Source organism: Brassica napus, chromosome A2, assembly GCF_020379485.1.
Source record: "Brassica napus cultivar Da-Ae chromosome A2, Da-Ae, whole genome shotgun sequence".
Taxonomy (NCBI): Eukaryota; Viridiplantae; Streptophyta; class Magnoliopsida; order Brassicales; family Brassicaceae; genus Brassica; species Brassica napus.
In genome coordinates this window covers 22055986-22125163 of record NC_063435.1, presented here as the reverse complement: position 1 = coordinate 22125163, position 69178 = coordinate 22055986, and the positions used below count along the sequence as shown (strand labels likewise).

Genomic DNA, 69178 nt, shown 5'->3' with positions numbered 1-69178 from the left:
ATTTCCAGTGCATGCCTCTTGTGCTTCCCCCAGGGCTCCACCAAAATCTAGCCACAACACTGGTAATTTTCTTCGTGTTTGCTTTGGGCAAGCGGTAACACGACATCACATGATTTGGCATCGCAGTGACTACCGATTTAATGACTACCTCCTTTCCCCCCTTAGTAAAATACCGAAAAGTCCATCCATTAACCCGAGAGCTTACTCTATCCTGTACAAATCCGAAAATTTGGATCTTTGATCCTCCCATATTTTCTGGGAGATCCAAGTAAGTACCCATACCACCAACATTCTGTATTCCTAAGATATCTCGCATCATCTGTCGTCTTGAATCCTCAATCTTATGTCCAAACTGAATGGACGATTTCTGGAAATTAATCAATTGTCCAGAGACTGCAGCATAATCCTGGAGGATCCTGAGAATGGTTTGACACTCTGCCTCTTGTGCTTTGCAGAAAAAGAGGCTATCGTCTGCAAAGAGGAGGTGAGATATCGAAGGACAAGCGCGAGCCACCTTCATCCCAGTCAACTGTTTCTCCCGTTCCGCTTTTTTAATATTCGCAATTAGCGCCTCTGTGCATAATATAAATAAATAGGGGGATAACGGATCTCCCTGTCTTAAGCCCCTTTGTGGGATAATAAGACCCCTTGGTTGACCATTGAGTAAGACTCTATATTGAACCGATGATATACAGGCCATCATAAGTTTTACCCAATGAGTATCAAATCCCATTTTCAGCAAGATTGCCTGGATAAAATCCCATTCAAGCCTGTCATACGCCTTACTCATATCTGTCTTGATGGCCATAAATTTACCTTGACATGCCTTGTTTGCCCTCAAACCATGAAACATTTCCTGCGCTATAAGGATATTATCTGAGATTAGGCGTCCTGTCACAAAGGCTGATTGAGTTTCTGATATAAGCGATGGTAAACATATCTTCAGCCGTTGGCATAATACCTTAGAAATAATTTTATACCCAACATTACATAGGCTTATGGGCCTTAATTCCGTCATCCTTGTCGGCCTTTCTGTTTTTGGAATCATACATATATTAGTAATGTTTAACCGTGTATCCAGTTCCCCCGTAAGCAGAAATTTATTTACCAACTCCACCAAATCTGTCTTAATGATGTGCCATGAATGTTGAAAGAATAATGCAGTCATTCCATCAGGGCCTGGGGCTTTGCCTGGGTGCATCATAAACAGAGCTTGATGGATCTCTTCCTCAGTAGCCAGTCTTAATAACCACCCATTGGTCTGCGTAGAGATAGATGGTTGTATTTCCGATAAAAAATTGTCAAAAGCCGTTGGAGAGGTAGTAGTGAACAGCTCATCAAAGTAATTCACTGCTACCTTCTCCACTCCCTCGTCATCCGTTATCCAGTTACCATCAGCATCATGTAGTCCAACAATTCTATTTCTCACCCGCCGTTGCCTTGTCAATGCATGATAAAATTCTGTATTGCGGTCCCCAGATGAATACCACATATTCCTACTCTTTTGAAACCAATAGTCCTCCTCATCCTTATATGCCTCTTGTAACTTCCTAGAGACATCCAGAATATCCTCCTGTGACCTGTTATTATCCATCTGAACCTCCTCCAGAGCTTTTTGTAACTCATTTATTTTTTCCTTTCCGAAAGGGGGATTGTCCTTTCTCCATTTTGCAATTTCATGTCTACAATTGCTAATCTTTGTGACAAAAGGTTCTGGTTGGGAACTATTTTGTTCCTTCCAGCCGGAGGTGATAGCCTCTAATAAGCCATCCTGTCCGATCCAACGTTTGTCAAACTTAAACTGTCCTTTCCTCCTTACTACTTTGTCCTCCAGATAAGCCACCACCGGTCGATGATCCGATGCCACCATACGGAGGTATTCCGTGTATGAACATGGGAATAGAGTGTGCCATTCCTCATTGGCCAGGGCCCGATCCAATCGACATCGAACCATCACTGCACCCACTCCCTTACCCCTCCATCCTTGCCAGGACAATTTATTCCCACGTGCTGGGAATTCTAATAGTCCACTATTCCGAATCATAGTATTAAAAGGAACGAAGGAATCAGGGTTCCTCATCGCCCCTCCATCCTTTTCATGATTACCAGTGATCTCATTGAGATCCCCTATAACAAACCAAGGTTCAGAGCGCGCAAGCCCAAACCGGGTTAACCTTTCCCATACATGTTCCCTTAATTCCTGTACTGGATCCCCGTAAACAAAAGTGATGTAAACTCTTCTTCCAAGAGCCACTGCTTCCACATCTATCATCCTATTACTTGTGTAGGAGATTTTGACCTCAAATTCATTATTATAGTACAGGGCTAAGCCCCCACTTCTGCCAATGGGATCCACCGTAACCAGGTTATCATAGCCAAAATGTGCTTGAAAGTCCTGCATAAACTCCTGGTCTTGCTTTGTTTCGGACAAAAATAAGAAATCCGGTTTATGTTTGTGCCAAATCTCCCTGAGATAGCTAATAGTCCATTTACTACCAGCTCCTCGACAATTCCAACTTAATATTCTCATATAATTAATTGGTAAATACTCCATAGAGCTAAATAAAAGTAGGATTGAAGAGTCTCAGCTCCGTAATATGCCAACTCATTCCCATTCCAAAAGTCCATATGAATGGGACATATATATAAATAAATCCATACGCAAATCTCCTGGCCGCCAATTATAAGAGTCATAAACCGAATTGCCTTTATAATCCACAAACCCATAATGCACCAATGACAAGAAAGATGGACTTTGTTATAATTTGATAAAGTCTGATCACCTAAACAATCTACACCATTAATCAGTTCCCGTACAACAATGATCCTTTTATTTTGAACTAATAATCGCCATAGAACCCCTGTGTACTGAGCTTCAAATACAAACATGAAGCTCCATAATACGCTTACCGCGTTCCCGTCTCGAACTTCCAAGGGCCGTATCCATGTACTCTCCAAGCTTTCCCGTTCCTGCCAAGTAACATAAAACTCCTGATACACAATCCAAAGTTGATCTAATAATTCAGTTTGCACTCCATTATCACTCGCCATTGTCCACACGCCACCGAGATCGCGTTGAAGAAAGACACAATCTTCAGTCTCTTACGGGTCCCTTCACCATTCTTCATCTCCTCTCCGTTACCCAAAAGCTTACTCTGTGTCATGGTAAACACAATAAGGACCACGTTTTGAGTTATGAGAGAAAAGAAAGAAAACAATCTTATAAGAACGATGCACCGAAAGCACAGCCTTCTCTCTCGTTTATATTTCACCCAAATTTCCTTCTTTTTACACAGAAGATCGCAACCAATAAAACCAGAATGATGTAAGTTGATACATTCCAATCCCACGTTCCAAAAATACCATAACCTTCATCTGTTATTGAGACCATATCTATGATTGATTCGGTCAAAACCCCGAAGAACCGAGATGAACAACAAGTAAGCGTATTCAGAGATATAACCTTCATAAAGCTGAGATTCCGTATTGATGATAGTCGAAATCATTCTCCATTCAGACCCGATCTTGATTTTCCTTAAACTTCCCGAGATCCCCTTTTTGAGCTCCAAATCAAACCCCGTTTGAATCGAATAAAACTCCACTTTCCATCCATCAGAATCGTAACCTGTAGCCTCCGAATTGAACCATAAACTTGTACCAATACCCGGATCCCAGTTTCCAGAAATCATCGAAACCCTAGATCGCCGCCTTCATCGCCATAGAGAGAGCGTTTTTTTTTAGTTGATTACTCTTTATGATACATTTTGAGTTTCTCTTACACTCATACACTTTCCACTTATTACACACTTTTTTTTGGAGTCCACCGGATTTTTGGACAACTATAAGGGAAAGAGAATGTTAGTTTTTTTTTCTTATTATACTTCATGATTTCATTTGCTTTTATCTCAAAATTAAAAATATATTAAATAAAAATAATTGTCATAATAAATTATACATAAAATTCTCTATCTTTTAAGATCCATTTTCATATATATATATATATATATGTATATTAACGTGTAAACAAAATTAAGTGTGGACATGGATACCAAAGCGTGGATAGTAGAGTTATATACTAGTTGTGGACATGGACATCTTAACACGAAAAATCGTTGTCCACAACTAGTGTATAACTCTACTATCCACGCTTTGGAATCCACATCCAAAATTAATTTTGTTTACAAGTTAACATACATATATGAAAATGGATCTTAAAAGATAGAGAATTTTATATAATTTATTATGACAATTATTTTTATTTAATACATTTTAGAATCTGAGATAAAAGTAAATGAAAACATAAAGTGGAATAAGAAGAGGAGAGATATTCATGTGATGAGAAAAAAACAGCTTTTATATTAAAAACATAAAAGCAATGAGAGAAATAATAAAGTTTAGGGTCATAAGAGTCTTTTTGTCATGAGAAAGTGAGTCTCAAGCACTAAGTATCATATAGTGTAATTGGAAAATGAGAAAGTGTCTATAGGTGTAAAAACTCTTTAAATTTTACTCCTTCCATTTCACTAAAATAAATATTTTAGAAAAAAAATTCATAAATATAGTTTTTACGTTTTATATAAATAACTTGTTGATATCAGAAAATTAATTAGGTTTAATAAATTATTATTCCTTCTGTTTTCAAATAAGTGTATTGATCTTCTGTTTCAGAAAATCATTTTTTCTCTTTTCTCTTGTCTTTTAAATTTTACTTCTTATGTTAAACAAAAAAATTCATAAATATATTTTTTACATTTTATATGAAGAACTTGTTGATTTCAGAAAATTAATTAGGTTTACTAAATTTGGTGTGAAATTATAGTGTTACACTAAAATGGTGTAACTTTTAGTGTTGGGTTGGAGATTTTAGTGTGAAAATTACACTAAAATAATGTTTTGGAGTTGGGTTGGAGATGAAAAGTTTTTAGTGTTGAAATCACACTAAAACAGTGTAATCTTGACACTATATAGGTTGGAGATGCTCTTAGGAGAGTTCAATATAATACTTTGATGGGATGTGTGGTGTATGTTGAGCGTAACGGTTAGTGAGTTTGAGTTTTAAAACTTTGTGAAACGGAAAAGATTATAAGCTCAAGAAATTGAATCTTGATAGGTTTATGTAGGTGATGGAGTTTTGGTTCGTGTATTTATGTTAAACATGAAGGATAATGTGTAACATACACTTCATAAGAGTGAAAAAGAATAGCCAAAAATGTGTGACGTGTAAGATTCTTATTGATGATGGTTGGTTAACGTTATTAGCATTAGAGAAATACTATTAGATCACAAATTGAAAGATTTGGTGATGCTAAAATATAGTAAATAAAATATTAGACAAAAAAGTACTTAATATATATATCTTCTCATACTTAGGATTGGGGTTAGGACCTTTGAAGTTGTAATTCTTATTGAGAAAACAAAAGGTTTGCGATTTCATATCTAAGTGAACTGAGAGACGTGATCAACAAGTGTTGATCCACACAAGATGAGTAGATCAGAATTGATTCTTGTTGAGTCGTGTGTGATATCCAGGCCCGTTCCTTTCTTAAGGCAACTAAAACATTGGCTTTAGGCCACATTTTGTACAGAAATATTTAGGCCACAACTCAAGTTTTGCTGAGAACTTTATTCCTAAGTTTAATATCAATACCAAAACTGAGGTCCGTCTATTCTTTTATTCATTCTTATGTGGTTATAAATTACAAAATGGCCCTTTTTATGAAAGAAAAAGAACTTTCTCACCATACCGTTTACAAGTGTTTTTTTTTGTCAGCTACCGTTTACAAGTGTTGACCCCTTTTATCTACATATAATTAAGGGTCCGATTGGTGTTAGGACTTTGAGGGCTTTGTGGGATTAGAAAGTCACGAAAGCTTATTTTTTACCAATCAAGCTTTTTTAAAAATTAATCATTCTAAATTTTCTAAAGTCATTATAAGTTTCTCTCTCCTATTTTGTGTTGTTTTTTCTAAATCCAACAATATGTGAATTTTGCAACTTCTTGATTCATTTTCTAAAGCCAACAATGCGTGACTTTTGCAACTTCTTTTCATTTTTTCATTTTATTTTTTTTCTTCTCTTTTGCAAAGTCTTAACAGCCAAATTCTCTACAGCCATGATTCTAAAGTTAAAGCCTAAAGTGAAAATCCTTACCAATCGGACCCTAAGTCGCTCAGAATTAATTCAGGGATTTACATCTACATTTTCTTCATAATGATAGGATTTTTAATTTTAGAAATTTTTGCATTTCTCATATTCTATTTTACTTTATAATTATAGTTTGAAAATCCTAATTTGTGTTGTCTCTACAGATTTTCTTTTTCAAAATTCAAATTAATAAAAATGTATCTATAAGTTACTTAATCATAGAATTATTAAACAACATATGAATAATATTTAATAAAGGATACGGTTGATACATTAAGTTACAAATAACTTTGAATAAAATTGTTGGAACAAAAACTACAAGAGCTGTTTTCATAAATATTTTTTTTTGTATTATTTGATGGTATCTTAACCTTATTTTAAAATTAATATTTGTTTTTTTTATGGATTAAATTTTTATGAAATGATTTAACCTACCAAAATCTACATGAGGGCACTGGTGACATCGTCATGTAATCAGGATCAGTCCAGTATGTAAGAGATTGATTAGAAGACATCGAAAGAGTTGATGTTATAACGAGTATTACGAATCTTTTCACATAGTTTTCACTCAAGCATAAGACGATTGTTAACTTGGTGATACTTGATTAAGAGAGTTCAATATAATACCTTGATGGGATGTGTGATGAATGTTGAGCGTAAAGGTTAGAATCTTCATTCCTAAAATTTTGTGAAATTGAGAAGATTATAAGTTCAAGAAATTGAATCTTGATAGGTTTATGCAGGTGATGGAGGATTGGTTCGTGTATTTATGTTATACATGAAGGATGATTTGTAACATACACTTCATATCCCCAATAATGTGTGACGTATTAGATTTTTATTGATGATGCGTTAATGTGATTAGCATTAAAGAAAATATTATAAAATCACAATTTGAAAGATTTATTGATGCTAAAATATCTTTATATATATAAAAGGGTTTGAATCCCTCCTGGGTGTGCCACATCAGATTCCACCTAGGAAAGTTGAAGTCCATGGTTGCGACACCTGTCCCGGCCATTTAAAACGCTGCACTTCATTTAATCGAAAATTTGTTGGGCTTCGTTTTGTTATGCGATTGTTCAATGTTAATGGGCTTTAGTTTGGAAAGTTTGTTTTGTCCAGAAGCCCGTGAGAACCAACCCTAATCTGATTGCGCACATACATTTGTGTTCTTCTCTCTTTTGCCTTCGACGGTGACGCCTGAGATTCTTCACAGCTTAAACGGATTGCGTTATGGTTTTTATTGTGTTTAATCCCATTAATTCATAAGTCCACCACGACGGATCTTCAATGCTTGGTTTGCATCGGCAAGGCGTGTACTTTCAGGTATAAATATATCGATATTTCTCCCCTTGAAATCATCTTTGTTTCATATCTCTTTCAGTATATTAATTTGATATGGTGTCACTTTTCTGAATTGCCATAGTCCTATCTCTGCAACCTTTTTATGCTTCTTGGATTGGAACCGTAAGTGCCGCCACCACTCTTTTTTTTTTATTGCGTTTCTGAGTTTCATCAATCTCCTCTATGTAAGCATACAATAGTTTTCACAACATAGGTCTTTTAATATCCCTGATTTGCTTAGACTAACTCATATGTTTTGATAGATGCCGTAGTTGTGGCTCCTTAGAAGTTCCTTGCAAAAGAACTCTCCAGTTGGCAAATGGGTTGAGTGCATCATCATGCCGTGAGCTGAATACACTAAGCAATGCACAGAAGATGAGCCACCATCCGGTACAATGATAGGTGAATCTGACAATTGGTGACGTAAAGGAGTCATGTACGCTCTCGGTTTGGTAAAAAACCCTCAATTTAATTTTTTTTTTCCAGGACTCATGCTCTCCAGCTAACTCAAATCACCATGTAGCAAACAATCGTTTAGTTAGCTACTGCTGCGAAGATCTGAGATAAACAAATTAAACATTTATGCGAGGGTTAATCCTCTGTAATGAGATCTTCTAACAAATCTAGGTACTTAATTAGGTTTCTTATTACAGACAAATGGAAACTACACAAGAGTAAGGACTTCGATTCAGAGTTAACATCTATGCATAACTGTTTGTACAAGATCCGGTTGATTAGAATGATGAACTTAGGAATGGGGTGACTAAAGACGTTTTATTAGAATCAAGACAATGAGTTACAAGACTGATCGAAGGTAAAGAGACAGAGTTGGAGGTTTAAGCGACAAGATCAAAGAAGTGATTAGGAAACCCTAAATCTGGCCGCCTAGTATGTGAGCTCTCCCCAAAAGTCCTCCTCTCGTTCTCCTTTGTTCCCTTCTTATAGTACCCTTGTCCGTGATGCCCTAATCGCCTTGTCTTTTGGGCCCAGTCGCCAAAGGCCGAGTATGCGGGCCTTGGCACTGTTCCCTCTAAGCCGAGTATCGTCGATCGGCTTGACTGATCGGCTAAAAGTACTCTGGAGCCGAGTCAACACCTCTAGCCGCTAAGCCGACTAAACCAGCTAAGTTCATTGGGCTAGGGCCTGTTATTTGACGGGCTTTGTGGAGGGATGTAATCCATCTCCTACAATAAGTCCCCCCCCAGTTCACTTGTGAGCGGCATAGCGGTCTCAGTGAATTTGTGGGTTAGGTTCGTTCGGATAATAGGTCCTAGCGTGTTTAGTCGTACGCTGTTTGATCGACGTTCCTAGTCGCTCAGAGTGATACTTCCTTATGACCCGGTTTACTCGTCGAGGTTTTTATCGTGGGGAAACGTTTCACTCGGTTAGAGCGGTCTCACCGGTTTGCGTTAGAAAGCCGGTTCGAGCGAGAAACTGAACTGTCATGAGCAAGCCTTTGGTCGTATGCTGCTCGATTGACGTTTCCAGTCGCTCAGAATGATGCTTCTTCGTGACCCGTTTTACTCGTTGAGGTTTTTATCGTGGGGACACGTTTTACTCGGTCAGAGCGATCTCGCCGGTTTACGTTAGAAAACCGGTTCATACCGAAATCAGGGATTGAATTTGGTAGAGCGCCTTGATTGAAAGTCGGTTTGAGCGAGAAACTGAACCGTCACGAGTAAGCCTTTGGGTATTTAGGCGGCCCTTGAGGCCCATTTAGGCTTCTGTAGACCTAATGATTGCGCTTCGGAGGTCGTGCCCTCGTTTTTGCTATAAATAGGTTCTTCCCCTTTGCTTCCGTCATTCTTCTCTGCAAGCTCAGGTATTCCACTTTCTCTCCCTTCTCTCTAGATTTACTTTCTCTCTCTAGATACGCCTTTAGGATAGCGTAGTTTGCTTTAATTGCCGATCTAGTCGTCCCCGAGTCGACGGTCATGACTTCGAAGAGTCGATTATCTCGCGAAGAGAAAGGGAAAGATATCGCTGATTCTCCGAGTCCGGCCAAAGACACGGACGGTAACCCGCTAGACGAGTTTGAGTTGATCCATCGGGATGCTCTCAGAGACACGGAGAATATGAGTCTTTCTCAACGCCTTCTAGTCGCCGACGCCCACCGACAATTTCGAGAGGAGGAAGGAGGGCAGATTGAAGACGAGGAAGACGCCGAGGGCGGAAGAAGCCTTGAAGACGATGCTGGTAATGGCTCTGAGGCACTTGGAGCAGTCGCAGGGTCCAGTAAGCGAGCTCGTCGAGTGGTTGGTTCTAACCGATCGGAGCGTCTCCCTGTGATTCGGAATATCCCCTACGACCAGATCGACTGCCGTCCTGTTATTTACCATCCGGGCGGGATCTTTGAGGAGCTCCCCCGTCTTTCTCCCGAAGTGCTGCGTGATCCGCGGGTTCAGTCGTGGGAGAACGTGTTTAGCTCTTGCTCCTCCGACAAGACCGTGAAGGATTTGCTGAGGCGATGCGGCGGTGCCGGTGTTACTTACCTTATCCCTTCTACTGAGCAGCGTCCTTGGTCGCCCCCGGTGGGATATCAGTGTGTATACGAGTCTTACTTCAACGACCATACGAAGCTCTGGTTTCCTATTCCTCGGTTGATTACGTCGTACGCGTTTCGCAGAGATATTGCTATCTCTCAGTTGTTAAATGGATCGCTACGCATAGCCGTGATGCTGATGGTTATGGCGGCGGAGCTGGATATCTCGATGAGCGTGAGGGTATTTGAAGAGTTAACCTCCACGAAAGCGGAGCCGAATGGGATTTTCTCGGTGAAAATGCGTGCGAGCTACAACGTCTTAACTGGTCATCCAAACAAGACGCAGGACTGGCAGCGCGCGTACTTTTACATCAAATCTGACGAACACGCTTTTGAGGAGCCGCCTGGGGACGACTATCGCGTTTTATGGAATAAAGAACTTGGTAGAGATCTCTTAGTTTGTTTGTTCTTTACTTGACGATGCTAACTATCTTTGTTGCTTTCTTTTTGTGCAGTCCGTCACCCAAATACGATCGCTTACCCGGAGAAGTTCTTTGAGAGTGCGCAGGCGATAGCAGCACACAGTCATCTTCGTTGGGCTGACCTTAGTCGCGAGTGGATCCGTCGTCAACAAGCTAGAATCGCTAGAGGTAAACTCCATTGTTTTCTTTCCTGAAAATCTTCTGACTTGTCGAGGCCAGGTTCTGCGGTTTTCTAAACTTAAACTTTTGTCTTTTGCAGTTGACTGGGAATCGAGACTTCCGTGTGTACTCGGTCCCCGTAAGTCGCGTCTTTCTTTGTTCTCTCGCAAACAACAGAAGCTCCTCAACAAAGCAAGGGAGATGGAAGGAGTCCCGGATCTGAGTGCCTTGCTGAAGGGACGACTACAGCTGTTGTCGAAGGAGTCGGCTCCTGTTGGTCCTTCTGGGGTCCCCGACTCTGGAGATCAAGGGGGTTCAAAGGAGGGAGCTTCTAATTCGAACGACGAGGGTGTTAGCGTCGAACCCCCAGCCCCGAGTCCTAAGAAGAAGAAGAAAGATAAGAGGACGACGGGAAAGTCGTCGGATGAGACCTCGCTGCCTTTGTCCGCTTCTCTTGCTACGTCGTCTGAAGGTCAAGGGACAAAGAAGAAGAAGAAGAAGAAGAGGACCCGCGACGAGGCGACTTCGCGAGACGAGGCTACCGCTATGGATGACGCGACACCCGTAGAGCGTCCCAAAAAGAAAGTTAAGAAGAAGGCCGCTGGAACTGAGCCTGGTTCTTCGGTCGTTGTGCCATCCTCGGCTGATGCCGCTAGGGAGGGTGAGGTCATTCCTAACGTTTCTTTAGAGGAGAAGAGAAAGGCCTTGGTGCAAAGGAGTGGCTCTGGATCCGAGTCCGCTGGTGGCGAGAAGTCTGTCCCTGGCTCCTCTATGAGCGGAGGTCCTCGTCTCGAGGGTACTCCTTCAAAGACAGGGAGGATTGAATATCCCGATCGTGTGGAGTTTCTCTACGACGAAGCGACTCCGTTGGTTCTTAATCCACTTCGGTGTGCTGAACTGACTCGTCAGATTCGTGGCGGAACCAAAGAGTTGCCGCCGGTCGACGACCTATACTTCAAAAAGGAGTACATTGACGCGGCTATGGCGGGCAGACGGGTAAACTCGCTTTCCCCTTATTTTCCTTTCTCTTTCTTAAAAATTTTTCTAAGTTTTTATTGCTTTACGCAGAGCGACGGGAGCATGAATTATCTCGTGGAGAAGTACGACAGCACTTTGAAGCAGACGATGATCCAGCTGGGCACCTCGGATAAACTTGCACGGACCAGATTGGGCGTGATCGAGAGGTTACGCGCTGAGAACAAAAAGGCCAGCGACAAAGCGGCCAAAGAGAAAGAGGTCCTCCGAGTTAAGTTCGAGGAGTTGGAAGGCAAGCTGAAGTCTGACCGTCTTGCGAAGAAGGACGCTCTCCGCGAGAAAACCCGCTTAGAGCGATTGGTCGCTTCCCTTGAGAAGGAGAAGGCTGAGCTCGAGGGAGAGAGGGACGCCGTCGTCGGGACGCTGGTCAAAGAGAGGCAACGCCTGAGGGATTCCAGGGTTCAGGAGGTTACCCGCGAGAGGATCAGGGTCCAAACGGCTATGGCGGACAAGTCTACTCGCTGCATCGGTAAGATGAAGGGCTATATGGATCGCCTTATCGCGCGAGAGAAAGCCAAGAACTTATATGGGCAGGCTTCAGGAACCAAAAAGTGCCTCGAGATGATTAAAGATAGCGGGATCGCGATTCCGCCGAGTATGATCAACATCTTCTCGGAGCAGGAGAAGATGTATGAGGCTGAAGTCGCCAATCTTTATCTCGAGCCGTTCTCTGAGGATGACTATGCTCTCTCTCCTCTCAACCTCCCTTCTCGATTCGTGAATGAAGAGCTCATGGGGGTACTTGACCCGTACGGATCAAATGTTGGTCTGATTGGCCATGAATCAGCCTCCCAGTTGATCACTTCCCGCGAGGCGACTGAAGATCCAGTCGATGAGCCGATGGTAGACATTACTTCTGCTTTGTCGGAGCGTATTGTCGTTCCTGAAGGAACTACCATCGAGGAGCGCCCCGACGGGAGCGATCCCGAGACCGGGGGCGCGATTCAAACAGACACGGGGGATGTAGCCGCTGAAGATCCGGTCTTGGTTTCTTCATCTGAGGAGCGGGAAGAGGACGAAGTGGGCGAGGAGGAGAACAGGTCATCATCGGCGCTTGTTGAAGGGATGGTTCCGAACCTGCCAGTTTCAGACCCTCCTGCTCAGGTCGAAGGCCTTGGCAATCAAGTTCGTGAAGAACAAACGATCGAAGCGCTTGACCCGAGTAGGGACGATCAAGACGTTGTCGTCTGATCTTGTTGTGTGTTATATTTAGGATGCTTTCATCGGTGGTCTTGATAGACCTTGTTGTTGTACTTTAAACTCTTTCTATTTTGTGTTTCTTGTCAGTATTTGCAACCCTTAAGCGATTTCATTTATCTGTTGTGTGTTTGAAACATCAGATTTTCATATCTTTAATTTTTGCAAATAGACAAGTGATGAACCGGTAATTGGTTTTACTCGGCTGTCATCATGTTTCGATTTGGAGTTGTCCAAAAGTCGATAACAAAGAATTGAGTATAAGAGTGAAAGGTCCTTCTGTCCGTTTTCTCAATGACAATTAAGCAATCGGGTAGCTAAGCCGTTACATTTTAGTCGAGAAAAGGCAAAGATTCACTCTGTTTAGTCGGTTCAATGCTTAAGCATAGGTGAACCGTGACTGTTAGGGTCCTGGAGCCAAGTGTCTGATCAGAACATAGCTGCGAGCAAAGGAGCGTGAGTGTCCGCGTATCCTCTGCTGGAGGCACGGGAACCCTGATGTGAAAGTCATTGTTTATTCAATTGAGACCTAGGTAAGGTTTTGACTTTGGTTTTGTTACAGCTGGACCTGTTAAGGCTGCCTACGTACCTCGGTTGAGGATCAAGCCATTCGTAGTTCGTTTTTCCCAAGTAAAAGTGACTGTGAGTGGCGCATTTACTCGGTCGAGTAGAAGTGACTACGGGGGTGCATCTACTCTGTTTTTTTTTTGTTACAGCTGGACCTGTTAAGGCTGCCTACGTACCTCGGTTGAGGATCAAGCCATCCGTAGTTCGTTTTTCTCCCGAGTAAAAGTGGCCGTGAGGGGCGTATTTACTCGGTCGAGTAGAAGTGACCACGGGGGTGCATCTACTCGGTTTTTTTTTTTTTTTTTTTTAGGCGTAAATACTTCTACGAGTAGAAACGTCGTAGATGCATTGAGTTCCATGATCGCGGGACTTCTTCTTCGCGCGAGGTTTGGAGCCGGTATACGCCAGGTTTAACAACTTTGATGATTTTGTAAGGTCCTTCCCACCTGGCGCCGAGTTTACCGGCGTTAAGCTCTTTAGTGTTTTCAAACACTTTGCGCATGACGAGATCACCGAGTTCTAAAGGTCGGGCCCGGACCTTTTTGTTATAGTAGCTCTCAATCTGATGTTGGTAATTCTGGATGCGCAGTAGGGCTTGATCTCTCCGTTCTTCTATCTCATCGAGGGCGTCGAGTAGCATCTCCTTGTTTAGCTCGACGTATTGAGGCATTTTGGAACGTCTGAGGCTTGAAACGTTAACTTCTGCAGGAGCCATGGCTTCAACACCGTAAGCGAGAGAGAAGGGTGTCGATTTAGTCGATCCTCGTGGAGTCGTGCGATGGCTCCATAGGACTCCGTCGAGTTCGTCAGCCCAGTGACCTTTTTTGAGGTCCAGACGCTTTTTAATGCCATCGATGATGAGTTTGTTGGAGGATTCGGCTTGGCCATTACCTTGCGGGTAACGTGGAGTGGACGGGCTTAGTCGAATGTTCCACTTGCTACAAAATTCCTTAAAGTTGCCTGACATGAACTGTGACCCGTTGTCGGTGACGATCTCGTAGGGCAGTCCGTGGCGGCAAATAATGTTTTTCCAGACGAAACCGCGGACTTCTTTGTCTGTGACTTGAGCGTATGCTTCAGCTTCGATCCATTTGGTGAAGTAGTCGGTGAGGACGAGGATGAAGCGTCTTTGGCGGGAACAGGGGAGTGGTCCTATGATGTCCATCGCCCATCGCATGAACGGGTAGGGAGCAGTGGTTGTTCGCAACAGTTCGGTTGGACAATGGATGCTGGGTGCGTGCCGTTGGCACTTGTCACAGCTTCTCGCATAAGACTCACAATCCGCGTTCATTGTTGGCCAGAAGAAGCCTAAGCTCCTTACTTTTATTGCTAACGCGCGTCCGCCTGAATGATTTCCACCGGCGCCTTCATGCGTTTCCGCCATAACCCTTGCTGTCTCGTCGCCATGGATGCATTTTAAGAGCACCTTACTCGCAGTCCATCTGTGCAGTTCATTGTCGAGAACAACGTAATGAGCGCTGCGGGTTTTTAGCCGGCGAGCTGCCCATTTTTCTGCTGGGAGTTCCCCTTTCGAGAGGTAGTCGATGAATTCAGTTCTCCAGTCAGGGCCAAACCCATCGTCGTCTGGAGTGGCGGGTTCAACGACTTGGGCGATGAGGGTTTGATCGGTTAGGACGTCGATGCTCGGTTTCTCGATACGATGTATCGGGATGGTTCTTTTCACTTGATCACGAAGCTTGCTGCCAAGGGCGGCGAGGGCATCGGCGCAGACGTTCTCGCCTCTCGGAACTTTGATGAGTTCGAAGAATTCGAACTCTGCTGCCAGGCTTTGCACTATTTTGAGATAGGCGTCCATTCGATCGTTGCGGGCGTCGTAGTCGCCACTGAACTGACTGGCGACTAACTGGGAGTCGCAATAAGCGCTTAGTCGTTTAGCTTTGACGGCTTTTGCTAAGCGGAGTCCTGCGATCAGAGATTCATATTCTGCCTCGTTGTTTGACGCGGGGAAACCAAAGCTGAAAGATTGTCTGATTAGCTCACCGGTCGGGGACTGCAATTGGACACCGGCGCCTGCCCCCTTGTTGGTCGACGATCCGTCGACGTGCAGTGTCCAGTTTGAGTTTGGGAGTGTGAGATCCTGCTCTAATTCCGGGGCCAGTTCGACCAAGAAGTCGGTCAGAACCTGGGATTTCGCTGCCGTGCGGTTCTTGTAGATGATATCGAGCTCGCCGAGTTCGATGGCCCACTTTGTGAGTCTGCCGGATCTGTTAGTGTTCTGGAGTATCGTTCGGAGAGGCTGATCAGTCAGTACTTCCACAGAGTGCGACTGGAAATACGGTCGTAGTTTTCGCGCTGCTTCAACGACTGCTAAAGCCATCTTTTCTAGCGTTGGGTAACGCGTTTCTGGTGCTGTCATGCGTCGGCTCGTGTAGAAGATGGGCTTTTGCTCGCCGCGGTCTTCTTTTATCAGAACGCTGCTGACTGCAGCCTGTGATACTGCGACATAGAGAGATAGAACATCACCGACGTCTGGCTTAGCGAGTACTGGGGGCGTGGTCAGGTACTGTTTGAGTTGAGTGAACGCTTCCTCGCACTTCTCATCCCAAATGAACTTTTTGTTTCCTCGCAGGAGATCGTAGAATGGCAGGCACTTGTCGGTGGATCTGGAGATGAATCGATTTAGAGCGGCTATCCTGCCCGTGAGCCGCTGCACTTCTCTGCTGTTCTTCGGACTCGGGAGGTTTAGAACCGCGGATATTTGCTTTGGGTTCGCCTCGATTCCTCGCTGTGTGACAATGTACCCAAGGAACTCGCCAGAAGAGACCCCGAACGTGCACTTTGCTGGGTTTAGCTTCATGCCGTACTTGTTGAGAGTTTCGAAGCATTCTTGTAGATGGCGGAGGTGATCGGTGGCATGGAGCGACTTAACCAGCATGTCGTCTATGTACACTTCCATGGTGGTACCCAGCTTATCTGCGAACATTTTGTTCACAAGCCTTTGGTAGGTTGCTCCGGCGTTCTTCAGGCCGAATGGCATGACCTTGTAGCAATAGGTTCCCCTATCTGTGATGAAGGCCGTCTTCTCGCGGTCATCCGGGTGCATCATTATTTGGTTGTAACCGGAGAAGGCGTCCATGAAGGTTAGCATCTCGTTTCCAGCTGTAGACTCGACTAAGCGGTCGATGTTGGGAAGAGGGTAGCTATCCTTTGGGCAGGCTTTATTCAGGTCGGTGAAGTCGACGCAGACGCGCCACTTGCCGTTTTTCTTTTTGACGACTACTGGGTTTGCCAACCATTCGGGGTAGCGGACCTCGGCAATCGAACCTGCACCGAGTAGCCTGTCGACTTCCTCGTTCACGGCCTTCGACCTATCGGGGCCGAGCTTACGTCTCTTCTGTCGGATAGGTTTGAAAGTTGGGTCGACATTTAGCTCGTGCGTCGTTATAGTCGGGTCAATGCCTTTCATGTCTGCCATAGACCAAGCGAATGTGGATACGTTCTGTCTGAGGAAATCCAGGACTGACTGCTGCATTTCATCGGAGAGGTATGCGCCAACTCTCACGGTGCGACTCTGGTCGGCATCATCAACAGGTAACTCGAGAACCTCGTTTTCCTGGGAGTAGACTTTTGGGGTTGGAGGGGACACTGAGTTCACGGGTAGCGACGCTCGTTGGAGTTTGACCGTGGCGACTAGGAGATCCCTAGCGGCCTTTTGGTCCCCACGCAATGTTTTTATCTTCCCGTCCACTCCGGGAAACTTGACGCACTGATGGTAGGTGGAGGGGACAGCCTGCATCGAGTGTAACCAAGGAGTACCGAGTATAGCGTGATACGGAGCTTTCGTGCTAACGACGGCGAATTTGACCGTTCGAGTAACGCCGCATGCGCGCACCGGGAGACGGATCGTTCCCAAGATGGTTTCGGATGACCCGTTGAATCCTGTTAGCGTTCTGGAGGACGCTTTTATGTCTTCGAGGTCGACTCCCATCTTCTGCAGAGTTCCTCGGAAGATGAGGTCAACGGAACTCCCGGTGTCAATAAGGATCTTGGTGACATCGTACTCTCCAATTCCAAGGACGACGAGGAGGGGATCATTATGGGGTGCGTGAACACCTTCAGCGTCATCTGATGAGAAGGTTATTGGAGGATGACTTGTCGGTTTACTCGGCCACTTCTGAGACGTCGCGACTTGTCGACGATAATCTTTCACGGAACGGACTGAGTCGCCGCTAGGGGAACCCCCCATGATGACGTTTAAAGACTGTCCCGTTTGGACTCGCTTGGAGTTCAGTAAGGCGCGGAGGTCTTTTGGTACGCTGGTACCAGGAGGTGGAAGTTGAGGTTGACCTTTAGCTCGCTCCAACTGTCGTCGTAAGTCTGTTGGTTTTGACTTGTTAAGCTTCACGCGGAGATCGCTCACTCCGGCATTGAGTTTGTCTCGGAGGTCGCCAATTGGCCCTTCGTTGTTGTTGCCATCGCTTGTCGAGATGCGTCGAGACTTCCGTGCATCTAGCATCGTCCGGAGATCTCTGCGTGTGGTATCGCTTCCATTTTCCGGTGCGAGCCGCCGTTTAAGGCTGTCTCTCAGGTCTCCGGGTACAGGCGAATCGTCATTATCTTCGTCGGACGACAAGGATTGCTGAGAGAGTATAACCTCAATGCGTCTGCGATTAGCCGGCTGCTCTTCGTCGGCTGAGGAGTCTCCCCCACCGTTATCCCTTGGGGTTTCTTCCTCGTCGTCTCGTTGCGGAGCGTCGTTTTGTCGACCTCTGCCAGTGGCTTTGCGCTGGGCCCTTCGTTCTTTGTTCTTGCTCCAGCTCTTACCGTTCTTTGGTTTGGCTTTCAATGGCTCAAACTTAAACTCGCCGCTTGCAAGGGACGAGAGGTAATGCGCGTAGAGAGATTTGCATTCCGAGGTATCGTGTCCTTTGACGTCGTGATACTTGCAATGCTTGGTGAGGTCGACGGTCCGGGAAGGTCCTGCTGCTGATCCGACTCCCGCTGCAGGTTGGGTGGTGCAGACAGAATCGACTTTTTGGTCGGATGACTCGAGTTCTCTTACCCACTTGTTCCACCCCTCCCCGCGAACTACGAGAGTGGAGATTGGTGCGTTATTCTCGTTAACGACATACATGTAACCGTCCTTGCGACCGTTTTTGTCGTTTGGAGCGTGTTGGCGCGGTTCTTGCCGCGCATTTGCGTTCTTAGCCGCTGGAGCCTTGGGTGCGCTCATCTTGCTGAGGATTGCGTTGGTGTCCTCCTCCATTCGGATGAAGTTATCGGAGCGTGCGATAGCGTCTTGGAGCGACTTGGTTGGATTCTGGTACAGGTCTTCTCGGAACTTGGAGTGGACCCACAAGGTGTTGCGCAATGCGTCGATAGCGATTCCGTCCGGGATCTCAATCTTCGACACTACGGCTTTGAATTTCTCCATGTAGTCGCGCAAGCTCTGGTCCTTTTTCTGATTGAGGTTCCATAGGCTGGACGCGGTGGCGCTGCGCTTTGTGAACATGATGTATGTCTTGAGAAAAGCTGCTGATAGGTCGCGGAAACATCCGATTGAGTTCTCCTCCAACTGGGAGAACCAAGTCAGGGCTTGCTCGTGAAGAGTCTCGACGAACAGCTGGCAGTAACCTGCATCCCTTTCGTCGTCAGGGAGTCGAGCTCGCGCCATCGCGATGTTAAAAGCGGTCATATGTTCCACCGGGTCTCCGCCGGGCTTGTACTCGGGTAGGCGCAACTTTTCTATCTTTCCGAGTTGGACGCTAGTTAGCGCGCGAGTAAAAGGAGTGCGCGAGGTTGCGGCGAGTACACTCTCTATTTGCGGAGCTGCGCTGGTTACATGGTGGATCTTCTCTCCCATTTGTTGAAGGCTGAGTTTGAGCTCGGCGAGCTCGCGTATTGTCGTGAGATCTGAGCCTGCTGGGGGAGCGTCTGCGAGAAAGGCTTCGTTAGGCTCCGAGTCGTCAGAGATATGGTCGACTCCGGCTGCCGTAGGATTTGTGTTGAAGAGGCGGCGGCGTGTCAGCTGGGGACGGCTCGTTTGTCCCTCAGGAGCTGTGAGCGCCGCGACCAACGCAGCGAGTTGGTCGTTGGTTGTCTTTTGGACTTCGTCTTGGCGAGCGAGTCGAGCCATGACGGAGCTCATGAAATCTGAGGTGATGGGTGGCGCGGCCGCAGGCGTAGGCGTCGGTTCCTCGCCTGGGGCGCCGAAGGCGGCGTCGTCTTGAGCCATGTAGATCTAGAACGTTGCTTTAGTCGGCCCCACGGTGGGCGCCAATTGTTTGTACAAGATCCGGTTGATTAGAATGATGAACTTAGGAATGGGGTGACTAAAGACGTTTTATTAGAATCAAGACAATGAGTTACAAGACTGATCGAAGGTAAAGAGACAGAGTTGGAGGTTTAAGCGACAAGATCAAAGAAGTGATTAGGAAACCCTAAATCTGGCCGCCTAGTATGTGAGCTCTCCCCAAAAGTCCTCCTCTCGTTCTCCTTTGTTCCCTTCTTATAGTACCCTTGTCCGTGATGCCCTAATCGCCTTGTCTTTTGGGCCCAGTCGCCAAAGGCCGAGTATGCGGGCCTTGGCACTGTTCCCTCTAAGCCGAGTATCGTCGATCGGCTTGACTGATCGGCTAAAAGTACTCTGGAGCCGAGTCAACACCTCTAGCCGCTAAGCCGACTAAACCAGCTAAGTTCATTGGGTTAGGGCCTGTTATTTGACGGGCTTTGTGGAGGGATGTAATCCATCTCCTACAATAACTAAATACAGCTGGGAGTTGGGGAGAGTTTGGCAGATTCAATTTTTTTGAATGTGTTATTGTTTTTTTTAAGAATATGTGTTATTGTTTATTTGAATATATTTGAGTGTGTCAGTTTTTAATTATGGAATATTATGTGGCAGCGATGTCAAAAACAACTTTCTGAGAACAAAGGAAGCAACGGCAAATGCATAATCAAGTTTAGTGCTTGCCTTTTTGAATGTCATTGATTGTCATGATCAAGAGACAATTTCTCAGTGGTATATCTCTGTTCCATAGAAATTTATTTACTTTTTAATTTTAGACAGAATAAGCATACGAGCTGTTTTTTTTTTCAGCCTACGGGCTGTTTTTTTTTTCAGCCTACGGGCTGTTTTTTTTTTTCAGCCTACGGGCTGTTTGTTTTGTTTTTAATTTTTGTGCCAGGTTTTTAATTTCTGAATATCTTTTATGATTATCCATATTATGTTAAACTTTTAATGTTTCCAGTACCTTTATTTAATATACATGAATCTTAACTTGGTTATCAAACAAAATTTGGTCATACAAACTCAAACTTGGATCGTAAAATTAAACCTTCAACTGTAGTCATATAATAATTTCTTGCGATGTAAGTTAACGTTCTAACATAGAATACCACAACACAAACGTCCCCACCAACCAGCATGAGCCCATGCATCAAAGTTATAACATAGAAACATTAAACCCACCAAGAAATCAACGAATTTTAAAACATAAAGAGGATTTTGACCCGCGCTTTTAGAGCGCGAGTTTACTTTTTTTTTCAATTGACAAATATTTAGTAAATGTCATATTTTCAAATATTTGTGTTTTATTTTATAAAAGACTTAAACTTTTTATCTTTATTTATCGTATTTCATTTTAAATGACTATTTATGTTTAAAAAATTAAACTTTATTTCTTTAATGAATTAAGTTGGTATAACTCTGATAAATTAATTTTATTATGTGGTTAATATATTTTTTAAAAAAAATTATATACTTTTAATAAAGATTTATACTTTTCAGTGAAAAAATCAATTTTTTTTATGAAAGCTTAAATTATATTAAGAAAAAAATAATAATAATTAAGAATAGTTGAAAAAAAATTATATGAACTTGGACTCAATGACCCAAAGGAAAAAAATGTGAGAATTGGATTTGATTTCTTAATCGGCCCAAATGGCACAAGAGAGATCTGATGTGGGCTGGATCCGAAAAAAAATAACTCAATATAAATGTGTTATTAATATTACTTGATTGCCCTTAATGAAACATGCAATGTTAGTAAAGAAAATGATAGGCTAAGGTAAAAAGGACAATAGGATCCTGCTTTAATAGTATAGATATACAACAATTCACTTCTATATTTAAATATAAGCATCAAACAAACAAAGATTTTATTGCCTCCAAAAAAAAACAAAGAAAGATTAAAAAAATACAAAGACACAAAAAACAAAATAAAACAACAATTATATAACACATAATGATTCAATAAATGAATGTAACTTGATCCAAAATTATAGCACATGATATATTTTTAACATGATACCTATATTATATTCTAATTTATATTTTTAACATCATACCTATATTATATTCTAATTTATATTTTTGTTCTGTAATAAAATTACCTTAAAATTTAAAAATAAAATAATAGATTACTCAGTAAAACCAACGAAAAGAAAAATAAAGAAGGCAATATAATATTTTAAACAGTCACTAATTATACGCTGAAACTGAATAATAATATTGTTAAAAGAACATTATAATCCCTTTAGATGCATAGTTCATTTAATAAATGTTTTAATACAATATATGTCAATTTTAAAAATATTTTGACTGTGAAGAATTTATTTATTTTTCTTATTAACTAAAACCAATAGATTTAAAAGAAAATATATAAGATAAACTAAAAAAATTAGTGGATTCAAAGCAAATAACAACAATTAATAATTCATAATTTACACATTCAATCTCAAATATAATTCCCAGTAATTTAATGTATTTACTGATTATAATAATGATAGGAAATCATTAAAAAATGAAAATGAGCCTACTATTTTAGGATCTTTTTTTTATTAAGCAAACAAGGTTTTTTAGCAACAAAACAACAAAATATAATATCAGTTAATATTATTGTCAACTATTTAAAATTTTGATGTAGACAAAACTGATCGTTTAATATAATCACACTCACAACCAACCGAACATAAAAACTTACACAAAAATAATATATTTGACGCCAACAACACATCCTGCGCGTAGCGCGGAGCCGTCCTAGTAGAAAATAAAATATTAGATAATTAAAAAAAAAAAGATTTTGGATTTCATATTTGAGTGAATTGAGACATGATCAACAAGTGTTGATTCACGCAAGGTGAGTAGATTAGAATTGATCTTTGTCTAGTGGTGTGTGACAACATCATCTAAGATATTGATTGGAATATTTCTAATAAAAATATACGTGTTCTTGAAATTTTTTTGTGTGCCCTTTGTTTTGCGGAGTCTTGACTCTACATATGCAACATTCAATGTTTTCTACATTTTTGTACAGATTTCCCCATAATGGTTTGTTGACAAGCCTATATGACTGGCTTCCATATGCAGTAATGATATATTTAACTTAAGTGAAGATTATTTGACTAAATAATAAAAACATTTGACTATCAAAATGTTTAATAAAACTATATATTATTTCCTATTAGTTTTCATCAAATATTATATTATTTTTGAATTTATTGATTAGTTTTAATCTCTCACGTTAAAATCTAGAACAATTAAAATTATTAATACTCTTTGAATTATTTGGATTTATTATTTAAAATTTGATGATTGATTATAAATTAATATCTATAAACATTCAACAAAAATATAAAGACTAATAAATATTAAAAAAAAAAGATAATTCATAGGTTTATGTTATCCTTAATAATTTTATTCAATAAATCAGATAAGTAACTATAAAATAATATATTAAAATTCGGCCAAAAAAAACAAAAACAATTATTTTAAAATATAACGTAATTCATTTATCTTTGATATCCTTATTAAAATTTATTCATTTAATCTGATAATCGATTATCAATTAATATAATAAAAATTGATGATTTATTTTAATTTGTAAAATATATTTTACACATAAAAATGAATAATTTATATATACACACAATTATCTGATTAAGAAAATAAGAAAATAAAATAAAAAAATAATTCATTTGTCTTTGTTATCTTTATCAAAATTTATGCTTTTAAATCATATAATTAATTAAAAATGAATATAATACAAATTCATAAAAACAGAATTATTTTTTACCAATAAAAAAATAATTCATATATATATATATATATATATAATACTATTATATGATTAATTATTTATAAAGTATTTGATAATAAATGAAAAATCATATGTTTTTGTTATCCTTAATAATATTTTTTTATATAATATTATTGATTATAAATTGATATGATAAAATATAGCAAATTTGTATATTACAAATAAAAACATACTTAAAAATCAAAGATAATTCATATGTGTTTATTATCCTTAATAAAAGATTTTATTTAAATCATATAATTGATAATAAATTAATATAATAAAATTTCCAAAATTCAAAACGTATTTTACAAGAAAAAATAATTACTGTATCCCTTGTATATTAAAAGAGAAGCATTACAAAATTAGATGTATGACACGTGTCACTTGTTATCACGAGAACGATTCTTGAGAATCCACAGAAAAATAAGTTGACATATCTATAGTTTTCATTAAACTAATAATAAAATCCCTTAATAATCTCAAAAAATTGTTCTTCATTCTTTCCTTAAATAAAAGTTATAGACTAACCTAACGTGATTAAAATATATATGGTAATTAATTATTATCATTCGATTTTATAACAATTTGTATACCCTCTATTGTTTTGTTTAAATATTTTTATTAAAATAAATTATACAATTATATTAACCATATAATAGAAATTTATATTTTTTTGTATATGTTGTATTTTGAATTTATAAAAACGAATATAAATTACTAAACTATTAAAAGTCTCACATAAATTTTGTGATCAATGGTTTAAAATTTTTGTTATAATAAGATACAAATGATTATAAACTGATGGAGGAGAAGCAATGATAAATAGCTCAACCAAGAGGTTATAAAACCACGCTTGGGACCTGCCAGCTCAACCAAGAGATTCTAGGGAATCCTCGCTCGGGATCTGCTTCTCTATTGATGAATCTAATAAAATCAATACAAAAGATAGAAAATACAATTCTCCCAAAAGCCAAAGTTCTTTTATTAATCAAATCAAACTTAATAGAACTTTAGGCTTAGATGTCTATTTATAATAAATCCTTAAATCTTCGAAAACCCTAATCTTAATTAAAATAGGAAAACTACTAAAATATATAAAATACAATAAGAAGTAATTATCTATGTAAACTAATGAATAATAAAGATATTCGGATAATTTCGTCCTCGAATCTTCAACCGATTTTTCCACATAGGATGCTGCACAAAATCTTCACAAGTCGAATTTGCACAAATTTTGCACGAGCCAAATTCTTCATAGAATTGTTTCTGCACGTATATTGCAAGAGCCTGATTATGCTTGAAGTCTTCTGCATAAACGAGATTTCGTCCTATCTTTGCACGGACTAAATTATCAAAATCGTTTTCTTCATAAACATCATAGATTGGATCGCCACAAATCTCTTTGTGGATCTCATCATCTTCATAAACGTCGTAGATTGGATCACCATAGATCTCTCGACAGATTTCATGGTATTCTCTCTCAACTAAAGAACTTTCGTCCACGAAAAGATAGAGATTGCAACTGCTAATCAACATGACATCCATTATCGTTCTTCGATTAAAAAACCAAAGAGATGCAGCTCTGATACCACCTGATGGAGCGGAAGCAACGATAAACAGCTCAACCAAGGGGTTATGGAACCACGTTTGGGACATGCTTCTTGATTGATGAATCTAATCAAATCAATACAAGGGATAGAGAATATAATTCTACCAAAAGCCAAAGCTCTTTTTATTAATCAAATCAAAACTGAATACAACTTTATGCTTAGATACCTATTTATAATAAATCTTTAAATCTATGAAACCCTAATCTTAATTAAAATAGGAAAGCCTCTAAAATAGAGAAAATACATATAAAAGGTAATTATCACAAACTAATAAATAATCAAGATATTTGGAATACTTCCAAATATCTAGCTGCATCATAAACCACATGAGTAAGAAATCTTATTTAATAGGTGTTTATATATATATATATATATATATATAAATTAAACTACAGACCATATAAAAACACATACTTTTATTTTGATATTTGCATTGAAAAACTATTGAGAAATTAATATTTTAATTCTGGAATTTGCATTCAATTTTCAAAAATGATTTTAAATTAATATAACTATTAAACATCCCACATTAAAAAGTTTGTCAATGGTTTAAATGTTGGTTATAAAAAGACGTTGATAATCATAAAACCATATGATTAGAAAAGTTATTTAATAAACAGTCATATTAAAAATATATTAGATATCTACTTTAATATCATTTAAATTTAATTATATATAATATACAATGAATGAAATTGATTGTTTTGATTTATTTACCATAAAATGATCGATAAGAGAGTGTTCGTTTGATTTATATGTGCGCTGTAATTTAATTATATACGTAAAATTTACTGATTTTTTTTTTAATTATTCAATATATATTTATTATTTTCGTATTTCAAAAAAATAGAAAAACATAAAATAAGTAATAATACATAAATATAATTTATATTTAAAATATTTATCCCACGTAAGACGCATATCTTAACCTAGTATACACTCTTATATGAGTAAGTAGCCCTAAAATGATTGTGCATGCATATTTGGATAAACACCTAGTAATATGTATTAGTCCACGATTTCTCCTCAATATAAACTTAATAATAAAATTTTATATCTAAATTTATGATTGCAATAAATATATTATTTTCATTAATTTTATAGTATATAATATGAGAAATTTTATTTCCTGTTTCTTATAAAGACTATTTATATTTAATTATATTGCTAAAATAAGATATTACTCTAATATGATATATATTTTGGATGAAACATATTTAATAAATTTATTGTTTTAACTAAGTTATGTTGATTGTTTTTTCATTTACGTTATAGAATATGAAATGGTTTTTATATTTTTACAAATCATATTATATATATTTAAATAAATAAAATACATACTAAACAGTCTGATATAAAGATTACCATCAAAAAGATAATTTTTATATTTATGCACATATATGTTTATTTTGAATATCTGTTGACTATAACCAATAGACCTCTGATACTTTAACAAGCCAATAAACCTGTTCTTTATAGTCTCTTCTTAATTTTAGAATTTTTTTTTAAGGCAGTGACTCAAATCCTTTATTATTTTTAGCATTATAGATGAAATCTCTTATTTTTGAATGTAATCAGCATGAAGACTATATCCATATACATCAAATTATTAATATTACATATTTTAATAGTGTGATTTACATGTATCATCATTAAAATTAAAATATAATTAAATAAGGACATAAATCTTCATTTTGATTACTTTCTGTAGAAATTATATTATTAAGTAAGATTTTTTCTACATAATGTTAAATGTCATTAAATATTTGAGTCAATGAATAAAAAATAAAATAAATTCTGAATTCAAAAGAGACTATAAATACCAGGTCTATTGGTTTGTTAAGTATCAGAAGTCTACTGGTTATAACCAAAATTAAGAATGGCATCAAAGATAACGTTCTTCTTGCTTCTTGCTCTTGTTTTCGCTTGTAAGTCTCTCTAATCTCTCTAGCAAGTCTTTCTCTAAGTGTATTTTGATTTGAAATTTAAGAATGAATTATTTGTTTCTGATTTTTTTTTTTGGTATCAATGTGCTTAATTAGGTGCAACGATGGTGAGTGGACAGTTTCAGCATTGCACAACAATTAGAGATTGCAAAATATATTTAATATGCAAGATTGGGGAGACAGAACAATGCTTAGACAATCAATGCAAATGTGGTCCGACACCTCAAATTAAAGGTCAGCCGTGCAGGAAAACACACGATTGCGATGCAACAATATGTAAAGATTTTATTAATGTGTGTGTGGATGGATTCTGTACTTGTACTCCTCCTTAATGCATAATATCATAAACATATGCATATTTCTTGATTTTACTATCGTGGAAAGATTTTCTCATTGATATTAATAACAAGTATTCTGAAAGAGTTATGTGTATGTTTAAGAATATAGATTGAATAAGGTTTTATTTTATATGAAGGATTTCTCACACATATAAGTTATTTGATAGGGAAATTCTCTCAAATATATATTTATAAGTTTTTGTCACCAAAATAGTCTTTAAAAATGACTAAAATAGCTTCTTTTGAAAATTTTATTTTTATTTTTATTAATTTGAAGCTTTTTTTATATATTTTGGTGTTATATAAGTCCATCATTAACTAAACACAGATATACATCACTCAGTCAAGTGCAAACTACACATATATAGATAAGGCATGGTTCTTTCAATCTTAAAACTAATTCTAGATGGTCCTTACATTGCTTTCATCTTATGAATTAGTTTGGATAGATAAGTAATTACTAACAAGTGTTGATTCATGCAAGGTGAGTAGATTAGAATTGATCTTTGTCGAGTGGTGTGTGACAACATCATGTAATCAGGATCAGCCTAGTATGTAAAATATTGATTGGAAGATTTCTAATAAAAATATACGTGTTCTTGAAATTATTTTGTGTGCCTTTTGTTTTGCTGAGTCCTGACTCTACATATGTGCAACATCCAATGTTTTCTACATTTTTGTACAGATTTCCCCATAATGGTTTGTTGAGAAGCCTATATGACTGGCTTCCACATGCAGTAATGATATATTTAGCTTAAGTGAAGATTATTTGATTAAATAATAAAAACATTTGACTATCAAAATGTTTACTAAAACTATATATTATTTCCTATTAGTTTTCATCAAATATTATATTATTTTTGAATTTATTTATTAGTTTTAATCTCTCAAGTTAAAATCTAGAACAATTAAAATTATTAATACTCTTTGAATTATTTGGATTTATTTTTTAAATTTGATGATTGATTATAAATTAATATCTAATCAACAAAAATATAAGAACGTATTAAAAAAATAGATAATTCATAGGTTTGTGGTATCCTTAATAATTTTATTCATTAAATCAGATAATTAACTATAAAATAATATATTAAAATTCGGCCAAAAAAACAAAAACAATTATTTTAAAATATAACGTAATTCATTTATCTTTGATTCCTTATTAAAATTTATTCATTTAAATCTGATAATCAATTGTCAATTAATATAATAAAAATTGATGATTTATTTTTACTTGTAAAATATATATTACACATAAAAATGAATCATATATATACACACACTGTTATCTGATTAAGAAAATAAGAAAATAAAAATAAAAAATAATTAATTTGTCTTTTTTATCTTTATCAAAATTTATCCATTTAAATCATATAATTAATTAAAAATTAATATAATACAAATTCATAAAAATAGAATTATTTTTTACCAATTAAAAATAATTCATATATATAAATATTCTACTATTATATGATTAAGTATTCATAAAGTATTTGATAATAAATGAATAATCATATGTTTTTTTTTGTCATCAAAAATAAAATCATATGTTTTTGTTATCCTTAATAATATTTTTTATATAATATTATTGATTATAAATTAATATGATAAAATCTAGAAATTTTTTACATCACAAATAAAAACATACATAAAAATCAAAGATAATTCATATGTGTTTATTATCCTTAATAAAAGATATTTATTTGAATCATATAATTGATTATAAATTAATATAATAAAATTTCCAAAAATCAAAACGTATTTTACAAGAAAAAATAATTACTGTATCATTACAAAATTAGATGTATGACATCACTTTTTATCATGAGAATGATTCTTGAGAATCCACAGAAAAATAAGCTGACATATCTATAGTTTTCATTAAACTAATAATAAAATCTTTTTTTTATCTCAAAAAATTGTTCTTCATTTTTTCCTTAAATAAAAGTTACGAACTAACCTAATGTGATTAAAATATATATGTCAATTAATTATTTTCATTAATACGATTTTATAACAATTTGTATACCCTCTATTATTTGTTTAAATATTTTCATTAAAATAAATTATACAATTATATTAACCATACAATAGAAATTTAGATTTTTTTTGTATATGTTGTATTTTGAATTTATAAAAACGAATATAAATTACTAAACTATTAAAAGTCTCACATAAATTTTGTAATCAATGGTTTAAAATTTTTGTTATAATAAGATACATATGATTATAAACCACATGAGTAAGAAATCTTATTTAATAGGTGTTTATATATATATATATATATAGAAATTAAACTACAGAGCATATAAAAACACATACTTTTATTTTGATATTTGCAATGAAAAACAATCGAGAACTTAATATTTTAATTCTGGAATTTGCTTTCAATTTTTAAAATGATTATAAATTACTTTAAATAGCCTGTTTTTATTTTGAAAAATTTAATATTTATTTTTACTTTTAAAATTTTGAAACTTCACCATCAAAACCCCACCTTTTAACTTAACCTCTACTTCTAGATTAGTTAACCCTAGCTATAAATGTATATTTACCTTTCAATAAAACATATTTTGATCATTTTTCTCTTTGAAAGCTATTTTTGTGAAACTAAAGTTAAAATGACTATCCTATGGAATTTCTCTTTTTGCCTTGTACCTGCCTAACACAATTTTCGCAAAGTTGAAGTCGGAGTGGACAGTTTCCGATGATGTTCCTAGAAATAGCAAGTCATCGGACTTTGACTCTCGGAGAATTAGATATGTCGTCAAATCCTTGGAAAGTTACTGAAGGATGATCTTCTTGGTAGATTGTTGGTATCATTTTTCGGGGTATTTTTCGAGATCAAATTTCTGATGAAACTTATTATAAAAAACATGGGAACTTACAGACACTGTTTTTCTTTACAAAAACAGAGTATGGAAAAACAACATATTCTTTCATTACACCCATAAAAAACAACCTAAGTACTCACACAGATGTGATAGACTTCTAAGATGATATCAATTCGTTTTAAGTACTCACACAGATGCGATACACAGACGAGTGACTCTCTTGATTTATATAGCTTTGAGCCTTTGATTGAATGAGACTATACACGTTCTTTACCATTTGTTGTTGGATTAATCTTGAAGAAAAAAGAAACTTACAAAACAAGCAAGAGACCTAATCCTACCAAGATATGGAATTAGATTATGTTTAGGAGTTATCTAAATGTAATGACTATTAGGATTAGGAATAATCAACTCTACATATGGAGATGTCAAAGTGTGACATAATTTACAAGAGTTTAGAGATTGAGAGCTTATGTTTTGAGCATATTTTCTTAAGCTAATAATAAGAGAGATATTCTTATTGATCTTTGAATTCAATATTTGGTATCAGAGCTAGAGTTTGTGTTCTATGGGAGATCTATCGATAATGACAACATCGAAACCAAAAGAAGGAGATCCTTCGATCAAGTGTCCAACGTTAACCTCTATGAACTACACCGTATGGGCCATTAGAATGAAGAACTTACTTAAGGTGCATAAAGTCTGGAGCATCGTAGAAACAACAATAGAGGAAGAAGATAAAAACGACATTGCAGTTGGTTTGTTGTTTCAAGTGATACCCTAGACCTTGGTGCTGCAAGTCGGGGAGTTTAATACGGCAAAGAAGGTATGGGATGATATCAGGGCATGACATGTTGGTGAAGATCAAGTTAAAGAAGCAAAACTACAGACCTTATTGTCAGAGTTCGACAGACTTACAATGAAAGATGCCGAGAAGATAGATGATTTTTCCGGAAAGCTGTCTGAAATTTTGTCAAAGTCTGCTGCCCTAGGAGAAGAAATTGAAGAATCAAAACTGGTCAAGAAATTTCTTAAGAGTCTCCCTCGAAAGAAATACATACACATCATAGCATCACTCAAACAAGTGCTTGATCTTAAAACCACCAGTTCTGAAGACATTGTTGGTCGACTAAAGGCGTATGAAGAAAGAGCTACCAAAGAAGAAGAAGCCCAAGAAGACCAAGGGAAACTCATGTATACCAACACGGATTCCCAATCCTCTCGTGAGTACTACAATGATTACCGAGGAAAAAGAAGACGAGGAGGAAGGTCTTACAAAGGTAGGGGTCGTGGAGGATATGCAGTTCAAGCCTTCTCGGAAATCAAACAAGGAAAACCTTCCCGAAAGCAACATCGTATAGAGCTAGCAAAGCACTTGAGCTTGTCCATGGTGATTTGTGCGGACCTATAACACCAAGCACACTTCGTAGGAACAAGTGCGTGTTTGTGCTCATTGACGACCACACTCTATGCATGTGGACCATATTTTTGAAGGAGAAGAGCAATTTCTTTGAGAAGTTCAAGAGGTTTAAGATGATGGTAGAACATGATTCAAAGCAGAGGGTATAGAGGAGGAGAGTTTACTTCTCGAGAGTTTAATGAGTTCTGCGATCAAGCAGGGATCAAACGTCACTTATCAGCTCTGTACGTTGAGGCAGTGAGGCATTCAACGTACATATTGAATCTTGTGGCTACTAGGGTACTTAAAGACGTGACTCCTTATGAAGCTTATCGGGGAAGTAAACCTAATCTAAGTCACATGTGAACGTTCTCATTAGCTACGCGAAAGTGGTGAAACCACACCTGAAGAAACTGGAGGATAGATCATGAGTGCTTTACCTGCTACACACACGTGCGGACCTGTCTTACTGTGTAGGAGTACCTAGCCGGTATATGCATGACCGAAAGAATCTCATGGAGCAGCAATGAAGCAATGCCTTAGATACATACAAGGAACCACGAGCTATGGTCTGACGTTTGAGAATACAACGGCAGGAACTACACGTCTTGTTGGCTATTGTGACTCAAGTCACAATGTGGATCAGGATGATGGTAGGAGCACGACAGGTCATGTATTTTACCTAGGCAAAAGTCCTATATCATTGTGTTCGCAGAAGCAAAATAATGTGGCACTATCTTTCTGTGAAGCAGAGTTCATGGCCGGTACAGAAGAAGCTCGTCAGGCGATTTGGTTGCAGGATTTACTTGGTGAAATTAGTGAGTTACTATGCAAGAAGACGGTCATAGGCATAGACAATCAATCCCCCATTGCGCTCACGAGAAACCCAGTGTTTTATGGCTGATCAAAGCACATATATACTCGATATCATTTTATTAGAGAATGTGTGGAGAAAGGTTTGATAGAAGTCGAGCATGTTCCCGGGACAGAGCAGAAGGCAGATATCTTGATGAAAGCACTAGGAAGAATCTAGTTCAAGGAAATGAGAGAACTCATTGAAGTTCGAGACTTGTCGAAGATGGAGTTCAAGCTTAAGGGGGAGAATGTTAGATTAAGCTTGAAGAAAAAAGAAAACAAGAGAGAGACCTAATCCTACCGAGATATGGAATTAGATTATGTTTAGGAGTTATCTAAATGTAATGACATGAATATCCAAAATTATAATTTTTTGTGCTCTATTTTCTATATTTTATTTTATGATTTACTTGAAATATTTTTTTTGTTACCATATTTGTTCTAATTGTGTAGCATTCCTAAGTAATATGAAACTTTAAATATAAAATTTAGAGTTTAACATGTTTTATTATATTTTAATAGTTCACTAGATTTTGATCGGCTTTGCGAGCGCATAATATTCTATGATGAAATTTTTTACTAATAACTTAATAAATATTTTGTTAATTTGTAAAAACCAAAATTTTTTAAAAATATTTTTGCATTTAAGTCAGTGTTTTAAAAAATATCCATATTTAAAAAATCACTAAAACCCGAGACTAGCTGATTGAACCGATGGATGACCGATATGTAATCCAATTTGATTTACATTATTATAGTTTCATAATTTGTCACTTTTTAATCCAAATTTAAAGTTCATTTTTTTGAAATTTTATAAAATTATGACGTTTCTACAAAATTTGATAGAGAAAATGATAGATATCAAATAATTAAGAACTATAAATATGTCTTGAACATATTACTCCTTTTTATATAGCTCAATTAATTTTACTGTAGTTGTTTTGTGTAATTTATCTTGTTAATAATTTGGTTTATATTATAATATTGAACATTTTACATAACTATTTTTTTATTATATTATTGTACAATGTATAAATTTATATATATATATATATATTTATTTTATGTTATGGCTATTATTTAATGATTCTGTTACTTCAATAATATAACCATTGTTTAGGAAATATAAATAAAATAATCCATTAATTTAATTTATTTATTATTTAATTTTTGAAGTATTTAAACCTGTAAAATAAGTTATATTTATTTTTCGTTGTTTTAAAAAAATTTGAATTCTTTTCATTATTTAATTTATCTAAATAATTTGAAGAAAAAAATTTGTTGAAATTATAAAATGATGATGACTAATATTTTATATTGTTTTAACAAAAGATTAATTATAATGTTGTTTGAAAACATGGATAGTAGTATAAAGAAAGAAGTATATTGTTTGGCAATACGGATAGTAGTACGAAGAAATGTATATTAGTGATTTAATGTAAGTTTAACTATAAAGTTGAAAGGAATTTTTAATTTAAAAACTTACAAAATAAACGTTAGGTCCAACACACTGTTTTTGTTTTAATAAGATAGATTTGAAGTTATTTTGTAAAATTTTAGATATATATGATAGATTTTGACTAAATTTGATTGGGTTTGCGTAGTTCGTGTCTTTTTCAAATCGTAAATACCTGAACCCGATTACGGACCCAAAAATTACGGGTTATTTATATGTATTTTAATTATAGATCTAAACCGACCTGGAACCGAGGAGAAACTATCCAAACCGAAATTTTACAAATACCTATTGGGTCCAAATTTATAGGACCCAAAGGATCCAGACTTGAGAGGAGCACCGGCCTGAACTTGACCCTAAGATCTGAATGCCCAAGCTTACTAGAGGGTTAAATACAAATAGAACAAAAAAAAGTATAACAAACTGGAAAACCTTATTAGAATTTGGACAAAATTTCATGTTTACCACTTTTTTTGTATCATTATTCTTGTTTACCACAATTAAAGAGATATTTTCAAAAATACATTCTTCATTAAGATGCAAAAGACTCTTATACCCTTGTTCTCTTTATATATAATAAATAATTATATAAATAACTAAAAAACTAAATATATATATTAATATGTTTTCGAATTATACTTTTTCAAATTCGAATTTTTATAAAAAAAATTTTGAAATTTTGTTTTTCAAAATTTCTCTTTGAAAATCGTAAATTATTTTTGAAACTATTTTAAAAAAATTTTAATATATTTTTAAGTATTTATTTATATATTTATTAGAATCCTAAATTTCATATTCCAAAAACCCTTCTCCACCCCTCAACTCTATATTTATAAATGTTTTTTTGCTCTTTAAAAGTAAGGGTAAAATGATTAGTGTAAACATGAAAAGTTGTATTATGAATATGGTATTTTTGGCAATTTCCCTAGAATTTGTTCCCATGTATTATTTATGATAACATTTCAACATTTTAACTAAAATGACTCAAACTGTATGTACAATTAACACTGAATTTTTTTTAAAAACTTTATAAGCTTAAAATAATTTTTTTTTAAATAAAGAAAAATTGATTACATCAAATGTATATAAAAATTCTGTTATTTTCTGGTTGTAAATCTATTTTACGATAACATAAACTCTAAGACACAATTGAAAAAAAACAAATCAAAATTAAAATTTGGAAAGTATTACACATTTTCAGCTTAAATTGGTGTGAAAAACAACTATCCAAAATTTAGGTATAAATAATATGTTACGCAAAAATTCATGAGAAATTCCATAGAAAGACTTAAAAAAGTTTTTGTCACAAATATTAACCTTAAAAATAAAATATGACCAAAATAGACTTAAATGTTTTATCAAAAAAATTAAATATACACTTATACCCCTAGGATTAATTAATCTAGACATTAGGTTTTAGAGTTAAGGGGTGTAGTTTAGGGTTTAAGGTTTAATGTTTAGGGTTTAGGGTTTATAGTTGAGGAGTGGGGTTTTAAGGATAGGATTTCAAATTTTTTTTTTAAAAACAATTTTCAAAATAAAAAGTGCTATTTTGGTCATTTTTGTTTTTGAGATCTATTTTTGTGACAAAAACTTATAAGGGTCTATTTTTTTGCCCAAAAATCATATATATAAATATTTGGTTTTTAATTTAACTAATTCAAAACTCGTATTCCGCGCATAAAAAAGCTCTAGTAAAGTTAAAGACTAATCAATAATAGTTTTATAGAACAATATAATAATAAAAAGAGCAATAATAATGGTGGAGAATAAGTTTTCCGTAAAACAAAATTAGAAATTGTATAGTAAATATATTAAATGTATCTTTTTAAACAATTTTATTTTCTAAGAAATGAATGATTTTAATTGTATTTATTAAACTTTGATTAGATAAAAGTTGTGGGAAAGGGTCAATCACAAAAATAATATATTTATATTAAAATTTAAATATCTAAATGTCTAAACTATCAAAGTTATTGAAGGAAGTTTCACAAGCTAAGCTCATTCATATACCATAGACGCAGAATTTAAGGACGGACAGTCTCGCACACAGTGTAAGAAATCAATCGTATTTTGCTGTCCATATGGACGCGAAGTTACTAGTTTGGTTTAGAGAGTCTATATGAGTTTATTTTTAAGTTGCTGACAAAAAAAAATGTCTAAATGTGACATCATTTTGAAACATAATGAGTGATAAAGAAAATATTTTAGTGGATACATGTATTAATAATTAAAAAAAACATTAGTTTTATTTAGCAAATTTACCTATAAATTGCTGGCAGCAGAAAAAAATACTATACATGGAATGCGTTCAAATCTAAAGTGTGGATCAATTTGAGTTTTTAAAAAAATTTAGATAGTTCTATAAGAATTAGAGATATGCTTTTGGTTAAATCATTTTAGAGTTTCACCTAAAATCATGTGATTTGATTTTTTTTTAACTTACAAACTTTATCCAAATACTCTAAAATCAATAGTAAACTTTGGAAATTCACAACTTAAAATATTGTCAATAACACTCAATTTCATAATACTTTATACCCCATCAGTTTTATATTAAGTATCGTTTTAATTTTTAAATTTTGTTTCATTATAAGAGTCGTTTTATAATATTAATGCAAATATTAGATGTTTTTTCCAGTTTTTTTCTTATTCTTATCTCGTTAATTAATAAAGCCAAACAAAATCATGTTTTAATTAAGGATAAAACAGAAAATTTTAGCATTTTTTTTTTAATTTGTGTGCAAAAACCTTAAATGATACTTTTAATGAAATGGATAGTGTAAAATGTCAATTTCAATAACTATAAATTTAAATAATTTTGTAATTAATATTTGAATAACAATCAATTTATCATTTTAATCGTACAGGTTACTTTTCTGAAAACAAAAATCATAATCCAGGCTTCTTAGCCAACGTGTACCATCTCTCACGTCATTTGAACGGACGAAAGGAAAAGGTCAAACCTCATTTACACTTATATGTGAGTCAGTAGAAGATTCTTCTTCGGTTGACAAAAAAAAAAGTAGAAGACATAAAAGATTGTTCAATTATTACAACGTAATCAGATTAGTCAGGTCATAAACATGCACCGTAGTCTTTATATTGATTAGTAGGCCTGGGCATTCGGTGGCCCATTCGGGTTTCGGGTCGGGTGCAATCGGGTGTCGGGTTTTCGGTTCTCCCATAAACAGCTCCATTCGGATCTTTTAAAAGTTCGGATCGGTTTCGGTGTGGTTTTTATCGGGTTCGGTGCGGGTTTTGCACCATACCAAAGAACCAGTTGTACCCGATTAACACTTCGGGTGTCGGATCTTAATCGGGTTTTGGGTTAAGAAACACTAAATTGTACTAGGTTTAACACTAATTACTTGCTAAAAAGAGCTAAGACATTCTCTTTGTAGTCTTGTGCATCAAGAAAGGTTCAAACGAGCTAAATAGAAACTAAGACAATCGGGTGTCGGGTTTTCGGTTCTCCCATAAACAGCTTCATTACCAATCTGTTGTAGATTCGTTTTCTGACCAATTAAGAACGACTGGTGTTCTTTGCAAATTTGCAGATGCTGCTTCAGGTTCGACGTTCCTGACTTGGATGCACATGAAAAGATCTTGTGGCAATGGTGACATACACACTTGTCTCGGGTCTCTTTGGTTCTTGTGAAATGCTCCCACACACGAGACCTTGGCACAACCAACTTCTTCACCTTATTCGCCTGAGAGGATGATCCAGATGCGGCATTCGCATTAGCACTTGTCTCTTGGTACTCTTGGTCTTCACATTGCATATCAACCTCGGTTTTTTGGTTATCGAAAGCTGAGGATGTCATCTGCAAAAAAAAAAAATTATTAGCTTTACAGATGAGATTGAAAACAATGGAAGAAGTGAAGAATTAATATTAGTCTTTTGCGGTTAACATATATCAAAATCATAAACGATGAAGAACTAAGATCATAAACGATGAAGTGAAGAAGTGAAGTGAAGAACTAATATTGAAGAACTAACAAGAAGAACTAACGATGAAGAACTAAGATAAAAGAACTAACATCACAAGGCTTAATACTTATTACACAAACTACAATAAGAATAATAAGGTACAAAACGCTTTAAGACTCATCAAAATCATAAACGACAACTCAAGCTTCATATCTAAGTCTTTCAAACTTAAGACTAAAAAGCACAAGCTTTGAACCTGAATCTAAAATTGAAAAGAAAGATACATGATTTAAAGAAAACTAAGTACCTCGGATTGATTACTTTCTGCTTAAAGAGGTGGAATAGCTTGTGAAGTCTAACGATACGCATCAACATATATACGAGATGGACAAAGGGTTCCATCGATTTTTCGGGTTATGGAAAGGATTTCGGAAAGAATATACGGAAGTTGAGATTTCGGAAAGGTTTGGTTGTGATTTTCGCAAAGGATCTTGCGTATCTCGGTGTAATCGAAAGAGGGAAACAAAAGGGGGCTAGGGTTGTGTCTGAATGTCTCGATGATCTTCGGGTTTCGGAAGTAATCAAATGGTTCTCGGTTTTCAACCGAACCGAACCGACCACCATTACACCACGAAAACTCAAACCGTTTGATTTATTTAGAAGATCCGATACCGAACCAAACCGGTTTTATCGGATCGGTTTCAATGCGGTTGTTCGGTTCTCGGGTTATCTGCCCAGGCCTATTGATTAGAAAGTGGCTATAAAAATTTAGCAATTATTACAACGTAATCAGATTAGTCAGGTCATAAACATGCACCGTAGTCTTTATATTGATTAGATAGTGGCTTATAAAATTTAGCTGTTAAACTTCGAATAGTGACCATTGTCCCGCTCCGCCCCGTAGTTAACAGTAACAAAAATCTCTATATATACTATATATCTATATGTTTTTATAACTGTTAAAACCGCACCGCAGTTGAACCGCTTGTCCCGCACCACTCAAACCGCAATCACCATTCAGAGCCATAAATAAAGATTTTTGTTGTAGTTTTTTTTTGTCAGCGATTTTTGCTGTAGTTAAATTGGATATATTCGGAAGTTTTTGATTATACATATTTTAAAATCATTTATGCGAGATATATATATATATATACATAATTATTTTCAATTAAAATCATTTATATTACTAAATAAGTCATCTATTATCAAAATTTACTATCATTTTACGTAATAAATAAATAACAGTTATATTATTTTAAAGTATTCAAAAGTAAATAAAAATTATTATCGTTATAGTAAAATTAATATCTAAACAATAATAAATTTAATCTAATATTGTTTAATTTATTTGATATTATAAATAATTTTCTCAATTTTATAGATTCTACAGCATAAATAATAAAGATGTAAATTGTTTACTTATATAAAAAAAGTTTTCTTTAACTTTTTTTATTTACCTTTAAAATAAATCTAGATTATGATTGGTAAAAATAAATAGAAATTTGATATAAACTTTAAATTTTAAACTAGAGCTATTTATAATTAGCAAAAATTATTGATTAAAAAAATTAAATAAAAATTATTATGAGATGGTGAAGATGCTTTCAGAATCAGAAGAATGACCAGTTTTTCAAGTTATTTGGAAGACAAAGATTTTGAAGATGAGTTTCAACTAGGGGTAGGCACTTCGGTTATTTTTTCGGTTCGGTTTGGTTAGTTTGGTTCTAGTATTTTTCCAATTGAAATAAACCATAGTTAGTTTGGTTCGATTCGGTTTGTGTTTCGGAAAAGTATCGAAAACATTTGCGACGAAGAAAACTCGGGAATAGATGTAGCATCGTGCACATTAAAAGGAACACTTTCCTCCCGATGGTTAGCTAGATCCACCTCTGGTTGACCAATTCATTCAGAAACTAATGTGTCATGAGAATCCTCTCAAAAAACTTATGAAAAACATTCTACGACTAGATCGTAATGAAATAAACTTCAGTAACACTCCATGAGTAACTCCAAGAAATTGTCACCTAAGATTGAAATCATTGCAGAAACTTTTTCTCGTAAAACCCGCAGAAACAACACTACTTTGACATATGAGCCGGTCCTAGAATTTAAAAGACTAGAAGAAAAAAAAAAAGAAAAATATGGCCACTTTTTAAAGAAAGAAATAGAGATAAAAAATAAAAAGTAATAGCTGCCATTAGCCGTCGAACCCGTGCTCTATAGATAATGTAGACATACGAGTTTACCACTGAGCTACAGAGAATATTTATAAAATGTGGCCGAAACTAATAAGTAAAATAATCGGCCGCAAGCGGGAGCTTCATCCGCTTCTACCAAAGGCCGGCACAAGACATATGTATACATATCACCTATTTACAACCTTCGTAAAACCGGTTCCCATTATTTACACGAAAAATCCTTCGTACAATCATATCAAGTCTTACGAAGAAAATTTCTAAAGTTAACATAACAAGCTTTATGAAGAAATATGTTTTGTATAGCAAACGCAAACCTGTAAGATCTGATTTTCGATGATCAATCTAAACTTTATCTTTTCGCATTACGATCTAATAGATCTCCTTTTTTAGCCCTGCGACTCGCCAGCTTCTGCCTTTCTTTTCCCTCGGTCACATCCGAGAAGGCAGTCATCCCGCCGCTGACACCATACTGGTTATGTAGTAAACCTCTTGGGCGTTGTCTTCCTAAGACAAAAAGACCCGATTTTCATAAGACTATAGGTCACATTATACGAAATATTCGTCGTATAACTGAAACCCAGAGCAGAGAATAATTTTCTACGACTATCGGCCATATTAGCACAGATAACTCTGGAAAACTTAGCCTATCAATCTCGACAAGCGCTCTTTGGCCCTCAGTCAATTACGCCTTCCAGTAAAGATCCAAACAAGATATTGCCATCCCCTTTAAAGACTATCGTAAACTAACATGACCTTAAACGTTAAAGTACCATGGTCTAATCCTTGACCTACAACATCCTTGGCTATCTGAGTGAACACATCCTTCACGCCAAGCCAAACTATTTGAGAAACCATCGCTCCATCACTTAACGGCTAAACGACAATCTACGATTTGTCTAAAAACGTCGCGTGACTATTAAGAGAATAATTATCGTATCACCCACAGTCGGAAATCATATGATAAATTCTTCGTAACGAAACTCAGTCCTAACAACCAAACGGTTAACGGAAAATCTAACTTTTCGAAAATTGACCAAGTTCAATACGCTCCACAATTCACTTTAAGCCTGCAACGTTTTACCCATAATACGGGGCATGTAAGAAAAAATTCGAAACAAAGCTTCTAGAGCTATACGAAACATCATCAAAAATGCACAAAATAGATCTCGGAACGCCAACACTTCACAAAGCACTATGAAGGAAAACACTTCCTCTTATGGACAAATTTACGCGACACCTCAGTCCTAATTCCTCGATCGCAAATCAAATTATTAGCATCCAAACAGGAACAACAATTTTGGCTGCGAACATCCATAGTCAAACTAGAATGTTTCTCAAACACAGGGCTAAGATTAAACCTTTGCAACATCACGAAACATCTTCAAGCCCGCGAATATTTCAAGCACGAAACGCGGCAAACGAAAGAATAACAAATCTTCAGCATCGCGAGACGTCGTCGCAGACGCCTGAAGATTCATTCTTCGACAAAATTTCCTTCCTCAATAAAAACACCTTCTTGGAAGACCAGACAGTCATACGAACTAACATCTTCTCAAAACATATCTTTCGCGAAGACTCAAAATGGTAATTTTTACCATTAAGTTTGTTGCTGATCACAACAAACTCTTAATGTCCTAAACAAACTTAGCCATCTCATAGAGATAACTCTCGTACATCCGACACAAGGCTAATAGCGCTATAAAAGAAACCCAAAATTTTCGGTCAACACTTCCATGAGGCTTAAAAATTGTCCTTGGAGAGATGCTCGGTCCCAACCATACAAGTCGTATAAGCCAAGAACCTATCGCGGACTTTAAATCGGTATGGAATCATGATGAAATTGAAATGGGATATGTAAGTCAAATTAGTCATCGCACCCTCTAAAACCAAGAGTAAACCTAGGTCTTGCCCTAAACCCAGCGCACTGGTCTGTAACATCTCTAGGCATAGTTTCAAACACCTACGAGATCCCAAAATTTGTCTCTTTTCCAATATTCGAGCGTATTCAGAAATCCCGCAAGTTTACACACTGCAGAAAACTCTCGAAACAGATCACAGATATAGCAGTTCACACAGAGTTAGATTACGAGATGACAACTCGTAGTCTTTCTTCTACACCTATATAAAATTCCATCGGCAGCAACACGCCTGATAACCTCTACATATAAACTAGACCGTAAAGGTCTCGCTGGAAAACTAGTCATAAGAACCTTAACTCCAAGACGAACTATGAAAGGCTTGATCCCTTCAACAAGGGTACGTAGGCAGCCGTCATAAGGCGCATCCCCAATCTTATCGCGTTCTACTTTTAGAAGAGCGAGAAGACCACTTACCACGGACCTTTTCAACCATTAATTCCGCCTAACTCACCTGACTCGCCTAACTTGCCAAGCCACTCGCTAGAACCTCACGCTAGAAGATCATGGTTCTAGCGAGCTAGAGGGCTAACTAATGGGGTCAAAATCGGTCATGACGGAATGAATGTCTGAAAGTCCGTAAAACTCAGCATGAACATTTTTCCGAAAAGTAATTTTCGTAAAGAAATCTTTACAAAGAGCCTTGCGGTAAAATCTTATTTGAATCTCGGTCGAACCAAATACAGATTATCCCAAGACAACCGACACGTATCCGACTGGCCATGGACGAGCTCAAGCAAGATAATCGGACCGCGGACAAGCCAAGCTCGATCAATACGCAGTGATCAAGCATGCACACGGCTCGGCCGCTACGTAGAGACCGAGCTCGAGCCGCTCGAGCTCACGTAGCGACCGAGTTAGGAACCAAGCTTGGTCACTACCTAGTGACAGAGCACATGCACATTTCGATCGTTACGAAGCGATCGAGCTTTCCCAAAACATCGATACGACGCGAATCCATGCATTTCGTCTACTCTTTAATGCTATCTCCCGAAGACCGTAGCTGAACCATTTCATGTTTCTCGTTATTCGAAGTCATCAATCAAACTTTACGATAAACACTGCAGAAAGTTTGTTTTTATCAAAGAAACCGTAATAAACGTTTCGAGTCAAAAGACGGTCCAAAGAGACCTACGACGTGACTCGAAGTCCACTTACGATTTCTTAACCAAAAGTCCATGAGCCGTAGGATGGTTTATGCTTGGTTCGGAAAAAAAGATAAATGTCAAGTTTACGCGGATAAATATGAAGTTTTCGAATATAATCACGAAGATCGGAAAAGACGGAATATCTCTATTTTTGAGCTATTACGGCTTAAGGGCAGAAAGGGAAAAAGCGTAAACCGGCCTAGGAGTGAGTATATAAGGAGTTCTAGGCGAGAGGCAGATGGGAGGATTTTCTTAGAACAAACTTAGCACTTAGAGCAATTAAGCAACTTTTCGTTTTTGTTATTTCGAGCTGCGACTCAATTAGGTTTAGCCGCCTTAAGGTTTTTAGAACTAGGAATCTCACCGACAGCTCTCGAGCCCAGGCAAATACCTTGTTGTAAACGCTCATAGGCAAATTTGGAATAAGACTTCTCTTTGCTCTCTTTTTATGATTCCTTATAGTTTATCGTTGTTATCTCGTGTTCTGATTGCTTGGCGTGTGGTATTAGCAGATATCTGGGACCTCTGGGAAATAAGGGTTTGCCTAGTTTCCTAATTTAAACGGAAATCGACAGTGCGAATTTCGGTTCCCACATTCGCCGACAGATCAGTCAAGTCACCGGTGGGTATTCTGGAAGATCTCCATGTCCGACAGATTTTGTGGTTCTGGAGGTTGAAGAGGAACCTAGAGATCCACTCATCCTGGGTCGTCCTTTCTTTTGCACAGCTGGTGCGATCATTGATGTTCGACAAGGAATGATTGACCTTCACCTAGGGGACATTGCGATGAAGTTTGAGATGAACAAATTGCTGAAGAAACAGATGCTGGATGCGCAGACCTACACAGTTGAGGACGAAGATCAAGCACTAATTTCTCAAGAAGGGATGATTGAGGAAATCTTGACCGATGATCCACTCAAATTATCCCTGTTCCGTTCTGAGACCGAGCATAACGTCATGAGCGTAGACACGGATGGCTACAACAAGATGCTTGACTTTGCCAAAAGCATGGAAAAGCTTGTCACCTATCTAAGTCTGGAGGAGAAAAACGAGAGCAATCAGAGCAGTGCAGCTGGAGCAGCCACTTCGAAAAGCGCTACTTAGCCGAATATGAAACTCGACGATCCGTGGAACGATCTGAAAGCTTCAAAGATCGAGCTCAAATCCCTCCCTACGGGGCTCAGGTACGCATTATTGGGGCCAAATTCCACTTATCATGTTATTGTAAACTCATAACTGAACAATGTGGAAACAGCTAGACTTTTTTTTGAACTAAGAAAGTACCATAAGGCATTAGGTTATTTTCTAACTGACATTCATGGCATTTCACCTGATCTTTGCATGCGTAGGATACACCTAGAAGATGAATCGATGACTTCTATAGAACATCAGAGGAGGTTAAATTTAGTTTTAGCTAAGTTGAAAACTTATAAGAATAAAGTGTAGACTGGTCCTCTAGATTGAATCTCAAATACTACAATTACCATTGTTAACTTGACAGTAGGAAATGTTCAGTTTTAGTTTATCAATTTAACATTCATGTTTACATATATAAGAATATAAAGATACAAACTTTTCTATTTTGTTAATCAAATATTTTAATGATTACATAGTCGGTTAGAAGAATATATGTTAATAAATGAAAAATGGAAAATACGTGGTATGGTATTAGAATTTTAGTATATTGGTATTACTAGTATTTTTAGTTTAAATAATTACAAAAATACATTCGGTTTCTCGGTTCGGTTCGATTTAAAACCGAACCATTCGGGTTGGGAAAATCTTCAACCGAATGGTTTGAAATAGAATTGGATTCGGTTTTAATCAGTTTCGGTTCAGTTTGACTCGGTTCGGTTCGCTTTTTTTGCCCACCCCTAGATTCAATAGCTAAGATCTCATTCATATACCACAAACGCAAAATTTAAAAGCGGACAGCAACTATCGTTTGTTGTTTATATGAATACGAAATTAACTTTTTAATTTACAAAATTTATATGAATATGTTTAAATTGCCGATAAAAAAAGATAAAATAAATAAATAAGGATAAAGAACCGAGGTAAATTTGAACCAATCACCCATTATGTTCGACAGAAAGTCTTCTCGTAATTATGACTCACAACGACATTAGACGCGGACACCCAACTTTCTTTACAAAAAAAATTCAAACACCTAATTATCGTATGCATTCAAATCCATGTCTATAACATGAACGTTTAATTTACGGTCGAAAAAAAAAAAATTCTGTGAAGACCATATCTTGTTTACAGAAAAAAAAACCCTGGTTATTTAACTAACGGATAAAGCGATTGAATTTGCTGATTTTTGAAATATATTTATGTTTTTAATTATTATTTTATTTTTTTAACGTTTGATTAATTATGCTATTACAACGTTGAAAAATATTACATAGACGATTTTACAGCCGACAGTTCTACCACCATATGAAAATACGCCTGACTGTATTACTCCGAACCGTCCTATGATATACATATTCGATGGTATGCCATGCACCATGCTGAAGACCTCATATAATCATTTTTCTCTCTAATCTACATAATTTGTGGTTTTTTGGGATTTGAATCCCAAACCTTTTAATGTAAAAACATTAATGAATCTTTAATCAAACCACTAGAATAAAGAAGCTTCCACTATTATTATTTTTTTATAGAGAGCATTTATGTTTTTAATTGAATTGTAAATACTTCCAAATTTGAAGCTGCAATCTTCTCGGTATTTTCGATCATTGAAAATCAACCAATACATATTTTCTCAGTCTTTGGAAGTAAACCAATACTCGTTTTCTCATCTCACTCTATATAACGAGTACTATACCATAACGAATTAACAAGTAAGAAAAGGAAAAAAAAAGTTTTTATCATTTTAAAAATGGGGAAATCCTTTGCTTTGGTGATCATTCTCTTATCTTTTCTTCTTCTTCTTGTCCTTCAAAACCTCGAAGTCGTTAACGCCGTCGGGTGTACCGGAAGCTTTTACAACGAAAACAGCACTTACGTTCAGAATCGCGACGATATATTCTCTACTCTTCCTGATAAAGTAATCGCCAACGGTGGATTCTACAACTCTTCACTCGGCAACAGTCCCAACAGAGTTTACGCTCTTGTCCTCTGCCAAAGAGGCTACGAGCAACAAGATTGTTTCAACTGTGTCCTTAGTGCGACTCGGGGTATAAAAAAGGATTGTCCAACCCGAATGAATTCGTACACGTGGGACAAAGACGTTGAAGACAATGTTTCTTGTCTTGTACGTTCCTCAATCCACTCAACTTTTGGGAGCCTCGAGCTTGAACCTGCTGTTCGATACCCAAGTCCAGATGGTATCGATCCATCTAAAAACATGACCCTTTTTGAACAAGAGTGGGATGGGATGGTTAACCGGACTGTCGAGGCCGCCACTGGTGCTGAAACTTCCTCTGTGCTTAAGTACCATGGTGCCATAGAAGCCGAGTTCACCGAGTTTGAAAATGTCTACATGCTGATGCAGTGCACACCGGACATAACTTCTCAAGATTGCAATAGATGTTTGAGAGCATGTGTGACGTTATTTAAAAACCAGTTCTGGGGCAGACGAGGAGGCGAGGTCAATCGTCCGAGCTGCTTTTTCAGGTGGGATTTTTATACATTCCATGGTGCTTTTGGTAATGTTACTAGACTTCCTTCACCTCCGGCTCAGGAGAAGGGGAGCTCTGCAACAGACAAGAAAGGTATTACAAATGAGTTTAAGCACTCCCAAACTTTGTAAGTATGATATTAATATGTTTACAGACTAAAAAGATTTTAATGATTTTCAGGAAGAAGCACAAGGTCTTGGGTAACCATCGCGATATTTGTGGTTCTTACTTTTATTAATGTATTTGTATCTATCAGTCTCATAAAGTTCTTTGCTCGGAGGAGAAAATCAAACAACGGAATCAATGGTAAGTTCAATCAACCTAGGGCATTGCTATGGGTTAAGAAACTCTAATGATATACTGAGTATTCTGAATATACTTACATCTGTGATTAAATTTTTATTTATAAACAAAAAGTGAAACCAATAATTTTTTTATAATACTGAGACTAGAGAGTAAGAACTTTTTTTGTTTTGAAACACATTCAGAGTAAGACTTATTTTTGTTTTCTTTTAGTTGATAGGGAAGAGCACTCTGAGTCTGATGGTCAACATATGCTACGGTTTAATCTTGGTATGATCTTGACAGCAACCAATAACTTCTCGTCTGAAAATAAGCTTGGCCAAGGTGGATTTGGTACTGTCCACAAGGTATTAATAACAGTCTTGTAATAATGAGTGGTTGATTGGTCTTGATTTTTAGAGGATCTCTGATACATTTGGATTTACAAATAAAGGATAAATAATGGAGTGATGAAAATAATTAGTGTAGTACTCATTTCTTAACTACATTCTGGAGTTAAAATGCAGTAAGATTAGACAAGACTTTACTCAGTACTCTATATTAAAATGGAATCTTGAGAATCGGTTTCAGGGGATATTACCAAACGGGCAAGAGATAGCGGTGAAGAGATTATCAAAAGGTTCAGGACAGGGAGATACAGAGTTTAAGAATGAGGTTTCACTCTTGACAAGACTCCAACATAGGAATCTCGTTAAGCTTCTTGGTTTCTGTAGTGAAGGAGATGAAGAGATTCTTGTCTACGAGCTTGTCCATAATTCAAGTCTTGACCACTTTATCTTCGGTTAGCCTTCGAAAAACAGTTGCCACTTTGAATAGTTTTATTTTTTAGAAAATCTAGACAAACAATTTTTGTTTGAACTGTGCAGATGAAGAGAGGCGTTCACTTCTTTCATGGGAGCTGAGATTCAGAATTATAGAAGGCATTGCTCGAGGTCTTCTTTATCTTCATGAAGATTCTCAGCTGAAGATTATTCACAGAGACTTGAAGGCGAGCAACATCCTGTTAGATGCAGAGATGAACCCTAAAGTTGCAGACTTTGGGACCGCAAGGTTGTTCGAAGCTGAAGAGACTCGAGCTGAAACAAGAAGAATAGCTGGAACCCGGTAAGAATATATCAATCAACCTTGAAGACATTATCACAATCAATATAAGAATAGGAAATACAATCATTATCTATAATGATATATTTCCGTAATAGTATGAACTTTTTAGGTAATCCTGGATCAATATTAATTCATGAATTAATTTGCATATATGTAGTGGATATATGGCTCCTGAATACCTTAATCACGGGAAAATCTCAGCTAAATCTGATGTATATAGCTTTGGTGTTATGCTTCTAGAGATGATAAGTGGGGAAAGAAACAATAGCTTTGAAGGAGAAGGACTTGCGGCTTTTGTAAGCTTTTGTCCTGAATTTTCTTTTATCTTTAAACCTCTCTGTACAGAGTGTAAAATGTATATGTTCTTCGTGCAGGCATGGAAGAGATGGGTTGAAGGAAAGGCTGAGGCTGTAATTGACCCTTTACTGATGAAGGATCCGATAAACGAGATCATGAAGTTGATCCAGATTGGTTTATTGTGTGTTCAAGAGAATGCAGCAAAGAGACCAACTATGAGGTTGGTAATAGTTTGGTTTGGCAGTGATACTATCATCATTCCTTTACCTAAAGCTCCTGCTATGAGTGGAAGTCAATCTCAATCTGAAGATGGTACAATGTCAATAAGCAATGACTCCACGGAGTTGAGTTGTCGTTGAATTATAATGGTGAAACAAAATGTTGTTTTAACAAAAAAGAGAAAAGATTTATGAGGGATGCTTTTTATCATAAAAATTCTGTCAAATGAAATGGGAGTTCTAGGCTATTCAAATTGCTTCGGATCATAACGATTTACTAGAATTTGACATGTCCATATCAATATTCTGTATAGTTTTGGTAGTATATATTTTATATATTTACTTGTATTAAATTTCTGTGTACTATGACATTTATATACAAAAAAAAAGTTGATAGTTTATATCAGTAATTTTATTTTGTTGTACATAACCGTCAATTGATTTAGTCGTTTGCTTATATATATTTTTCTTATTGCATTTGCATTGGACTAATAGTTTTATAATAATATGCAAAAAATAACATATTTAAAAGCCTATTGTATTTAATATATATTTTACCAAACTGATTATTTACATGGGTTTCTACAGTTTTATGCATTAGTAATAAATAACTAGATTTTAACCCGCGTTTGAAAGCGCAGGTTTGGTTTTGTTTTGCTTTTCATAATTATGAAATTTAGTGTTTGAATCATATAATCTTGAAGATTATTTCACTAATGAAATTTAGTGTTTGAATCATATAATCTTACACCCAAATCTTGTATAAAGCTTCTATAAGTGTCTTACATGTAACGTGTTTTGTAGTCGATGGTAGTATGTAAGGAAAATGAATATTTCGTTAAGATAACAGTTATAATAGGTTGTGCTTTGATTTTGGTTCATGTAATGTATTTTGTTTGGGTAGGGTGGTTTAGCAATCGGTTTTAGTGGTTATGTATAAATAATAATGTATACAATTCGCATGGTTAGAGTAATAATTGGGGGGGGGGGGGGGGGGGGGGTCTATAGAGTAAAAAAAATTGTCAATTATTGTTATAATATACATGGTAAATCCAAAAAAATTTAAAAGTAATAAGTCCAAACAACTTTCATAGGTAGATTTTTTCAAAATCCTTCCCTTTTAATAGTATTGATAGTGAATAGATTAATATACCATAAATACTATTTTATTGAACAATACTCTCCATTGCTTAATTTGGAACATATAGCTAATGGAAAGTTATAAAAGAACTTTGAAACATTTTTTTCTCCAAATTAATCAAATAATGAACAACTCTGAAAGTAACATTTATTTAATGCGAAATAGAATTTTATATAATGTTATGGGTTTACATTATTGTGATTCGGGATTAGAGTAATGGAGTTGAGGTTTTTATATGTATCAAGTTTGGAATTATTTTGTTATTTTACCATTTAGCAAATATTAATTTGTGTATTCTAGATGTTGGGTAATATTTTTAATGAATATTCCTTTGTAACAACTAAATATCAAATATTTTGAAAGTTTATTAAAGCTGTGAAATTATTGGAATTTTTTTAAATTATTTAGTTTGAAAATTAATTTAGGTATGTGTTATGGTTGCTTTAATTAACAAAAAGATGTTGAATGCTTAATGTTAGGAATATATAATTTCTTTGTGGCATTAAGTGTAACTAAAAGTTGTTTTAAGAATAAATTCATATTTGTACTTCAGTTTAAAGAACAACATTTTTTTGTTAATGTCGATATTAATTGCTGCATTAAACACAACTAAATTTTGACTTGTGCTTTAAAAGCATAGAATTTATTTTGTTATAATTGTCAAAAAAAAAAGAATATTCCCTCCGTTTCAAAAAGATATATGTTTTAGAAAACACAAATTGTTTCACAAAATAGATATTTTGTGTTTTCCGTGAAAAATTGTAAATTTCAAGAAAATTAATTAATTTTATTGAGTTACTATTGGTTAAAATTTATTGAAAATTGTAGAAAACAATACATTTACTATAGTGATTTAATGTGTTTTCTTAATACAGAGTCAATATGAGTATGTATAGTTGATAACAAAAAAATAATAATAGAAAATCTATCTTTGTGAAATGGAAAGATTATAAAAGATACTTAAATTGATATGCATTTTTTCTTATATTTTTTTTATTATTGTAATGTTTCTACAATACAGATTGTCAATTTCAAAATGAAAATGAGTTTATCCTACTATATTTTATACTGTAGTTTAAGCACTAATACAATTAAAAATCTATATTATTGTTATTATATTTTTTATTATTGTAATGTTTCTACAATACAGATTGTCAATTTCAAAATGAAAATGAGTTTCTCCTACTATATTTTATACTGTAGTTTAAGCACTAATACAATTAAAAATCTATATTATTGTTATTATATTTTTTAAAGAGAATTATAAATTTATATATAAAGTTAAGAGAATTTGTACTCCCTATACATCAAATCTACCCTATTTGCACTCTATACCCTATTTCCCACCAATTTCCTTCCCTCCATCATTGCCATTTTCCCTCCATTCTATGGTATCCCACTAAAGTTTCATTGTTTTTTTCTTGAGTTACTATTATTTTATGCCCTGTAAACTTAGATTTGGGCCTGTCAAAAATGAGAATTGGGCTCTGTATATTATTAACTTCATATTACTATTTTATGATTATATTTGAAATAAATGATTTTTGACATACGATAATATTTTATTGAACTATATATTATGTACTTAATTATCATAAGTATATATATATATATATATATATATATATATATCAAACCTATCTCTTCTTTAGAAAACTTTAATCTTATGATAAAAATAGATTTTTTTTATAAATAAGATTAAATCTTTAAATATGTTTATTTTATTTTAATTTTATGGTACATAATATGATAAATGTTATTTCATATTTTGTAAGAAAGTATGTATATATAGTTATATTTTCAAAACTAGATATTAAAATAAAATGACATATATTGTGGATAAAACATATTTAATAACTATATTATTTTTAACTAGCTTATGTTGATTTTTGTAGTTATGGTATAGAATATTAAAAATGATCCTTTATATACTGCTTAAACATATTGATGTGTATTAAAATTATTTACTGGAACAATATGATACACATGTATCATCATTAAAGAGAAAATATCTTTCTGTATATGCACAAAATATGTTTGTTTTGATTACATTCTTTAGAAACTATATAATGATATAAATGACTATTTTACCAATATTAAAAAAAAGATTACATTCTTAAATAAGAGATTATATTAAATTCTGAAATTTTGAAGAGACTATAAATACGAAGTCTATTGGTTTTGTTAAAGTATTAGAGGTCTATTGAATATCACCATAATAATTAAGAATGGCATCAAAGATCACATTCTTCTTTCTCCTTGCTCTCGTTATCTCTTGTAAGTCTCTCTAATCTCTTTAACAAGCCTTTCTACTAGCCGTGTTTAATGGATTCGAAGTTTAAAAAATGAAATGTTTGTTTTGATTCCTCTTTTGGTACCAATGTGCTTATTTAGGTGCAACGATGGTGAGCATTCCGACAGTGGAAGCTCAGGTTTTTCTTCCTTGCAAAACAGCTAAAGATTGTGAATACCTTCATTGCTCGAGTGGGACAGGTCAGTGCGTAAAGAGTCAGTGTCAATGTAGCGGCTCGCTGACTCGTAAAGCTAAAATCGACAGCTTTAAAACGACGAGTTATGCTCAGACGTGCAAGGTGACGAGTGATTGTGACCCTAGTATGAAACCTTCATGTGTTTCGGGATCTTATATGTGTTTCAATGGCTTCTGTACGTGTACTCATTAATGCCTATTTTCATATACACTAGAGTTTGACCCGCATAAATATATAATTTTGATATTATCAAAAACATTTTAAATATATGATTTATATATTAGTGTTATATATTTTGTTACTTTATAATCTTATTGTTTAGATTTTGTATTCGATATTATTATTATGTAATGATTTGCTTTATACAATTCTTTTTTTATTAATTGTTATAACAAACTAATATATTTTCGAGTTTGGTACAAAAATAGGTTATTACATAGTAATATATTTTTGAGTTCAGTAAAAATATGTTATTACATATTAAAATATTTATGATTTTGATATAAATAATCAAATATAGAATCTCTTTCAAAATATGTTTTTTTAATTTCTACAGTTTGGTTACAATATATTTTAAAATTTTATTTACTTATACTATAGAAAGAATATTTTTATGATAATTAATATTTCCATGTTGTGTTTATAAAAGTATACTTTTACATCTATTATTTTGGAATATTACCCATTTTTATTAGTAAATACTAGGGGTGTCAAAATGGGTCAAATGGGTCAACCTAACCCATAACCCAAATGGGTTTACTGTTAATGAGTCATGGGTCAACCCAACCCATTTAATAAATAGGTTGGGATGATCCATGACCCATTAAATTAAATAGGTTAGATGGGTTAATGGTTGACCCATCAACTCAACATGTTTATATTGAATTATTTTTAATTTAAGACCAAGTTGATCGAAATGAGAAAACGTTTTTTGTGGTTTTGGCGGAAAACGCATTTTTGCGGGAAAATGAGTTTTTGCAGTTTCGGCGGGAAAACACGTTTTGTGGTTTTTGTGAAAAACAAGTTTTTGCGATTTAGGCAGGAAACCACGTTTTTGTGGGAAATAGATTTAGCCTCATTATTTAAATAGATTTTATACATAGTACCATCTATAACATTATTTAAGTAAATTCTATTATTATATGATATTTTTATATTTTGGTATTAATTTTTGATTTTTTTTTTTATTTTTAATTTAAAATAACTATTAAAATACTTTGACTTTTACAACATAATTTGTTTTTCCGTGTTGCATTTCAAAAATTATATTTTAGCATATAGGTTTTTATATTTTTTTAAATTTGAAATATTATTATTTTGAGTTTGAGATGTTTATTTTCATAATTATACATATGGTCAAAAGAAATTTCATAAATATATATATATATATATATGTATTCTTAGGGTTAGATTTTGAAAACTTAACTTTTTTTTTTGAAAAATTTAAAATTTTACCTATATGTGTTTATTTATGTGTATAGTAAAAACTTTTTAAGTTTAATTTGATTTTATGAAGTGTTTAGTTAGTTAATTTAGTTTATGAGTTATGTTTAGGGTCTAGACGACTAACAAGTAAGTCGTCTGGCGATTAGAAGACTTCTCTGAAATTCTTCTAACTCCCGCTAAAAATATTTTAGTTTCCCACTAAAAATATTGAAGTCTTCTGGACGACTTATCAGTAAGTCGTCTAGGAATTCTTCTATTAGAAGACTTACTTGAAAGTCTTCTGAATTAAAAATATTTAACACTAGGTGACTTTCCCGTGCGCGGCACAGATAAAAATATTTAAAAAATAAATATATTATAAATTAATTAATGTTTAACTTTTTTATTTTAATTAATTTGTAATTTATATGTATGATTTTTGATTAATATTTTGGTTATTTTCATTAAATATGTGCTTTTAATTTATAATATCTAATCGATTTGATTATTATTTGATTATATTATAACGTAATTTGACTATTTTTATTGTTCTAAATAGATAAAATTTGGTTAAAGATTTTGGGTATAAAATTTTGGATTGTTTAAGTTACGTACTTTGTAGGTTATATTGAGTTACATATAGTTCTTCAAATCTAAGTACAACTACTTTTGATTTAAGTTTAACAAAATTTGATGGATTTTATTTATCACAGTATTTCAGTTCTTCATCATAAATATCTAACTATACTTTAATAAAATTTTAAAGCCTCATGAACAGATAGATATCTACAAAGTAATTTCTTTTCGTAAATTTTAAATAACTGTATACTTTAAATGTATAAAAGATAAATTAAAAATTCTTCTAAATAATCTTAACTATGACAGTTCATATTGGTTTATGTATTCTTATCAAATGTATATTAGGTTGTATAAATATATTAAACTTTTCAATAAAAAGGAAAAAAATATTAAGCCTTACAGAAACTTTAGTGGTATATTATGTTTGATTATAGTTTGTATATTTGTATTTATAATGTATTTTGGTATAAAAAAATTGCAAACGAAAAGTAAAAAATACACAAAACAATTATGCAAAAATGAAGAAAAATATCAATTGTAGCATCTATAAAATATTTTAGTTCATAAAAGATATCCTAGTTATGTTATTTAGATTACTTTTTTAATAATCTAGGAAAATTTATTGATAAAATTAAAATAATTTATTATTGGTAAAAGAGATGTTTATTTCACATTAATAATATCAAGATTGTTTTTTTTTTGAACTTTCCTTTTTCATAAAATCACATTATATATAGTATAAATTTTCCTAAATTATGTTCTTTCTTTTTTTGTGAAATATTTTTTATTTACTCTTTGAATATTTCGTTTTTATTATATATTTCATTTTGAAAATAAATAAAAAAATACTAAGATTGAAAAATCAAAAACAAATAAGGAAAAAGGGAAAATACTTAAAACAAGGAAATTAAGAAAATTATATATAAAAAAAGAAAATATCAATAATGACAATTATAATTATAATTAATCAATTCATTAAGGGTATCATTGTAATCAAATACTGTGAGAGTTAACGTGAGCACGACACGTAGGAAACTGACTTCTCAAATAATATTATAGAGATTATTGGAATTTTTGTTTCCATATACAAAGAAAAAATTACGCAATCTCTCTCCTTCTCTCAAATAGCTACAACAAAAATGTTATGTTCTTCATTCTAAAACTCTCCAACTTCTCTCTAATCTCTTTGAACTTATAAACACCAAACTTTATATGAATTTATTATTTTTGTCTCATTTCTTTCTCACTAGTTTATCTTGTTTTGCAGGTTTTTCATCACATGGTTCTTATCTTCCACTCATTTAAAGGTAGATCTATTAATTTTAGATATGTATTTTTGTGTGTTCTATAAAGGTAGATTTATTTAATATTCCACTCATTTTCTCTGTTTTTCAAGCCATTTAAACGTTTTTTTGATATGCAGGTTTTTCAGATCTGGATGTGATATACATGTTTTACAGATCTGGAGCATACTTTGGAAGACTTATGGAAAGTCTTCTCAGAAGTCTTCTAAAATATAATGCGCTAGAAGACTTCCAGGAAGTCTTCTAAAATATAATGTGCTAGAAGAAGTCTTCTGGCGGAGTCTTCTTCTATATCAAGTGGAGGCCAAGCTTGCCTTTGTAGAGAAATGATCTATAATAGTTTTATTTGTGGTCTGTTTTGTGATTTGCATGTGTACTCCTTTAGTTGTGATTTGTTTTGTAAATTTGAAGAGATATTAATAAAAAAATTAGTAAATATGTTCATATTCCACAATATTATCTTGCCAAAATTACCTGACATAATTGAAGTTATTAATACAACTTCAATATCAAAACACAATAACACAAAAAAATTAATCAAATTTATTAAAACTAAGGGAGAAGAATTCTCAAGAAAACTTAGTCAAATTCACAAAAGATAAACCATTACATAAATTCAAAGATAGAACACTTTTATTAGATGTCTTCTGGGAAGTATTCTCGGAAGACTTAAATTTAAAGCGGGAAATTGAAATATAAGCGGCAAATTTAAAAGGAAAATTAAAATTTAAGTAGGAACTCAAAATTTAAAGTGAAAATTGAAATTTCAAATTTCTTGAAAGTTAAAAAGTATATCTTATGATCTAAGAAGACACATTAAGCCATGTTACTTGATATTCTTGAAGTTATTTAATACTTTTGAAAATTAAATAAACATTTTTTAAAGTTACTTAAATTTTTTACAAAACTCACCTAGATAATGATAATGGCTGCACATGGGGGAGTGGAGGTATCGACAATACAACAGTAGCAATTCCTAAAGAAGTTTATTTAAACGCCGTGTGACTTTCATTTGTTGCTTATTTAGTCTTTGAACTTACTAAAACGCTTATCTTTGCAGTATGTTATTGTAATACTAACATGTGATCTTTCTTCAATTCTCTAATTACCCTTTTATCTTGATCGGTGTATATGTGTTTAGTGCTTATGTTCTGTACCACCCATCTAACTATTGTGTTCCTTGTGCAGCAAGATATATGTAGTTACTTGAGAAAAAGAAGGATGAAGATGAAGAGAAGGTACATGTGGTATTATTGAATTACAGTAACTTACTGCATTCTTCTCACTTTAACACATTTCAATTCTTCTGGCTCCTTATCAAAGTTTTGTTAAGTATTGAATTATAGTAATTTACTGCATTCGTCTCACTTTAACATTTCAATTCTACCGGTTGTTGCTGAGAGTTTAGTTAAGTTTTCTCTGGTTCTAATCCTATTATCTTGTTATTTAAGTCTTAGTATTTTTTAATTATTTTATAAATCATGTATAGAGATGTCTCTTTTGTCTTATATCTCTGTTACGCTAACATGATCTTAACTTTTGATTAGGTTCACCAAGTTCTTGTTGACATAGCTATCCAACCAAAATCAGCAAGCTTTGGCTCAAAACCATTAGCCATTAAACAACCAACTATATATGAGCTATTAACTGGTTTGAGCAAGATATTAGCTGGTTTAATATCAGAGTGGATGATTTTCTTTGAGTGTACATAGTTGATACCTTTGAGAATGTGTAAAGCAAATAGCTGAACATCGAACTCCACTATCCTTTGTTCCTCTGAACTTGAGAAAATCTTTAATAATCCAACAAGAACAATATTCAAGGATTACGTTGTAGCCCCTCCCTAGGGGTCCTACCATAGTAAGATATAACATGAGGAGATGAAAGATCTTTCAAAATTTGTTCTTCATCACAAAGACTGAAAGAAGATGATATATGTGCACTTTTGATGGCAAATCATCATCACCATTCACATAATCATTTCGTATGACTAAGTAAACAACACCATGAGCACCTTCCCTGATACAGATAGAGCGTACCCATGAAGAACTTACAGAAACTTTAGATTTTTGGGTAATTTTTTTCATGCCGCTTCAAAGACACTACGATCAATAATTTTTAAGCTACTCTGGCTTTGATCATTGTTGGATGGAGGTTCCGTTGCAGCCAATGAAAAACCAACTTGAGATTTAACAAGTGTGGATAGCTCTTGTAAACAACCGCTTCAAATGCTCTTTGACTGATGATTTGTAGACTGCTACCAAATTGATCATGATATGCAAGGAGGAAAGTAGGAAGGTTTTCATGTTTTCTGCCACTAAACCCGACATAGAAACAAAGTTCTTATGTAAAGAAAAAGTAAAATGTTGATAAGAATCTAAAAAAGCCTGGAACGTAGAGGAGAAACATTTATTTGAGTTTCTTTAATATACATCGAAAATAATAATGTAGACAAAGCATGAATAGTTGATTTAGTGAGATAAAAAAAAGTTAAAGTGGTTTGTTTAATTACTTATGAAGAATTTAGAAAAGATTGATTATTTGAAATTTTGAAACTTCTATATATTTTGATGAACAAAAAGCGTGTTTTGTTTTTTTCTATTTTTTTTAATTTTCCACATGTCAGAATTTGATTTGCTAGGCGAGTTGCGCTTTAGTATATAAAGGATTAGAATAACGTGTACTGACAAAACATGTGTCATGACGAATATTCAAAGGTTTAAACATAATTGAAAGTTAACTTTGCCATTTGACTGGACTCCATATTAATGTTTGTATCCTAGCGTAAAGATTATACTGGTAAACCTTTATCAAACGTCATGTTCTAAAAAACATTTATTGAACAACACTTCCCTTATATATTAAAAGAGAATCATTACAATATTTTTGTAGCCATGTATCCTCACCACAATCATTCTTAGAATCCTTAAAAAAATATGTTGCTCTATATAAATATATAATAAGCTTTTTATTAAACTAACCATAAATTAATCATAAATATTCTTCATTGTTTCCTTAAATAAAAATCACGGAATTACCTAATGTGTCTAAAGTATATATGACAATTAATGATTTTGAATAATAAAAATTTGATAAAAATTAGTCTATTCTCTATCATTTTTTAAAAAAATTAACTTATTAAAATAAATTAAACAACCACATTAACTATGTAATAAAAATTTAGATTTTTTCGTATATGTTAAAGTTTGAATTTTTAAAAACAAATATAAATGACTAAAGTTGTTAAAAATCTCACATTGAAACTTTTGTGATCCATGGTTAAAAATTTATGTTGTAACAAGATATAAATTACAAAATTACATAAGTAAGAAGTCTCATTTAATAAATATTATATATATGTATATTAATATATTTTTTAAATAAATTATATACCATATAAAATACATAAGTATTTTAATTTCGAATTAGCTTTGAATATTTTGGATAAACATTTTGATCAATTATTGACAACTTAATATTTAGATTTTAAACTTTGCATTGTATGTTTTTAAAATTATAAATTACTAAAACTATTAAACATCCCACAATTTTTTATTGTTATCATTGATTTAAAATTTTTGTTATAAAGAAATACAAACGATCAAAAATAATATGAGTATAAAATATTTTTAACAGATGTCAATATTAAAAATGTACTATATATCTATATTAATATCATTTAAACTTAATTTTATAACATATAAAATAGAAAAAAGTGTTTGTCTGGATTAATAAAACTTATTTTAGTATTTGTACCAATTTAATTATATATGTAATATTTACTAAATTTTTAATTATTCAATATATATTAATTATTTCATAATATGTAAAAATATATAATACTTAAAAATAATTTATATATAATATTCATTCCGCGCAAGGCGCGGATCTTAACCTAGTGTAATTTGTTGCAAAAAAACACATTTAATTGTGCAATACGTGAGTTTTGCTAAACATACAATGGTATGTGTTTTGTTATAAGCAAAACATTACTCTTACATTATTTGGTCAGTATGCATTTCTCTCGGAGTCGATAATTATAGATAAAAATGTGTCTAAACTTTTTTTTAATGATGTCACATCAGCTATAAAATGACAAAGAATTGCTATTTCAGCAGGTCTATAATTTAATTAGCACAAAATTGAAATTACATTTTTTAAAGATTCTCAATTAATATATAGGAGATTAATAGGTTTTCACTTATGTAACCTTTTTATCATTACTAAGATATTTGCATTTTAGCAAAAAATAAATAAATAATAGCGTATATGATGAATTTAATTATACATAGATTTTGTTTTACTTTATGAAATGCTAACGAAAGGCCTGGTAGGCCCATTATATAAACCCATCACGAAAAGAAAACCTCCACACTTGAATTCTTCGAGCTAAGGCAAACCGGACAAACTCGAACAGAACCGTCGCATCCTTTACAGAGTATCAAATGGCGACACGGCAAAGCCAGCACTGTCGCCGATCTCCGTCGGCAAATCCTACAACTCGGGCCGATCAATTCGAACCGGTCAGGATCAACGTAAGCCGATTCGGCGTCTTCAGCTTCATCCACACAGTCACCGCTTCCCGATTTTGGTTCCGTCGCCGTGACTCCCCCGCCGTTGGCGAACGCTTGCTGCAGTCGAACTTGTAACGACGTCGCTTCGGCTTCTCTCGCTGCCGCTCTCACCTGCCAGGCACGTGACTCGGTCTCCATCTGCGCTGCACGTGCTTCAAGCTCCGCATAACGACGCGTGGCTTTCACGATCTCCGCCTCTTTCTCTCTTAATCTCCGCCTAACTGATTCTTCCGTCGTTCTCAGAAGTTCACGATAGTGCCTCTCATTGTTTTCCGCTAACATGCGCCTCAGCTCCGCTTCCTTTACAATTTTTTTTTAATTCAAATTCAGATTCGTAAAAAAATATCCTAACAAATTAAACTTCAAATATTCTCAATAAAAGTAGGTCACCTGGGTCTGTAGTAACATATCTAATTCATCAGTTGCACGTTTGTTTTCTCCGGCTATATATCTGGTTATCATCGGAAAAGTTGTTAACCTATGTTCTCGATTCTGCCACTGCCCCTGAGACAAACGAAGACCGGTGGATACTACATTAGGAGTTTGACCACGGCCGATAAACTGCGGCGGAGTAGACGGCGTAGGATTCATCGGAGACGCCGTGATATCTAAATCAATCACCGAGGATACTTCTCTGGCTCGCTTTCTTGAACCAACCCCTGTTTTTTGTCCGACCAAAAGTTAAACCGATTATTTTCTTAATGTAACCAATTGATTTGGAAACAGAAGTCAAACCGGCGGTGATGGAAGGAAACTGAGATTTTTGTAGCTCCGGCGAAAAAGCGTTCCCTTCTTGTCCGTTTCTGAGAAATCGAAAGATCAAATATATGAATACATACACAAATATATAGAGAGAGGGAGAGAGTAGAGAGACAGCACCTGTTGAGGAAGAGCAGAGTGGAAAGATGGTCATGAGTTTGAACCACCATGAACAAGTAAAGATTAAAAAAAAAAAAAAGAGAGTTGAGAAGCTTTAATATGTATAAATCACACAAAGGATATGTATGTATGTGTCTACGGTTGTATCGGGCATGGTGATGAAAGTTGAGAAGATTCGGACTTTGTATTGTTAAAGAGATATTTACAAAAATGAATTGGAGAAATAAATGGTGAAGAGGAGGAATGTAAGAGCACCATTATCCCTATAACCCCATTTGGGGTTTTAATGAATATTTTATAATTAAATGTAATCAAAAACCTTGTTTAAGAAACATCTTGATTCATACCCTCCAATGGTAGTTTCTTATTTAGAGGTTCTTAAAAATTGTTGTTTTTTGTTGTTCAAACAAACAAGACCAAACAATGCAGTATCAAGCAAAGCATTCAAGACTAAACAATGCAGCGATTCCATTTCACAAAAAAACCCCATTTTACAAGTAAGCAAAGACACATGAGTGGTGGAAACAAAAATAAAGTTACAACATCATCCAAAACGGTTGAAAATGTTTCCAAATTCTCCTGATAGTGTGACAACAAAAAAGAACACTACAACACCATCCAAAACGCAGCCACAAAAGGGGAACAAGATCACTGTGGGATTCATGATTCGGAGTTGTTCATATACCTTAAACTAAACTAGATACTTTAAATATTTGTTTTTTTACCCATCAGTAGATTCAGCACGATCACATTCTCCAGGTTAGGTAACCACATCAAATTTGCTTCATTCAGTCAAAAAAAGATTGTTTGAAAGCCAAACCAAAATCAAAGAACACAACAAGCTCATGATTCATTCTACTCCAAATCAAACCTCTGTTTCAGTGGAAAATGTATGCAAATTTGAAACAGAGATAAAAAAAGGTTATCTCCATGGAAAGAGAAAAGAGTTCGCCGGCGAATCCTGCAGTAAGAAACGGTGAATTTCTTTCGCTGCTCTCGTCACGATCTCCATCTCCGATCTGAGACTCTTGTCCTTCATCGACTGGATTTTCTTCGAATCGTCGTGGGCGCGACGGTAGCAGGCGACAAGATACGGGAAAGGAGGTTCGGCGGAGGAGAATTCGCCGGAGAGACGGTCGTTAAGTACTCTCTCTCCATCAAATCGCGGGAGAGTAAGAGGTCTTTGGCTTCGCTGAGAATCTCGGGTGAAATGGTGGATTCCGTTAGGGTTACGTAGAGTAATTTGGGGAGGATTATGTCCTTGATTTCTGTCGGCGATCTTTGAGAGAATAGCTAGAGAAGAAGACGATGAGGAGATCACGAGAACAGACGGAGAAGACGGAGAAAGAAAGAAAAGGAAAAAAAAAAAGAAAATAATGTGGTGATGACACGTGGTTGAAAAACCACGCTTATAATCGGTCTCCAAAATGCCCCATTAAGGATCGATAATATGTCTTTTCTTTTGTTTTGATTTAATTAAATCACCAATTATAGTTAAGGACCCCATTAAGGATCAGCGTTAAAGATGGTCTAATGGAATGGAAGTTTTTAAGGGGAGTCCTTAAAGTCTCTTCTGTATATGCACATAGTCAGCATGATTCTCATTTATTATGAACCAAATATTGAATACTTGAATCGCATCTACATTTACTTTTCTTTTCAAAAGAAACGGATAATTCGTTCTTTTAGGTCTGTTATATTACTTCTATATATTCGTCAATATTAGCAGTTTTAAAACAAAAGTTTCTACTGATAATAAGGTAACTAGTTGCACGTAGTTTAAATTTTTGTATTATGTATGTTAAATATATATATATATATATGCTGGAAAAGAGATATATATCTTATATATTAAAACAGAAGTCATGACTTATTTTCATATGTGAATTTTTTTAGTTTGAACCATTCCTAGAAAATATCATATTTTACATAAGTTCATTATTATATTTTTTAATATCTTTATCTTTTTATTTGAAATACAAATAAATATATTTAAAATGTTCTAACAAAATCTTTTTAAAATCTTCTTAGAATCTTTTTTAAATTTACTTTCGAAAATTGTTAGTTTTAATTTAAATTATCATAAAATAATTAGAAATTAAAATTGAATACAGTTTTGGTTTATAAACGAAAATTTAAATAAAATAAAATTAATTAATTTCAAAAATACATTTACCAATATTTTTAAAGATTTTGTTAGAAATAAATATTTATTTCTATTTTAATTTTTTCAAAAAAAATTCTAATAAAATAAAAATCATGATTTTTTGATGAGTGATATTTTTATTTGGACCATCATTTAAATTTTCTATTAAATGTATATCACTAATGCTAATATATATATATATAATATTTTTAACTACTTTAATCATAATATATTTTATATCTTTTAATTTTTTTAAAAAAAATTAAAATTCAAACAAATCTCTTGAAAAAGGTTATAATAAGATCTTAATTGTCATAAATTGAATATAAATATTTTCAACTAATTTTGTAATTAGTAATGAAATGTTACTAAAAAAAAATTATATCCTATTTTATCAATTTTATAATAATATCTATCATTTTAAAATAAAAACGTTATATTGAACAAAATATGATAAAATTATTTTAAATTGATAAGTTAACATATTTTATTTTTATAAATATAAAATATTTATGCTAAAAACATAATATGTTGGTAGAACGGGTTAATATTAGTAAACTATATAATACATATATATAAATTTAATTTATCTTAAACTTTTTAATATACAGTAATTTATTATATAAAATTAATAAACATTAAAAATTAGTAAAAAAATCTAGCGATTTGAACTACGAATCATGATTATAATAAATTAAATACAAAATTGTTTTCGTATATGTTGTTTCATGCATTAAAAACTTTATTTTAGTAATCAAACGCAAATTCAATAGGACAAATATATAATAAGCAATATATATATATATATATATATATATATATATATGTGATGATTTTAATTTACAGCATGAAAACTATAAAATTATTATATTTGGCATAATTATAAAAATATTTAAATATTGAAGTAACATTAAAAATATATAATAATTGTGTAAAATAAATATCTATATATAAATGTGAAAATATATACCCGCACGGTTGTGTGGGTGGAAATCTAATATATAATTAAATTCAAAGGTTTAAGCTTGTTTTCAAGTTTGTTCAGTAAAGTATTCGTATAGCTATATAATTTCGAATGATTTCACAAGTTTTCCATTATACTGTGGTAAAAAATGCTCTTCTTAATTTTTATTCCTTTTGGTGTTTTCTTTTTTTTTTCTCTCTTGAAGTCTTGAATTATCTGTAGTGTTGCTCACTGCTTCTTGTGACCCTTTTCCCTTAAATTATTTATTTCGAATTACGATGTTAAATTTGTTTAAATCCCAGTATAATGGAAAACTTGTGAAATCATTCGAAATTAGAAAATTTCTTAAATGTATGCATGATTGATGATCCACTGTTCGCAATCGCATTATTAATTGATTTAGTCATTATATCATATTTTTGTCTTGCTACAAATTACTGTTCATACTTCGTATTGTTTGTGATTCTAAAACAGGTAGATTCAAATTATTTACTGTTATGTTACATGTGACTGCAGTTTAAAAATTATGGTATTGCAGGTAACTGTAAAACAGGTAGATTCAAATAAAATTTACTGCTACTTGTGACTGAAGTTTAGAAATTATGGTATTGCTGTTGTTACAGGTAAACTACCTTCGTCCATGATAAAGACATGATATATATATAATGCGCGCGAACACACACAATATATTTGTATAAATTGTTGGGTTTAGTAAATTATCATGAATTCATGATGGAACAGACATCTAACTAAACAAAGATAATCAACATGCTTTACAAAAATAAACTGCAAGTTATGAGCATGCATGCAGTATTATATAGATTATAAAAAGAGTATTGTATAGACATTTGGTGGGTTGTTGCTCTTGGTTTAACCTAATAAACTTTCATATTTCTAACTAGTTTTGAACATTAGGCAATGAAGAAACATATATACCATGATAGGAGGAATCTTGGTTCAAGTTTGAACTAATCTTAAGAATGTATATACATATACATATACAGATGCCATATAATTTTTTTATGCTAATAAGAATTTGATTAATATAAACTCACATTCTGATATAGCTTAATTGAACGATGACCATTGTATTGTTATTTCTTGATAGCGATTGTTGTAAAACTAAAAATGGATGATGATGATGATGATGATGATGATAATAATAATAATAATAATAATAATAATAATAATAATAATAATAATAATAATAATAATAATAATAATAATATTAATATTAATAATATTAATAATAATAATAATAATAATAATAATAATAATATTTTTTTATAAATACAATAATTGTCATGGAGACATAACACACTTTTGTTCTTTGCCCTTTAAAAAAGCCTACCACACCAAACTGTGAATTTTTGGGCAAAACTTCTTGAACATTTAATTCTTCTCTTCCTCAAACATTTTGTCCTCACTTTTGGATAAGTCTTAGAACATCTCATTGCTGTTTCTGTTTCTATTACAATAATTAAATTCAAAATTAATCTAACATATCTCTCTTTAAGAAATAGAGATAGTTATTTTTTTCTTTTATATTGAGAAGAATTAACAAAAAAAAAATATTTTGAAAATGTTATATTTTAGAAAATACAGTAGAGTAAACTCCACTTCTATAATATTTTTTTTTCTATTTTAGATGAAAAATAAAAAATATATATCAGAGATGGTCTTATTTCTCACCGGAAAATTTCATATTCTATTTTCCTTCAAATTCTCTTTAATATTCATATACACGTATATCATAATTATTTATATATGTTTCACGAAGTATACAAAACAACACCGTGAGTTACTTAGATTTTGGTGTGAGTGCTTTACATGTGATGGGTTTGAGATATTCCTTACGAAAGCTGTCTCACATCCGAGATTAGCTGGACGATTAAGCGAAACTCAGATACCTAGCAGATGCTAAACTAGTTAAGAAGATAAAGAATATGTTAAAAAACAAAAGATATATGTATCATTGGTTGGAGACTGTGACAAGATATCTTAAAGAACATGCATTGAGTGTATATCTAGGGTTAAATTAATTTGGTGAATGTAAAACATATGTGCACTTTAAGGGATATTTTAGTTAATTATCATACATATATACATGATATCTATGTAGGTCTAATTTTATACATGCATAGATATATAGGTCTAACTTTATACATGCATATCTATGTAGGTGTAAATTTAGCCTGTAGTTGGATTTTTGTGTTGGCCACGATGAAAAATGGGGGAATGAATTGAGAATAAAAAGACGGAAATTATTTTTCTGCAAAATAAATTAAGAAATAAAAAGTGGAAAGAAGAAGAGACCAATATTCAAAGTTGTAGATTTGATTAGAAGCAAATTACACAACTGGATATCATTGTTTTTCTTTTAGTAGGGTTTTTAAAAATATCCCTTTTGTCTACCTTCACGTTTCCTCATAAGTAACAATAATAATGCTTCACACCAGGCCCGTTCCTTCTTTAAGGCACATAAAGTATTAACTTTAGGCCACAAATCTTTAGAAAACAATTTGGTCACATACGTTCATATTGATGTAGCTTAAATGGTCAAATGACAAGATATATATCTCTCATGTCCAGTCAAATTCCCATTTTGATATTCGTTTTCCTGTTTTTTTTCTGTTTTATTAAAAAGTTTTCATTTTGTTTTGACCTTGAAAACAAAATGTTTAATCAATTTAGCATTTAACTTTGATGTCAAATAAATTTCATGTGTTCACCATTAGCAAAGCTTATGAAAATAATTCTTACCTATATTATATAAGGGCCACATTTTTCCAAATACTTTAAGCCACATAAATACTATAGAATTCAAGGACGCAAACAAGAATGACTCTCTTATTATAACCTGAGAAAATATCTCAAAACTCAAGTTCTCAATTCCTAAACTCTATAAGTTATGCCACAACTTGACATCTCCTTATATAGAGTTTATTATGTCCTAATCCTATTAAACAATACATTTAGATACCTCCTAAATATATTCTAAGTCCATATCACAATAGGATTAGGTCTCATGTTTATCTCTAAGCTTCTTTTGTCTTCAAGCTTAATCCAACAATCTCCCCCTTAAGCTTAAACTCCATCTTTGACAAATCGTACACTCCAATGAGGTCTCTCATTTCCCTGAACTTGATGCGCCCCAAAGGTTTGGTTAATATATCCGCTCGCTGCTCAGTTCCAGGTACATGTTCAACCTCTATCAATCCTTTCTCAACACACTCTCTGATGAAATGATACCTAGTGTGTATGTGTTTACTGCGGCCATGGAAAACAGGGTTCCTCGTAAGAGCAATGGCCGACTGGTTATCTATTCGTACGACGACCCTCTCATTCTCAGCTCCGTGTATCTCCTCAAGCAAGTCCTTGAGCCATATTGCCTGTCTTGCAGCCTCTGTTCCAGCCATGAACTCTGCCTCGCAAGACGATAAGGCCACAGTTTCTTGTTTTTGAGAGCACCACGTGATTGGGCTTTCACCAAGGTAGAAGACGTGACCTATAGTGCTCTTACCATCATCTGGATCCACATTGTGACTGCTGTCGCTGAAGCCTACGAGCTTTGTTGGTTCCTTCGAGGAAGTGCTTCTGAAGATTAGGCCGTAGGAAGTCGTACCCTGCAAGTAACGCAAGCATTGCTTCATCGCCACTCCGTGTGATTCCTTAGGGTCCTGCATATATCTAGGCAACACACCAACACAATAGGATAGGTCGGGGCGGGTGTGAAGTAAGTAACGCAGGCAGCCAACTTTCTTTCTGTAATCTGTTGCATCAATAGACTTCTCCGTTTCAGACTTCGACAGCTTAGAACCTGAGTCCATTGGTGTCTGAACTGGATTGCAATCTTTCATGCCTGCATCCTCAAGAATCTTCATCGCATAGCCTTTCTGACTCAAGGTAATTCCTTCTTTATGCTGAGTGACCTCTATTCCGAGATAATAAGTCAGCTCTCCAAGATCACTCATTTCAAATTTCGTTGCCATCTCCCTCTTGAACTCAAAGATGAGCTCAATGTTCGATCCTGTCACAAACAGGTCATCAACATAAACCGCAACAATGAGAAGCTTGTCTTTTACTTTCTTCCTGTAGACTGAAGGCTCTTTCGAACACTTGCAGAACTTAAGCTCATTTAGGATCGCATTAAGCTTGTTGTTCCACGCACGTGGGGCTTGTCTTAACCCATATAAAGCTTTGTTTAATCTATAAACCTTGCTCTCAGAACCTTTAACCTCGAAACCCTCTGGTTGACTTACATAGACAGTCTCCTTTAACTCTCCGTGCAAGAATGCCGTCTTAACGTCGAGATGGTGAATGATCCATCCATTTGAAGCTGCTAGGTTACAGAGAAGCCGGATTGTTTCTATACGTCCCACAGGTGCAAAGACTTCGTCAAAATCTATTCCATGTTGTTGTACATACCCTTTAGCGACCAGTCGAGCTTTATGTTTCTTAACGCTTCCATCTGAGTTTCGCTTGAGCTTAAAGATCCACTTCAAGCCAATTGCCTTTGCTCCATGAGGCAGATCTGCGAGTGTCCAAGTGCCATTCTCAATGATTGAACACATCTCGTCCTCACAAGCCAGAGTCCAATCCTTTGATCCTTTCGCTTCACCAAAATTCCTTGGTTCATCGTTTAGAACCATGAGCAGTATTTCTCCTTCTTCCTCTGCAAGATATAGCACATAGTCATCAAGGTACCTTGGTTTGGTGATCTGACGCTGTGATCGTCTCATTGTGGTCTCAGTCTCTGTCTCTTCCTCATCATCCTCGGTTCCATCAGAGATCATGGTGGTCTTTATGATGTCATGGTGCTCTGCTTCTTCATTCCCGACAGTCTCTTCATCAACCTTAGCTTCGCTTTCACCAGTGCCGTGTATCCCACGGTTTCCATAATTTCCAACAGCTATTCTGAAACTTCCAGCTTCGTGTTGATTTGTTTGGTTTTGACTCCAATTCCACCCTTTTGTTTCATCAAAGACGACGTCCCTACTCACCACAATCTTTTGATCTTGAGGGTCAAGCATTCG

The 69178-nt window shown here is 34.3% G+C and overlaps 4 protein-coding genes and 1 long non-coding RNA gene across 7 annotated transcripts; 4 read left to right on the top strand and 1 right to left on the bottom strand.

Moving 5' to 3' along the window:
- The first annotated feature begins 25941 nt into the window (after positions 1–25941).
- Positions 25942–27500, top strand: LOC111200290. Its single transcript, XR_002653897.2, has 2 exons — positions 25942–26994; positions 27109–27500. It is a non-coding gene; the product is annotated as an uncharacterized LOC111200290 (long non-coding RNA).
- A 4609-nt stretch (positions 27501–32109) lies between these two features.
- Positions 32110–32487, top strand: LOC125584594 (secreted RxLR effector protein 161-like). The gene has a single exon (XM_048753265.1). The coding sequence runs from the start codon at positions 32110–32112 to the stop codon at positions 32485–32487; it is 378 nt and encodes a 125-aa protein (XP_048609222.1).
- A 12812-nt stretch (positions 32488–45299) lies between these two features.
- On the top strand, positions 45300–49051 carry LOC106400509 (putative cysteine-rich receptor-like protein kinase 39). Of its 3 annotated transcripts, none has more exons than XM_013840866.3 (7): positions 45300–46812; positions 46900–47025; positions 47236–47369; positions 47593–47803; positions 47889–48126; positions 48284–48422; positions 48501–49051. In XM_013840866.3, exons 1-7 carry the CDS (start codon positions 45978–45980, stop codon positions 48780–48782), a joined length of 1965 nt encoding a protein of 654 aa, XP_013696320.2. In that variant the 5' UTR covers positions 45300–45977; the 3' UTR covers positions 48783–49051. The 3 variants fall into 3 exon arrangements, with proteins under 3 accessions (XP_013696320.2, XP_048616469.1, XP_048616467.1); XM_048760512.1 differs by having other exon boundaries at positions 48367–48422; positions 48501–48736; XM_048760510.1 differs by having other exon boundaries at positions 48284–49051.
- A 2497-nt stretch (positions 49052–51548) lies between these two features.
- On the top strand, positions 51549–52575 carry LOC106424036 (defensin-like protein 295). Its single transcript, XM_013864776.3, has 2 exons — positions 51549–52059; positions 52177–52575. The coding sequence occupies exons 1-2, from the start codon at positions 52011–52013 to the stop codon at positions 52461–52463; spliced, it is 336 nt and encodes a 111-aa protein (XP_013720230.1). The 5' UTR covers positions 51549–52010; the 3' UTR covers positions 52464–52575.
- A 7241-nt stretch (positions 52576–59816) lies between these two features.
- On the bottom strand, positions 59817–61292 carry LOC106424047 (E3 ubiquitin-protein ligase BOI-like). The gene is made up of 4 exons (XM_013864788.3): positions 61033–61292; positions 60889–60956; positions 60544–60812; positions 59817–60453 (listed from the first exon to the last, which is right to left on the bottom strand). Exons 1-4 carry the CDS (start codon positions 61080–61082, stop codon positions 59932–59934), a joined length of 909 nt encoding a protein of 302 aa, XP_013720242.2. The 5' UTR covers positions 61083–61292; the 3' UTR covers positions 59817–59931.
- Between the last annotated feature and the right edge of the window lie 7886 nt (positions 61293–69178).

Excerpts from the sequence above, each read along its gene's own strand:
- LOC125584594 (XM_048753265.1), top strand. The coding sequence starts at position 32,110 with ATGAAGCAATGCCTTAGATACATACAAGGAACCACGAGCTATGGTCTG.
- LOC106400509 (XM_048760510.1), top strand. The coding sequence starts at position 45,978 with ATGGGGAAATCCTTTGCTTTGGTGATCATTCTCTTATCTTTTCTTCTT. Across the intron at positions 47,370-47,592 it reads GATTTGGTACTGTCCACAAG|GGGATATTACCAAACGGGCA; the intron begins GTATTAATAACA and ends AATCGGTTTCAG. Across the intron at positions 47,804-47,888 it reads TCTTGACCACTTTATCTTCG|ATGAAGAGAGGCGTTCACTT; the intron begins GTTAGCCTTCGA and ends TGAACTGTGCAG.
- LOC106424036 (XM_013864776.3), top strand. The coding sequence starts at position 52,011 with ATGGCATCAAAGATCACATTCTTCTTTCTCCTTGCTCTCGTTATCTCT. Across the intron at positions 52,060-52,176 it reads CCTTGCTCTCGTTATCTCTT|GTGCAACGATGGTGAGCATT; the intron begins GTAAGTCTCTCT and ends GTGCTTATTTAG.
- LOC106424047 (XM_013864788.3), bottom strand. The coding sequence starts at position 61,082 with ATGGTGGTTCAAACTCATGACCATCTTTCCACTCTGCTCTTCCTCAAC. Across the intron at positions 60,957-61,032 it reads ACTCTGCTCTTCCTCAACAG|AAACGGACAAGAAGGGAACG; the intron begins GTGCTGTCTCTC and ends TCGATTTCTCAG. Across the intron at positions 60,813-60,888 it reads GTTTCCTTCCATCACCGCCG|GGGTTGGTTCAAGAAAGCGA; the intron begins GTTTGACTTCTG and ends GACAAAAAACAG.